This window comes from Barbus barbus, assembly GCF_936440315.1.
Source record: "Barbus barbus genome assembly, chromosome: 25".
In the NCBI taxonomy this organism is placed as follows: domain Eukaryota; kingdom Metazoa; phylum Chordata; class Actinopteri; order Cypriniformes; family Cyprinidae; genus Barbus; species Barbus barbus.
In genome coordinates this window covers 14,573,694-14,634,641 of record NC_136753.1, presented here as the reverse complement: position 1 = coordinate 14,634,641, position 60,948 = coordinate 14,573,694, and the positions used below count along the sequence as shown (strand labels likewise).

The 60,948-nt window shown below is 37.0% G+C and overlaps 1 protein-coding gene and 1 long non-coding RNA gene across 3 annotated transcripts; both read left to right on the top strand.

The window, feature by feature from the left end:
- The first annotated feature begins 1,861 nt into the window (after positions 1-1,861).
- On the top strand, positions 1,862-21,768 carry LOC306845183 (vigilin-like). Of its 2 annotated transcripts, none has more exons than XM_079377830.1 (28): positions 1,862-1,930; positions 3,112-3,183; positions 4,690-4,804; positions 4,890-5,053; positions 5,864-6,079; positions 6,244-6,450; positions 6,590-6,805; positions 6,938-7,144; positions 7,341-7,448; positions 8,212-8,316; positions 8,446-8,524; positions 10,086-10,225; positions 10,520-10,624; positions 10,718-10,831; positions 14,436-14,522; positions 14,606-14,737; positions 15,026-15,244; positions 15,466-15,687; positions 15,807-16,025; positions 16,135-16,273; positions 16,870-17,018; positions 17,103-17,207; positions 19,087-19,221; positions 19,329-19,472; positions 19,610-19,789; positions 19,932-20,048; positions 20,137-20,277; positions 20,628-21,768. In XM_079377830.1, the coding sequence occupies exons 3-28, from the start codon at positions 4,729-4,731 to the stop codon at positions 20,718-20,720; spliced, it is 3,819 nt and encodes a 1,272-aa protein (XP_079233956.1). In that variant the 5' UTR covers positions 1,862-1,930; positions 3,112-3,183; positions 4,690-4,728; the 3' UTR covers positions 20,721-21,768. The 2 variants fall into 2 exon arrangements, with proteins under 2 accessions (XP_079233956.1, XP_079233957.1); XM_079377831.1 differs by lacking the exon at positions 1,862-1,930 and adding an exon at positions 2,321-2,429.
- Positions 21,769-22,175: 407 nt separating this feature from the next.
- Positions 22,176-24,527, top strand: LOC306845190. The gene is made up of 3 exons (XR_013781974.1): positions 22,176-23,037; positions 23,199-23,579; positions 23,671-24,527. It is a non-coding gene; the product is annotated as an uncharacterized lncRNA (long non-coding RNA).
- Positions 24,528-60,948: the final 36,421 nt, after the last annotated feature.

Genomic DNA, 60,948 nt, shown 5'->3' with positions numbered 1-60,948 from the left:
GCTTGATACTGTGATGATGAATAATTACATATATGGCTAATATTGCAAAAGACAGTATACATCACTAACCTCATAATAATTTGGCATCTTACACAAATATGATACCTCTCTCCCAAACATTAATTAGAATAGGAAAACCAATATTTACTTTATTGCAGACTTCTTGAACTAAAAATATGACACAGAAGTCTGTCAGTCTGTGGGCCTCTTTGTATATATATATATATATATATATATCATTTTGAATTATGCCAGTTATCTTCATTTCAGTGGTAAGAACCTCACTAACATTTGGATTCAGCCTTTCGGAAGATTTTAACACCTGCGAAGAGATGACAACCCCTGCAAAAAACTTATGATCCCAACTCCGAATCAACATGCAAAACTGTAAAATTATCCTTATATTGTAATCATTATGATCACAATCATTGCCTAAATATGTTTGTGCTTAACTGAATGGTGTTCAATACCCAGATCCAGCCCGTTTCCAGTCCAGATGGTGGATCAGCTCCTAGAGAAGACCACAACATCTCTGAATGTCAGTGGAGACCATGTCAACTAGATGTGCCCTACAGACAGATCCCTTGAGAAGACCTCTTCACCTCGACAGTCATCAGCACAACTGAACTGAGCACTGAATCAACGATGAACTGACTTTAACTGAGAAACTGACTGTTTACTATTGTCCTCATATTAGAGCTGCTTTACAGCTGAATTGAACTTTCTTTGCATTGACACACTATTTCAGTATTTAACACAGTTAAGCTCCTTTGACACGATCTGTATTGTATAAAGTGCTATATAAATAAAGGTGACCTCACTTGACTTTACAGACCTCTATTATAAAACTGTACATTTCTGCAATATGGACATTACATCGACAGTCATTTTTGACATAGCAGATTTCCCTTCACACTAAAAAAAGAAAAAGCATTTTATGTAAAGCTGCTTTGAAGCTATGTATTATTAAAAGTGTTTGTTTGTGTGTGTGTGTGTTTGCTTCAACACCTATGTATATGTTTGTTGAACATTCCCTATTCATAATAATTCACTGCATCTTATCTGTGACACCAATTCGAAATTATATGCATAATGCAAAACTATAGCTTGTTTATCACTCATTCTTTAGCAATAGAAAATAATAAAATGAAATGCTTGACATTCCTTTGACCACAACAATATTGATGCTCAAATTCATTTACACAAATTAAGTAATATTTTTGAACTGCCTACACACGCGTTGCAAAGAAACAAAGTAACACCTTATTTAATGCATTTACAGTTGTCGTTATAATATATATATATATATATATATATATATAGAAACGAATTTAAGTTAGCGTGCACGCGCATGTCCCCAGTTATCACGATCCCCAGTTGATCCATAACACCACCTACTGCTGGTGTCACCTCCAAAAGAATGACCGAATCAGTTTAAAAGATTGAATGAATCCAAATACGAATCCATTTCAGTTACTTAGTAGATAAACGCATTTGGTATATTTGCACGTTTTAATAAAGCACTTTTTATCAATGTTTTAATACAGAATGCGTTGTTTTGGCTTCCCTCGTTTGAGGAATAATTCATTGACTGGTTATAAACAATGATGCACTCACATATCGCCACCTACTGCTGCTAAAACCTGCGGAAAGAACGAACGCGGAAACTGGTGAAAAGATGCAAAGATTTCTGGCGAAAACATTAAAAATACTCTCACTGAGATGAATCCAAATCCCCACAACCACTACATGTTACAGCCGTTGCTTTTCAGAAAGACTTGTGTGATCTGTACGGGCAATGTGACGTGAGGGAGTGTGATTGGAGGAGGCTTGAGCTATATAACTCACAGACTGCTGCTCCGCCCTTTCGCCAGTGGAGTTTCACTACGAGCTTCTGCACCACACAGGGCAGACGGGAACACAAACACAAGTAAGTCACTCTTCGTTCGCAGAATCAATCTATATACATTATACATCCGAAAGTTTGCGTTGCGTCTTCTTGACTTCTGATACACGCGCATCATTCTGAATGTTTTGCCATGAAAATGTGCTCTGGATGGACTCCATGTCAATTTCTCCCCACTGTTTCACCCTTTGCTCTAATGCCTACGTGGACTTTGTGTGGACAGTCACTAATGCTGATCTTGACTAAACGTTCACATAGGTCCATCAGCAAAGGCCGTTTTTTCAGTGTACACCTGTGAGACGTTGTCATTCTCGGGATATTAGGTTTATAGAGTATCAATACGAGTGAAGTTGTCCTAATCCAGTATGTGTTAGCGCTCGCGCTAGCTGGTGTACGTGTCACTATCGCGCACGCGCAGCTCAAAGTTTACTGGAGTTGGTGTCTAGCCAGGACAAGTTTTTCATCGCCGCAAAGCAAAAGAACTGTCGTCTTTTCCAACAACACACGTTATTAATTCGATGAAGTATGTACCCATCCATCCTTCTCGGAATTAAAATATTTTTAGATATGAATAATTGTGAAATTATGAAGTGTTAAACGAGAAATCCGTCTTTCCTACTCTGTTAGCCGTTAGCATGTCTTGAGTTGACGTAGCGCGCATGTATACAACAGGGAGGACATTTTTCACACGAAACTCGTTTTTACACTCACGAAACATTTCTTTATTGGATTTATGTTCAAGTATTTTCACAGCTGCTTTTTTTTTGTAATTCTAAGAGCGAATGTAAATCCGCCATATTTAAATCTGACATACGCAGGAATGGCCACGTTAGCAAGTCGGAGAGCCGCTGGGCCATTTCAGCATTTAAAGAAACAATTAGTTTTCTTGTTTAGTTTTGCATGTTTCACAGTCTTTATATACGTTTATTTGCGAATGTATTATTTCGAGCGTGTTGATGATCTTAATATTTTGAAACTCTTGTGTAAGCAACACTAACAAGTTGGCGACTGGATCAGTGCTCTAGTTCCTATTTCCAATTGTATTTAATGAATCACATTTGCATGTATTTAAATAAGAATTATTCAAGGTCTTAAGAAATGCAAATAAATCATGCCACGTGTAACTAAGTTCTGGCAACCTAAAGTGGTTTTGCATCATTGGAGACATTCTCATTTTTTTCTTCCTTTTTCTGTTTTGTTTTTAGGCAAAAGCTGGCAGGCTGACACGCACGGGCAGCTTTACAGGACGGATTATCTGGTAACTGACCATTTAGCTGGTAAGATTATTGACCACTGTCTTTGTTTCTACTATATTAATTTGCTGACATGCCTAATGTTTGCTTTAAACCACAAAATCCTTGTTTGTCTTGTTTATACCCATGGGTCACAAGTTGTTCAGCCTGATCTTCAAGATCAAATCACAGCTCATGAGTGATCATATGATTTAAGTGCGTTATATAAAACTAGTCATTTGAGCATTTGAAGGATTTCTAGTGTTTGGCTTGTGGAGTGGAGTGCTTGTGCCTTGAGCTGTATGTGTCTGAAGTGTTTAGCCTCTGGGTCCAAACCTTTAGGAGGCCTGTAGAGGAAGAGGCCCTGGCAGGGGCATGCAGAGAAGCAAAGTAAAACAGCCTTGTACTGTGAGGTTTGGAGTTTGCATTTGTGGGGGTTGAGGGGCCAGATTGTCAGAGTGAACTGGAAGGAATGTTGTATGACTTAATACGCAGGTGATAGTTACCTCATCTATAGATAGTCTTCCACTTTACTGTAACATTTTGCACACCACTTTTGCTCCCTACTTTGTGTTATTCTTGAAGAGCTGTGTTAGTCTTTGACGTTGAAATTTCTACAGCGAATGAGTGGTCTTTCAGGGCTCAAGGTCTCATGGCTGTAACCGTAGCCTCAGCATTTATAATCTTGTCTTTTTCTCAGAGTCCTGTACTGGGTGTTGGGGAGCAGTCTGCCTAGTAGATATTTCACTGAAGTGTGGCGTGCATGTTTTCAATTAAATGTGAACGTGCTTTGTGGAACGTTTATTTACAAAGTAGAAACATATTATACTAGGGGTACAGCAAATAAGGGTTAGTGGGGAAATCCTCTTAGCTTTAGAGCTCGTTCAACTAACTCTGTGGCTTAGAATTAGCCCTTGGCCAGTGTAACAGACGGGCAACTTTGACCTTCCACGAATTGGATCAGCCACATTAAAATGACTTCTACTGATAGTTTTCTCTTATATTGTTTAGAACAAATCACACGTGTTTTGTGAAATTCAGTTATTTTCCAAAATATTGTTTATTTTCGCCCCTTTCTTCAAAGTTGTGATGAAACCGAAGTAGTAACCGTTTTCTCTATTGTGACTTCTAAATTAAATTGGTTATTGTAAAAGAAAAGAAAAAGTAAGATTGGGACTTCGGTCCATTGGTTCTTGGTTGGATGGTGGCAGTTAAGAAATGGGTTGGGTTTAAGTGGACTAAATGTTTGGAGAAGTCTGGCAGACGGCAGCAGAGAGAAGTCTATTATTTCACCACAAAATTATGACATTTTTATAAAATAACGGGGTAAAACATCAAATTTAAACCTACATGTTGTAATTGTTCCCAGTAAGATTAGTAACATGGAAAATAGATGTCACAAAAAACCCACCAAGGTTTTAGCTCCACCCATGTTGATAAATGGTTATGTTTTAACTGTCAGTGCGTCTTTTGTTTTATCTCTGTTGTAATTTCAGGTACACCAAACCCTGTACCTTTATGCAGTAATTACATGATATCTTTTTCTCTTAGTGGCACACTCGGACTCCGTGTAAACGTGGGATTTTGACCATGAGCTCAGTCGCTGTACTTACGCAAGAAAGCTTTAATGAGCATCGCAGTGGCCTTCTGCCAGTGCAGGTCAAAGGTATGTGGCCATTTTAGCCATTTCTGCCAGTAACCATTCTCTGGCAAAGATAATGTTGTATTTTGTATTTCTCTCTTCCTATTAGCTGCTGTGGCAGGCCCTAGTGGTGCTGAAGATGAGGATAGCCTTCCCACCTACAAGGATGCCTTTCCCCCTCTGCCTGAAAAGCCTTTTCCAGAGGGGGTACAGGAGACTGGAAATGCCTGGACGACTAAGATCAAACCTCTCAAGTCCTCAGTAATCACCCAGGTACAGTGATCAAGCTTGTTACAGCCACTATCGTACCTTGAGAATTAGTGTTGCTCAATTGTCCTATTGTTCTATCATCAGCCTGTGAGATCGCGATATACTATTACTATACTATTACTATTAATTTAATTATTTACTTTGTTTCATTGCCAAAAAGTGAACCGACTCCAGCGTAAAGCTAAAAGCAGTCTAATATTTTTAATGTGACTGAATTTGTATTTAACACAATTTAATAGAAACGTTGTAAGTTACTAATTATAATGCTTGCATTTCCTCAGTTATTCAAAAAGCAGCTACAGAAAAAGAGCAAAGAACATCATCACTGACTCAGTCAGGCGTGAGTTTGTGCTTTAAAAAAACACTCCCACTGAAGCCATCTACACTGTACGAGTAAATCTCCACATCTAACTTCCATCGCACATACATCAGCCTTTTGTTGTTTTGTTGTTTATGATGAGAGAATTCGCAAGTCAGAATTCAGTCAGCGAGCGCACACTGAACAACAAAACTCCGCTGTTTCAGCGATGACCCATCTGAACGCTTCTGATTGGCCCTAGAGTTCATAAACTCAACAGTATCGTGTGTGATTGGTTATCATGCGCAACACTGTAAAAACGCAGAAAAAGAAATATGGAACAAATAAGCCCTAATATTAAATAGAAATTATTACTAGCGTAATAATAATAACTGTCTTGCTGTTGTCAAAGGCATCAGCTACAGGCAATATCACTATACTATCGTCTATCGGCCCGACCATATCTGGAACATTTGATTCAAGGGTTTGACTGGTTTCCACTTTGCTAAATACAGGTTTTCCATGTGCCTCTGGAAGAGCGCAAGTACAAGGACATGAACCAGTTTGGAGAAGGAGACCAGGCTAAAGTTTGTCTTGACATTATGCACAAGACTGGAGCCCACCTGGAACTCTCCATGGCTAAAGACCAAGGCCTCTCCATAATGGTCTCTGGGAAGCATGACGCAGTCATGAAAGCCCGTAAAGAGATTGTGTCCCGACTGCAGACTCAGGTAATATGAAATATTATATAATAAAATAGTATAGGGTTTTAATATCAATATAATATCAATGATTTATTGCTATTGGTCATGAAGATAACATGAGAATACTTATCAGCTTGTCTGTTGAAGCCAGAATTATAATATTTGTAACTTCTGTTTTTATATGACTACAGGCTTCAGCTACTGTGGCCATCCCCAGAGAACATCATCGCTTTGTCATTGGCAAGAGTGGGGAGAAGCTGCAGGAGCTCGAGCTGAAGACTGCCACCAAGATCCAGATCCCTAGACCCGAAGACCCCAGTAACCTCATCAAGATCTCTGGAACCAAGGAAGGCTTGGAGAAGGCCAAGCACGAGATCCTGCTCATCTCTGCTGAGCAGGTCTGAAACGAAACGTCATTTCAGTTTAAGGTTTTTTTTTGTTTGTTTTTTTTGCTTCTCACACAGTTACAAATCAGATGATGTGGGATAGTGCTAAGAATTTATTTACTCATTTAATGGTTTCATTAAATCATTGCAGGATAAGCGTGCCGTGGAGAGAATGAACATTGAAAAGGTGTATCATCCCTTCATCACCGGAGCTTATAACAAGCTGGTGGGGGAATTGATGCAGGAGACAGGAGCCCGCATTAATGTCCCTCCACCAAGTGTGAACAAAACTGAGATCGTCATCACTGGGGAGAAAGAGCAGGTGGCCCTGGCCATGGTCAAGATCAAGAAGATTTATGAGGAGAAGGTGAGCAATGACAGAATAATGAATGGATTTTTGTTGACTAAACCAAAGTCCACAGTATGCTTCTGAAACAAAGGGCTGAATTTCTATGTAAAAGAAGTAATGATTTTAAATGTGGCCTTTTGCTCATTTCAGAAGAAGAATGCTACCACTATTGCAGTGGAGGTGAAGAAATCTCAGCACAAGTATGTGATTGGGCCTAAGGGTAACACCCTGCAAGAGATCCTGGACAGGACCGGCGTCTCGGTCGAGATCCCACCCCTCGACAGCAGCTCAGAGACCGTAATCCTGCGTGGGGAGCCAGACCGGCTGGGCCAGGCACTCACTGAAGTGTATGCGAAGGTAAACAAGCTCGTCCCCCCCCCCCCCCCCCCCCCTGCATGTTTCAGTACAAGAATTCCTTCCCTCAGGCTCTCTTTTGCTCTCTTCTTTTAGCTTTAATTTAGTTTTTAGAATATTTTAGAATTGTTTTGAGAATATTACTGCATAAATGCTATGATTTGACTGTGTAACCTTTGACCTTTTTTTTTTTCTACAGGCCAACAGCTACACTGTGTCCTCCGTCTCTGCTCCCTCTTGGCTTCATCGTTTCATTATTGGCAAGAAAGGACAGAATCTGGCAAAGGTCACACAGCAAATGCCCAAGGCGAGTTAACTTTCAACTAATCAAGTCAAAGTGCTAAGCCAGGTTTCTCTATTGTCTTGCTCAATGAGGGAAATGTGTAGATGTGGCACATATTCAACAATACAAAGGTCACAATAGTTGCGTCAACCTGCACAGGTAGTTTAGAATGACACTGGAATCTACATCCAAGAGTTGCTAATACATTAGTTCATTTTGTATTAGTCTATTAAAATAATACATAGCCAGATGCTTTTGTATGAGTATGTATTGTGTACGCCCTCATGTTCCTGTATTGAAAGACTTTTACACCGATCTTGATGTTTCAAATAGACAAAGATATGTTAAAATGAAATCCATATGAATAGTTTAATCAACACTTCTGAACAGTCATGATGAACTGAATTAATTTAGCCAATTGTTCATATGAACATTAAGCAGATACATACATTGATCAAATAATTGGAAGCTCAATCGTTTTTGCTTGATGCTTGAACAAATTATTTGTTTGCACATCAAGAAAACGCACTTGTGTGTAAATGTTTAAATTAAATCTATTTATCCTATTACTCTTAGAATTGTCAAACTTCTTGAAGCAAAGTTTTGGTGGAATGGCCTATGAATGGATGGACAGAAATTCCTCCGGTTTTATTAATCTCTTCATTTGTGTTTGAAAGATGAATGGAAGTTTTATAGGTTTGGAAACAAATGAGGATAAGCAAATGACTTAATTTTGAACCATTTTAAATATCAGGTCAGTAAGACGATGCTCTGTGCTTATCAACAGGTGCACATTGAATTCACCGAGGGTGAGGATAAGATCACGCTGGAGGGTCCCACCAAAGATGTACAGATTGTACAGGGCCAGATTGAAGCCATTGTTACAGATCTGGTAAGACATTAAGTTCCTTATTTCGTGACGACACGCTTTCACTTGCGTTGTTATATTTGGGCATATATTGGCCTCAATGTGTCCTAAACAATTTGGTTGATTTTTTTTTTCTTATATTCTTTATAAAAGGTTAGCCGAATGGACTACACAGAGATCAGCGTGGACCCCAAGTTCCACCGACACTTAATTGGGAAAGGCGGTGCAAACAGTGAGTACAGCTGTTTTGATGTTTATAGCAGACATTGTGAACACCAGGGTTCTCACGGGTCATGGAAATTCTGGAATATCATGGAATTTTAAACGGTCTATTCCAGACATTGAAAGTCAGGCAATTTAATACCAGTTAACTAAGGTAAATATGCCAGAAAAGCTTTGGCTACAAAATGAGCTCTTCAAAGACAGAGTTTAAAAATAAAAAGTATTAAAGGGGACCTATTATGCAAAAATTACTTTTATAAGCTGTTTGAACAGTTGTGTGGCCTATAATTTATCCAGCCTATAATGGTAAAAATCTACCAACTAATTTTTATAAAACCAATAAATCATAAACAGTCTCTCCAAAACGAGCTGTTTCAGATTCTCCCTCGGTTCATGTCACTGAGGGGAAAAAGTCCCACCCATTTGTGACGCTCTTTGCCCTATTAGCATAAACACAGCTCTGAGTGAGAAGCTGTGGTCCGCCATTACTGGAGATGTATACAATGTCAGCGCAAAAGAACCTTTCAAGTGTTGTGTTTTGGGATGCACTAATGAACATAGGAGTCGCCATAGTCTCCCCTCATCTGAACCGAGGACACTGTGGTTAAATTGAAATTTTGAAGGAAATATCCTGGAAAAAATCGGTAACATCCCCAATATGTTTAGGAATTAATACCAACACTTCGTGCGCGAACGTCAGCTCCAGACAAAGTAAGTATTATGCAATTTGTTATCCAAATTGCCTTTCTGAAAGGGCTTCTTGGCACTCTGTAAGGCTAATTGCTAAAGCTATCATTGTCTCTTTTGTGTTTTCACTGATGCGGTCTTCAAGTCAAAATGCCAGAATGATTGTGAATAGGAATGTGGTAGTTAAAAGTTGCATACGAGAGCAATGTGAATCGATCGCTTGAAGTTGTCGAGCTCATAATCCGATGTGGGACTTATAAAGTTTGTGATGGCATGAGACCAGCTATGTTATTTTTATCCCGCCGTGCTCCCCGTCTGTGTAAATCATAAACGTGAATTTATTATGCACATTATAATCATATGACTGACTTTGAAACAGTGTATGTTTTCTGTAAAGATAACAGGCTTGTATTGATAGTGTAATGTTTATTTGCAAAGGCCAGCACTGCTAATGCGCCCTCTTCTCCGGGAGCAACAGCGCACTCCCATTTAAATCAACATACTCAAAACAGCACGTTTTGGCTCATACCCTAAAAGTTTTTTTAACAATTTTAACAAGCTATAAAAATGTATCTGTGGGGTATATTGAGCTGAAACTTCACACATACACTGGGGACATCGGAGACTTATTTTACATCTTGTAAAAAGGGGCATAATAGGTCCCCTTTAAAAATATCAAAGAGCATTTAACGGTAAAAAGCAAAAAAAGTTTGCCGCATAGCATCGGCCGGTTTTTCCGTTCATTATAGGTCATGGAAATTCTTTTTTTTTTTTAGTCAGTGAAAGTCAGGGAAAAGTCAGTAAATTTGACATTTGACTTAGTGGGAACCCTGGAACACATTCGTGTATCCTTCATAAACTCATTTGTTTCCATCTGCATCTAGTTAACCGCATAAAGGAGCTGCACAAAGTGTCAGTCCGCATTCCACCTGACAATGAGAAGAGCAACCTGATCCGTATTGAGGGTGACCCCCAGGGTGTGCAGGATGCCAAGAAGGAGCTGCTGGAGCTTGCGTCACGCATGGCAAGTTGGATAGATTTGTAATTGAATAAAGCAGGCTCTGTTTACCGTATTCTCTCCAGTGTTTTTTAGGTTAAGAGTTTACCAGTTATGTGCTTGTATCATTTGCGTTTGTCTTAGATGATGTACTTTAGGTTACTGTCTGCGGTAAATTTATTTGCGTAATGCTTAAATTGGAGTCAGGTGCGTGTGTAGTTAGTGGAAAAAAAACATCCGTAGGCTCTACAGCCTCAGAGTATAAAGTCTTCTGGTTTATTTGCTGGAGTTGCCTGGCAATGAATGTCATGATTTCAACAGGAGAATGAGCGTACAAAGGACATGATCATTGAACAGCGTTTTCATCGAGCCATTATCGGACAGAAAGGGGAGAAAGTTAAGGAAATTCGGGATAAGTTTCCTGAGGTAAATGTTTTAAGATGCATGGCATATTTTTTCAATGCCACATTTCTGTGTCTTATAATAAAGAAAACCTTTATTTTTTCTCCTTGCTTTTAGGTCATCATCAACTTTCCTGACCCAGCGCAGAAGAGTGACATTGTACAACTGCGTGGGCCTCGCACTGAGGTGGAAAAGTGCACAAAGTTTATGCAGAAAATGGTGGCTGAAATGGTACAGACGCTTATTATTTTCCCCCTAATTTCCTGAGTTTTCTATTACCAAGTCTCATTAAATTCAATAATTGCTGATGTTGGGAATCCGTATAACATCCGGGTGCATCTCTATATATGTATGTGTGTGTGTTGGCCCCCTTCCTGGTTTTTTATTTTATTGCATGTTTGTCACACTTTAATGTTTCAGATCATCAAACAAATTTGAATATTAATCAAAGGTAACACAAGTAAACACAACATGCCCTTTTTAAATGAAGGTTTTTTTTATGAAGGGAAAACAAAATCCAAACCCATATGGCCCTGTGAAAAAGTGTTTGCCCCCCCTGTTAAAACACAACTGTGGTTTATCACACCTGAGTTCACTTTCTCTAGCCACACCCAGGCCTGATTACACCTGTTCGCAATCAAGAAATCACTTAAATAGGACCTGCCTGACAAAGTGAAGTAGACCAAAAGATCCTCAAAAGCTACACACCATGTTGAGATCCAAAGAAATTCAGGAACAAATGAGAAGGAAAGTAATTGAGATCTATCAGTCTGGAAAAGGTTATAAAGCCATTTCTAAAGCTTTGGGACTGCATCGAACCACAGTGAGAGCCATTATCCACAAATGGCGAAAACATGGAACAGTGGTGAACCTTCCCAGGAGTGGCCGGCCAACCAAAATTACCCCAAGAGCGCAGCTACGACTCATCCAAGAGGTCACAAAAGACCCCACAACAACATCTAAAGAACTGCAGGCCTCACTTGCCTCAGTTAAGGTCAGTGTCCACCATAAGAAAGAGACTGGACAAAAATGGCCTGCATGGCTGAGTTCCAAGACGAAAACCACTGCTGAGCAAAAAGAACATAAAGGCTAGTTTTATTTGTGCCAGAAAACATCTTGATGATCCCCAAGACTTTTGGGAAAATACTCTGTGGACTGACCAGACAAAAGTTTAACTTTTGGAAGGTGTGTGTCCCATTTTATATCTGGTGTAAAAGTAACACAGCATTTCAGAAAAAGAACATCATACCAACAGTAAAATATGGTGGTGGTAGTGTGATGGTCTGGGGCTGTTTTGCTGCTTCAGGACTTGGAAGACTTGCTGTGATAAATGGAACCATGAATTCAGCTGTCTACCAAAAAATCCTGAAGGACAATGTCCGGCCATCTGTTCGTGACCTCAAGCTGAAGCGAACTTGGGTTCTGCAGCAGGACAATGATCCAAAACACACCAGCAAATCCACCTATGAATGACTGAAGAAAAACAAAATGAAGACTTTGGAGTGGCCTAGTCAAAGTTCTGACCTGAATCCTATTGAGATGCTGTGGCATGACCTTAAAAAGGCGGTTCATGCTCAAACCCTCCAATGTGGCTGAATTACAACAATTCAGCCAAGATGAGTGGGCCAGAATTCCTCTTCCAGCGCTGTAACAGACTCCTTGCAAGTTATCGCAAACGCTTGATTGCAGTTGTTGCTGCTAAGGGTGTCCCAAACAGTTATTAGGTTTAGGGGGCAAACACTTTCACACAGGGCCATGTGGGTTTGGATTTTGTTTTCCCTTCATAATAAAAAAACTTCATTCAAAAACTGCATGTTGTTTACTTGTGCTATCTTTGATTTAATATTTAAATTTGTTTGATCTGAAACATTAAAGTGTGACAAACATTCAAAAAATTAAAAAATCAGGAAGGGGGCCAACACTTTCACACCACTGTGTATGTACATGTACATGTACATGTATATTTATTTATTTTAAATTATATGTATTTATTAGTGCTGTCAATCGATTAAATTTAATCGCGTTAATCACAGTCATGGGCTTTGATTTAATCGCAAATGTAAAATACTAGGATTTACCTGTAAATGTGTTGAAATAAAGGAATGCATGACAAACTAGTTTAAGGAAACCGAACCTTTCACACCTGCGCTAGGTATGAGACATAATCCTTATTATTCTTTTGTTTATATTCAGCGTTTATATTGGCAATAAAATGTTTACCAAGCCACATCGCTTCAGTCCCAGTATACATTTACCCAACTATTAAAAGTATTTCTAAATAAATACAACAACATTTTTTAGCAACCTTACATGAAGTATTATGATAAAATGAATTATGAAGAAGAATTGGACCTGCTCTGCAGGTGCATTAGCGCTAACATTAGCATCATGCTACATAGACAATTTATGATATTAATAGTACACTTTTAATCAAAAACCACAATCGAGTGTTTGTAGTAACTTCCTTTTGCGATCACGTGTATACTTTGGGCAGCCGTGGTGCATCATAAAAGTAGCCCAAAAAAACCCATCCACGGCTCTAATTTTTCCTGCGACTGTATTTTCAAAATAGCCCATTTGTGCTCGACACACACTCTCTCTCTCTCTCTCTCTCTCTCTCTCTCGCTCTCGCTCGCTCTCTCTCTCTCTCTCTCTCTCTCTCTCTCTCTCCGTGTTCGCTTCACTTTTGTCGAGCCCAGCGCTTCATCACACAATCCCTGCGTCCCAATGTGCATACTATCCACTCGATCTGCCTTAAATAGTATTGAAAATTACTAATCTCATAGAATTTAGGATGGATAGTGTGCACATGGGGATGCTGAAGATGTATGTATGTGTAAATGTTATATATAATTAATTTTTTTTTTTTTTTTTTTTTTTTTATGTACTGAAATCACGGTTTCCTTCTCCCGTTCTCTCTCAAAGACGCACACACAGTACAGACACACACTCGCCCACACACGTGGAGACATGGACAAACTTGTTGTCAGTGCTGCCTCGCGATTTATCAGTAAAATAGTTCTGCAGCTGAAAAGCTACATGACATTTCTCAGTAGCAAGGTTCTTGAAGCAGTTCAACATAAAGATTCGCTATTAGTAGAGATGCTGCTGAACACAGCTTAGAGATGCACAGACGCAGGTATTCACACGCTTAATCTCTCACTCTCTCTCTCTATAATAACTACGTTAGACTGCATTAGCCTGAAAAATTACGTTTTGAAATTTGCAATGTAAGGTTTATGAGGTGCGCAAGAAAGTCAGGGCAGAAACATGACAAATGTCTTAAAATGTTTGGATTTGACTCCAGGCCGTTAAAATTATTAGAGAAATAATGCACTCCTGAAGTGGTAATGTGGCCACGATTCTGCCTATTAATGGAATGGTCATTTGATTTTATTGACTGCAAACACTGTAACGGTTTACACTGATTACGAAATATTTTAGTTTGCTGGGGTGGTAATATTATATAGGCCTATTAATATGGAAGAGGGGCCCAAAAATTCACGATAAGAGGTAAATCCGACCCTGTGTGCCTGATAAGAATTTCGACATCAGCAAATGTGGTACGTGGTATTCTGTGCATCCCGTTAATTTAATTTTTTTGAAGCACACATACTTTTACATTACACTCATAACTTCTGAAGATTCACTGGACAAGGGTGAAACTTTATATTGCTCACGTCAACTGCTGGTGTTCATACATGCTTTCAAATGGAGTATACTTTGGCAGGCTGTATTTGTAAAAGTGTATTTTTACAGTGAAAGGCTTAACAATCTGATACGACGGTGTCAATTTTAGCATTTACTAAACTGTCCTACTTTTGTTCTTTTCCAGGTTGAGAACAGCTTTTCTGTCTCAGTCCCCATTTTCAAGCAATTCCACAAAAATATAATTGGCAAAGGAGGAGCAAATATAAAGAAGGTAAAAAGTTACTTTTTAGACTACTTACACATTCATCCATTTTCAGGCTGTTTATTTACTGGCACTATTTTTCTTTTTTTCAGATCCGTGAGGAGACTAACACTAGGATTGATCTGCCTGCGGAAAACAGCAACTCTGAAATGATTGTCATCACAGGAAAGAAGGCAAACTGTGAGGCTGCAAAAAACAGGATCCTGGCCATTCAGAAAGAACTGGTGAGGTTTTTGTTTGATATTTGTTGTATTCTTAAAATGTCAAGTTAAGTCTTCACTTATATTACTGTTAAGAAGTACACTACCTTTCAAAACTTTGATTTCTGAAGGACCATGTGACCCTGAAGACTGGAGAAATGGAAGAAAATTCACAGGGGAAAAAAAATAACATTTTAATATTACAATGGAAAACAAATGCAATAAGCATAGGAGGCTTATTTCAAAAATCTTGTAGTGGTAGTGCATGTGGATGGAAGGGTATGTATTTATTTATTTATTTATTTTTTTCAGGCAAATATTACAGAGGTTGAAGTGTCCATCCCCTCAAAACTGCACAACTCCCTAATTGGCTCCAAGGGGCGTTTTGTACGTTCCATCATGGAGGAGTGTGGTGGTGTGCACATCCATTTCCCAACAGAGGGTTCTGGCATCGATGCAGTGACAATCAGAGGCCTAGCGGAGGAGGTAGAGAAAGCCAAGAAACAGCTGCTGTCCCTGGCAGAAGAAAAGGTATGTCTGAAGGGATGGGTTTCCTTCAAGAACTTGAAACTTAAAGCCGGTAATCCTGATGTTACGCTTGGAATGTCATCTGGGCTCAGGGTTTTTTAGTACAAGTTTCCAAACTGCTTTAAACACAAGGCCAGTCATTATTGCTCTAAAAACAATTGAGTCCACTTAAGAGCTGTGCATTTATTGTGTGACCTAAAGATGTTTGTTATCGTTTTTATTAGCAAACTAAAAGCCACACAGTTGAGCTTCGTGCCAAACCTGAATACCACAAGTTCCTTATTGGAAAAGGAGGTGGAAATATCCGCAAGGTGCGGGACAGCACGGGTGCCAGGATTATCTTCCCTAATGCTGATGATAAGGATCAGGAACTGATCACAGTCATCGGTACAGAGGAAGCTGTAGCAGAAGCACAGAAGGAGCTGGAGGCACTTATTAAGAGCTTGGTTAGTCCCCATGTTCATCTCTTGTTTTTTTTTACCCCAACACTGATCCTCAGAAAAAAGAATCTTCTGAATGTATACTATTTGCCCTAATGTTTCTTAAATCATATTTCTAATATCAGGATAACATTGTAGAGGATTTCATGATTGTCGATCCCAAGCACCATCGGTTCTTCGTGGCACGTCGTGGCCAAGTCCTGAGGGACATTGCTGACGAGTATGGTGGCGTTATAGTCAGTTTCCCCCGGACTGGCTCACAGAGCGATAAGGTCACCCTAAAGGGAGCCAAAGATTGTGTGGAGGCAGCAAAGAAACGCATGCTGGAGATGATTGATGATTTGGTAAGTAGATGTAACGATCTGCAATGCATCAATGTAATTCCAATCTCAGACTGCCACATTTATGCGGTTTTAAAGAGGTAACAGACTTCATGTTCCTCCAAATTTGCAGGATGCTCAAGTCACCGTGGAGTGTGTGATCCCTCAGAAGTTCCACCGCTCCATAATGGGGCCTAAAGGCTCTCGCATACAGCAGATCACTAAAGACCATAATGTGCAGATCAAGTTTCCAGACAGAGATGACCAGCAAGGTAAATACCACAGTGAATATCAATATTTAAAAGTTCATCATGGAAATCAAATGTTTCTTGATCTATCTTTGAAATAGAAACCACAACTCTCCCTTGTACAAAATGACCACACACTAAAGGTGAATTGCAAAAATGGCACATTTGAAATAGTCACCCCTTACTTTTATACATCAGTAAAACAGTTTGATAAAACTAATATTGGGAGTAAGATGTGGAGAAGATTTTACTCTAGAGCAGTAGCTTTCAGCCATTTTATAATTCCAATATTTCTGCTGTTATTGAGTACAGCTGCTTGTTTTTTATTGATGATGTGGTTATGTTCATGTGGCTCTCCAGTACCATATGTTCTTCAATATTTAAAAATATACTAATATAATAATTTGTCAAGTCAAGCAATAGTTATGAAGTTATTTATAAGATTTTTTTTAAAATTTAGAATAAAGTTAAATAAATTTTAATATGAAGAATTTAAATACTTTTAAGGCATCCTGCAGTTCCCTCTGAACATCTAGGCCTTAATCTAAACTTTTCTGAGGCCCATATCTATCTCTCTGTCTCTATTACATATATAATTTGCAAACTTTGTTTCACTCCAGCTCCATCAGCTGATGCTCCAGTTCAGGAGAATGGAGAGGCCAATGGAGAGGTGAAGGAGCCTGCTGATCCTTTAGTCCCAAAGAAGTGTGATGTCATTGTGCTCTCTGGCCGCAAAGAGAGATGTGAAGCTGCTGTTGAAGCGCTTAAGGTGAGACTCCCTAGTGAAATTTCCTTCTATGCAGTAGTTCTTGGTCCTTTTTATCAAATGCTATAACAAATATTCATCCTTTAGGCTTTGGTTCCTGTGACCACTGCGGTGGAAGTGCCTTTTGAGCTTCATCGCTACATCATTGGTCAGAAAGGAAGTGGAATCCGCAAAATGATGGATGAGTTTGAGGTTAGTCTCTTCTAGTGTTGTCAAAAATATCGATATTTCGATAAATATCGATACTGAAATATCTGAACGGTACCAATATTAATTTCCCGAAGTATCGATACACCGATACTAGCCGAGCTGTCACTTTCACTTCTCTCCAAAGGCGCGTGGACAAGCACCACACGTGACCGCACTCGTCTCCTTCGCTCTGGTTAAATAGCAAAAGTGAAGTGAATAGAAAGATGACTGCTCTGGTTGTTAAAGAACACAGCAGGAGCGCTATCTGTAGGGATCTATGATCTCCGCGATGCAGAGAACGCGCACGGAATCCAGTCATAAAAACGGAATTTACACTTTAACGCGGAATGTCACGGAATTTGTCAAAGTTTGGATGAATTAATCAAAAGTAGGTCATTACACTTAAATCAAATCGCGATATGGACTAGTATCTGTAAATATTAAGCTGCAAAAGTGGATTTAAATATGAATCCTGCATGTTCTGCGCGTCTCTGTGTGAATGTGCTGCACGTGCGGTTGTTTACTAATGTGGCGCTCGCGGTGATTTCAGCGTCTGCCGTCACAATGAGGACATAAATACATCAACAATATCTCCAGAACTGATCTGAAAGGCACTTTACCAGCATTTACCATTTAATTTGAGTAAAACTAGCGTCATATCATACACACACAGAACTTTAGAAGTATTCACGGAAACCCGTCAAAATAAAAGTTCGGTTTAACTTAGCCTATTAAAGACCGTGTGCCAGAAATAGGCTATATTACTATTATTTAGTAGAATGTACATAATACTACTACTTACTACTACTGTTAATTTTTTTAAAGAAATAATCACAAAATATTTTAATTTTAATAGTAAATCTCCTTCATTTGCCAAATGTAAATGTTTAATTTTCATTAATTCAAATATAAATTCATTAAAATTGTTTTATGCCTTCATCTGATATCCAGTATAATTTAAATACACAACACAGAATTTCTGAGGGGGAAAACACATTTCATAAGGCTACTGTAAGAATAAATAAAAATTGTTTGTATGCATTCAAATAATAGACAGGCTAAAACACAGAATTTGGTAACAATAAAACATAAGGTGAGAAAAAAATAAAACATTTCATACGGCCCTAAACGTGTCATTTTTGTTACACTTTTAATAAATTAAATGTTAAATTGTATAATTTTCATGATTTTAATGAATTAGACATGTTTTTAGATTAATAGCATTTAATTTGACCATTAAAAAAAAAAGAGTCCAGAAAAATTCAAACGGAAAAAAACGGAATCCAGAAAAATTAAAATGGAAAAAATTGAATGTAGAAAAAAATAAAACGGAATTTGGGGAAAAATAAAACTGACTTCATAGGGCCCTATATCTGGAAATATTTTGGTTATGAAGCAAATGAGAATATCAACAAATAAAACTTTGGATTTTAATTAGTACATGTATTAGTAAACGTTAGTTTCAATTAATATTTGACTAAGATTAATAAAAGATTAATAAATAAATCAACAAATGCAGTACCTCAAGACATCTTTTTTTTTTTTTTTTGTTCATGTAAAATATACCACATGTTCTCGACTTGTTACATTTCTTTAAATTAAAAAAAGTACCCCCTTAATATTGTGGCAGTTTTTTTCACCGTGGTATCGAAAATGGTATCGAGTATCGATATTTTTCAAGGTATCGTATCGAAGTTAGAAATTCCAGTATCGTGACAACACTAGTCTCTTCACAGCTGATTTCTGTGGAATTCAAAATCTATTTCTGCATTTCAGGTGTTAATTCACATAAATTGGCTAGAGATATGCATTGTATTTACAACTAAAGATTTTAACAGTATTTTCTTCCTACTGTCCTGACAAAAATATATTTTCCTCCCAGGTTAATATTCAAGTGCCTGCTCATGAGTTACAGTCTGACATTATCTCCATTACTGGCCTGGCCTCCCACCTTGACCGCGCTAAAGAGGGTCTTCTTGAGCGTGTCAAAGAACTACAGGCTGAACAGGAGGATCGGGTGAGTTTGAAGCCTGAGTAGCAAATTAAACCTTATGCAAATGATTTCCACTTTGTAATCACACATTATTTGAATTATATATTATAAATGTATATTTTTGTCCATAGGCTCTCAGGAGCTTCAAGCTGACCATCACTGTGGATCCCAAGTATCACCCCAAGATCATTGGACGCAAGGGTGCCATAATCACCCAAATCCGCAATGAGCATGAGGTCAACATTCAGTTTCCAGAAAAAAATGATGAGAACCAGGTAACAGGCTGGAGCCTTTTTTTTTTTATTTTTTTTATTTTTTTTTTATTTTATTATTCAGACATGCCTTTTTTTGTAAATGACCAAGAACTAGTGTTTGTGTTTTTTTTTTTTTTTTTTTGGATTTGGTCTTCTAGGATCAGATTACCATTACTGGCTATGAGCAGAATGCTGTGGCGGCACGCGATGCTATTCAAGCTATAGTGGATGAACTGGAGGAAATGATCTCTGAGGACATCACCCTGGACAGCAGAGTTCATGCTCGCATCATTGGGGCGCGTGGCAAGGGAATTCGCAAAATCATGGATGAGTTTAAGGTGAGATGGTAAATTTAACTACTTCTGTTAAATTTTTTTTTTCCTTAAACTATTTTATATGTATGTGTGTATGTGTGTGTATATATATATGTATATAATATAAAGTTATTATTATTATAATTTTTTTTTATACCTTTTTCAGGTTGATGTTCGATTCCCTCAGAGTGGAGCTGCGGATCCCAATTTAGTGACTGTGACGGGCCGTCCAGAACACGTTGATGAAGCCATTGATCACCTTCTAAACCTGGAGGAGGAATATGTAAGAACATGCTATACTTTGGCAGAAGAAATTACAATTAAATGATTATTAAATTGACAAAAAGGAAATTTTTCATTCTTGCCTTCAGATTGGTGACGTGGCTGAAAATGAAGCCAAAATGGCCTATATGAAGTCTTCTGGTTCCACTGCCTCCAGCATGGAAGAACCACGAGGCCCTTCCAAGGGCTTCGTTGTGCGTGAGGCTCCTTGGGCCACTGGCAATGAAAAGGTAAACTAACACGGTGTGTTCAGTGACATACGGTGCTGGAAAGTTGTAATCATGAGTTTTATGCGTAATTCTAATAATGTCTTTCAGCTTTTAATATATGTAGAAAACTTATGAAGTGAACTCACTTTAGAGTTTAGTATAATTTTGCCAGAAAAAGTTTTAGAATTTTTATCATATGTTAATATAAAAAACTGTAATATAACTTGTTTGCTGTTTTTTATTGTATTTGTTATACTTATATTTTTTGTTTTTGCCATGAAAATAGCCTAAGATGCTGAAGTGGCACTAAATAAATATATACTACTACTAATAATGTCATTGAACTTGTCACCTGTGTGTTCTGGTTTTAGGCCCCTGATATGAGCAGTTCTGAGGAATTTCCCAGTTTTGGTGCACCTGTGACTAATGCGAGATCATCTCCATGGGGACCCAAACGTTTTTGAAATGTGTGTCCTTCAATGGTTATGTTTGCAACCCCCGGTTCCCCCTTACTATAATCCCTCATTTGACCCATTTGAATGTGGACGGACCACTTACCCTGACCCCTAATATATCAGCACATTTCCTCTGCTCAAATTACTTCTGCTAATAAGGGTCTTGATGATTTCTCTCAGTGGCCCTTATAAAGGTTCAGTGACCCTTTCACAAGGTTCACCTGAATTGGTGTGAAGTGATTCAACATGTTTGCATTTTCATAGAGAATCACAAATTGAAGGAAAACAAAAGTAGTCCTGGCCATGCTTCAGGTCTGAAACGATCCAGGTTTAATTTTTGATATGACGCCATTACAAAAACATAATTTCATTACAAAGGTTATTTCTTGGGTTTATTAAGCTGCTCTGTCTCATAGTTGCCTTTGCAATGGTGTTTGGGGAAAAATATACTGTATACCTCTGAAAGATATTGCTTCTGATTGAAGTCAGATTCATTCATAGGAAATGGGTAACCAGCTGTACTTCTGTCTAGTTCCCTAGGGTAGCCATTTTGTTGCAGACATTTTCACTCGTCTCTTTCCCCGTTCCTAATTCCCTAACTCTGGGAAGTGATTCCATGCAGCTTTCCAACTTAAAGAGGGACTCTTCACTACAGAAGTATTTTCAAACTGCCATTTGCTTTGGAAGTCCCAGGATGTAGTTGCTAGTCAAGTCGAAGTCCCAAGGTTCCCAAAGTCTCTCAAACGTACACTAAACTGCTTGTACACTTTCATTTTGTTTTTGATATTCAGAAATCATGTTTATTAAAGATTATAATATTTGGAAGGATGAAAAAGACCATTTTGTGCCAATGTAATGTCATGTGTTACTCATTCTTGCTAATGGGTCAGTGTCCAGCCCCTTTTTGTCTTCCAGTTGCTATGCAGGTTGGTCTGAAACCATAGCAATGGCCCTCTTAATAGCCTTATAAGAATTATGCAAAAATGACAAAGGAAACCATTATGGATAACACTGGAAAATAAACTGTCCAAAAAGCAAAATAAAAATTGAAAATGTATCTGGACTTGATGCGGCGAGACTGATTTCTCACACATTCACAGTAACCAATGAAAATGTAGGAGTGTATGGGATAAATTAGAATTGCACTCTTAGATGGACCCCATCAGACCCTCTTGATCATTGTGGTGAATGCTGATAGGGTGTTGCTGAAAACGGCAGTTATTTTCACCTGCAAAGCACGTCAAGGAAATGGACAATGTTTCTTCATATATTAAAGTATGTAAACTGACTGTATAGCTCCTGAAGCTACAGATGATCTGCTAAACCAGGGCAGAAATTATGGAAGCCCGTTTCCGCCAATGGAAAAAAAAAAAAAAAAAACTAGGTAATTGCGGCTTTTTATCTCACAATTCTGACTTTATAACTCGCAATTATATAAACTCGCAATTCTGACTTTTTTCTCAGAATTCTGACAAGACAAGACGTGTCCACGGACGGTTTTCTAGCTCTACAGCCTATAATAATGGAAGAGATGGAGGATTATTTTCGGCGCGGTTTCACTAATAGAGAAATCTTAATTTTATTGGAGGAATCACACAACACAAAGCTTAGTTTCCGGACTCTTGAGAGAACGTTATGCAGGAATCAGTTGTGGCGGAGACGCAATAAAACCGATGAGGCTGAAGTGGCACGCTTCATACACCAGCAGCTACAGACATCGGGACGACAACATGGCTATCGCTGGATGCACCAGAAATGTTGGCTGTCCGGCATTATTACAGGCAGAAACTGTCCGTCAGTTGATGCGACTGTTAGATGGACAAGGAGTTGATCTGCGAGCTCGGGTCGTTTACGGCGACGCACGTATAACAGTCGCGGGCCAAATACGTTTGGCGTAATTGACGGATATGATAAGTAAAAACCTTACGGAATATGCATAAACGGATGCATTGATGGTTTCTCCAGAAACATTATCTGTCTTGAAGCATACAAAACGAACAATGGCCCACGAGTTATTGCAGGTTATTTCCTACAAGCTGTAGCTGAGAATAACGGATTTCCACAAAGAATTCACATTAACCATGGAACTGAAAATACGCATTTAGCAGATATGCAGACATTCTTCAGAGACACTGCAAGTGCAGAATGTGTCACTCTTGGTCCAAGCACTGGGAACCAGAGAATTGAACGATGGTGGTCCACTTTGAGAAGCCAGTGCACACAATTTTGGATGGATCATTTTGAACAACTTAAAGAAGATGGACACTTTGTTGATACTTTCATTGACAAATCTCTCATCCAGTTTTGCTTCCAACATTTTATACAGGTAACTAATTTTGTTCACTATCAGAGTTTATTTTATCCTTAAGGAGAATATTGAAGTTTAATTAGGCTATAACTTTATTGATATAGCCTACGGTGTGCAGTTTTGTGAATTTATTTGGCAAGACAATGTAGAATATATGTTCCATTTCTTTTTTCATGAAGGAAGAGCTTGATGAAATAGTCAGTACCAGGAATTGCCACAGGATACGGCCAACTCACAACCCACGTGCTCCCAGTGGTCGACCTTCAATAATGTTTGCTGTTCCCATCTTATATGGAGTGCAGAATTTCTTGCATCCAATTGAACAAACAAAACTGAGTATTTGCCAAGAGGAGTGCTTATTTAAAGACTACCCTTATGATGAGGATGTCTTTCAACTGTGTGTCGAACTGATGGCTGAGCATAACCTTGTCATGTCAGATGATGTTTATGAAATTACAGACCTATATCTCCAACTTCGTGAACTGATCCTTCAAGGATTGGATTTGGAGGGTTAGATTCACCAACCATTCTAATCTAATCTACAACACTATGAGCTAAAGGTATTGTTTCAATTGTTTTACTATTTCAGATTGCCAAAATTGGTATAAAAGTAATATTTTCCTTAAGTGAACTTTATATCTTTGTCTGTAGATGTTGAACTGCAGCCTGCAGTTACTCTCCCTACCCAAGCAACCTTGGACCACTGGAGAGAATCCTGGAGCTCTTGGGATCACATGCCAATCTGTTTTTGGTTCAATCATACTTATAAGAAGTACTACATTTGCAGAGTTCTGCATGGGAAATGACTTCCCACAAACTGTCTGGCTGTGCTAATTAAGGAGCAAGTCTTCATAATTATAGTTCACATTTTCAAAAACTACCATCTGACCATAACGATTTAAAATAGGTGTGTAATTCCTTATGCATTTGTCTTGGAATTCTTTTTGTTACACTGACAGGTCACCCCATTTTCTCCCATTTCATACAGGTCACAACCATTTACAAGGCAACAGAGAGTATTTATGGCTAGACTAGTGAGCACACTTTTCATATTCTTTTATTAATTGATCAATTTTCTATGATTAAGAAATTTAAAAAATATATATTTCTCTACGCTAAAAAAAACTAAAATTACACTGGGAAAAATGTGATTTTGATATCAATGGTTGGCATTTAATCTTACATCAAATTACTTTTTTTTTTTTTTGCATGATTGCCATTTTGCATGAAAATGCCAAACATTTTTGTGATACACGGTCATTACTTTCATGCCTAACCTGAATGCAAATGAAGCACAGCAAGCCTGTTTTAGATGTACAAGACAATGTCTTGAACTTCAAAACTATGTATTGAAACTGTTCAGAATTGATCGATTTCTCCAGTTTAACCTTTGAAGAGTTTAAAAGGCAGGTGATATGAAATAATATAAACAAAATGGTTTTATAGGTAAACTGATATGTTGTCTGTAATTTGTATTATGCCTGAAATAAAATTTTAATTGGAACTGCATTTTTTATGGTATTTTGTTAATTGTGCAACCTTGTTGTGGGACATATTTTGCTCCAAACAAAACCTAAAATTGTATTCTCAGTATTAACCACTGAATGGCAGTGCTCTATGTAGTCCTATAAATCATTTAACAGGCTTGATGAACCTGAATGGTTGTAATAATTTTACATGGTATATTGGCAGGCAGGTGTTGTGTGCCAAAGCTACAACTGAAATAGATTTTAATAGTTCAGAATATTATTTTTTGAAAGGGCAGACTTTGATGTGCATTATTTATTGGCTTGTGGTACTCACTCCATCTTCAATGCACACAAAAAATAATTTAAAAAACCTTGGCACCATATATGCAGGTTTTGTTGGTGTTTAATGCATGAGTGGTTAACCAAACATTGAAATCGTTTTAACCACATTAAAACGATTTCAATAAAACAATCTTATAAAACTGTTCAAATGTTTTACATATGGGTTGTATGAAAGGTTCACAATAATGCCAATTGTACACAAGCACAAAATTAAGAACACATTATAAAACACGTTTGACAACACATAATGGTTCAAAGACATCTATCTCACTGAAGAGGCAACATACAATTTGTACAATTGAATGTAAACAGTAGTACTTTCACTATTGAAAGTAATACAAAAAGACAAATGTTGTTCAACATTCAGCATAACCAGCAATAACTACGTGAACAAATTAAAGTGACTGTTTTACTTTGTGTAAAATATTTGTACAGTATGTAAATGTATGAAGAATGAACCATTAACACATTTTAACAGTTCAACGACTATCTGACTGACCAGTTGACATGAACAACTTGTACAGTTTAATGTAAACACTCGGTTGCACCTAAACAATGGAGATATTTCACAACTGAAATTTAAATCTTCAAAAACAAAAAATGATGTTCAACATTCAAAGTAACCAGCAATAACTAAGTGGACAAATTAAAGTGAATGTTTTACTTTCTATACATGAAAGTAATTATGATAATTTTGATACAAATTAATTGCAAGTAAAGTAAGACAAATAGCTAGCATATGAGCTGGCCAACATTTAATTGATGTACCACTAAACTATGTTCATGACCCAGACATTACTTTCAAGAATTTTGTTCATTTCAGATCTGAAATCTGGGTAGTTGTCATAGTGCACTGAAAGCCTCAGGAAACAGCCACAGGTGTGTGCCACTGGTTCTCTCAAACCCTTTAAGGTCTGTGAAATCAACTGTTATAGTTTTTCCTATAAACAAATCTGACCCTGTGCAGAATCTATAGAAACAGAGACTGTCGTTTTGCATCACACTCCCGCAAGTAAGTGGTCAAGTGCTTTGAAATGTACTTTTGGTGTATATTCATTGTCAGGAAATTTGAGAGATCGCACAATTTTCCTCACCGTTGGTTGTAATGCACAGTACACATCTTCAATTTCCTCAAGGTCCTTGCTCAGAGGTCCAAGTATGCCTGCCCACTGTTCAAGAACATAAGCAGGCTCTTGAATGAGAGTTTTGTGTGCCAGTTCTCGCAAAATTTGCTTGAAGTTTTCTTCTGTTGGAATTCTCCGACAACTGTAGTTGTCTAAGATCTCAAGCAATTCCTCCTGGTCTGCACTACAGAAGTCTGTTCTGCAGCTTTCTAACACAGCACGCTCATTTTCTGAGACATACTTCAAAAAGTTGTCAATCAGATCACTTTTTACAGATCCTTGTATTGCTTGCTGCAAGATGGCAGGTGCAAGTTTTATTGGGAGATATTTCTCTTTCTTCCAGCCAAACAGTATTATTCGGGCTACACTTTCCCACTTTTCTTTGCCAAAATCATGTCGAAGAAAGGGAACTTTAAAATTGTTACCCAGTGTGCACTGATCATAGAATTCATGCCAAAACTCTGATAGGCAATCCCTGAACACTCCACCAACATCATGGCCCATCTCATACTGTTGGGAGGAGCAACTTCACTTCTACTTCACTCTGAGTATGGGCAAGGGTTTCATCACAAAAATGTGCAACGAGTTCAGAAAATATCTGTCCCCGATGAACAACAAGAATTTTTTTTGTGTGGAACAATGGGTTCTGGGCTCAGAGGCAAAGTGTCATCTAAGTTTTGTTCATCTATTCCAGTGATGTCACCAGTGAATACCGTCACTACATCGCTTGTGTCTGAGTAATCTGGTAAGGTCATTGAAGAACTTTGAAAATTAACATTCAGATGATCATCTGCAACATTCAGATCCTCGGTGGAATGCAAGGGAGATAAAGCATAATTGCCTGGACTTTCAACAAAAATGACATCCGTGTCTGAAGCTTGAATGAAGTCATTCATTCTGCTGGAAGAAGAGGCAAGACTTTGATCCTGGTTGTTACTGTGTACGTCCTCCGTTATGTCTGATATTTCCACTTCACTTTCCGTTTCCTCTTCCTTCTCCACCTTTTTTGTTGTCAGGTAGAACCTCATCATTGTGAGCTTGGATGTATTATACATTTCCATCACTGTAGTTTCTTTATCTAGTGACACTTCCTGATAATTTGTTAGATCCAGTTCAAACTCAGAAATACTGCCATGAGAATTTTTTCCATTTGGGAAAAATAAATGAATTGCCTCCTCCATCAGTTCTTCCCTTTTCCAGTCTTTTGGCACACTCAACTTCCTTGTTCCCCCTCCTTTTCTTGCTCTCATTTGAACAAATCCCTGCCCATCATAGTGCATCCACCCAAATTCAACTTTTCTTACAGTACGCTGAGAATAGTTTTTTTCTAGTTGTTTGGGTTTCAGTTTGTGAATTGTCAGTTTTTTGTCTTTTGCTCAGTTTTGATTTGAGGCGTCAAACAGCTTTGACTTCCTGCAAGGTGGCTCACTTTCTTGCCTCCTACAAAATCCCATCACTGCCGGCCTGTCTCCATATGAAGGAAAATAGCTTCTCATCTGGTCATCAGTCATTAGCAGTAGGACACTGACATCAATCTGCAAAAAAAAAAAATTTTTCCAGTATTAACCAAAAATTTATTATAGTCATACAATTGACCATATGCTCAGTTACTTTCTGCTTTTAGATAAGCCAGCTCAGTCATTTCCAATCAACTGTCAAAATCAGCTACAGAGTGCCCTTTGCTCGATTTCTCTACATAATCCATTCACAATTTGAAGAATTTTTTTGCTTGTCTAAGAGGACCAAATGTCCTCCGATACGGTTTCAGGGATGACAAAAATGAATTGTTCTGCGACTCATTGCTATGACTGACAGTGATAATGGAACGAGACATCTGATGAGCCGAAGTCAAAAATAGAACTGTGCATTAAGTGAATCAGACTAAATTTAGTTTAACAAAACTACAGCAGTAACAAGTCTGGGTCGGCTAAATATATTTAGCAGCTTTTACAGTTAAAGATAAAACTTAAATATAGTTGTTAAATTAAATCTAAAAATATTTCAAAATATGTAATGCATTAACTGTTATGCCATTAATAATTAACTTAATTTGTAGTTAACTAGTTAATATAGTTAACTATTTAAATAAGTAACCTGTTGAAAACTGTTGTTGCTTATTTATTTATTTCTAAATGACATGAGACTTTGTGACTTCCTGGACTTATTATACTTTACACTTCAATACAGTAAAGTACTAAAATTTGTTATATTTTTTCATAATAAATCCAAAAGCAAGACATGAAAAAAAACAGGGAGCTGAAATGGCAACTGAGCTAAATGAGTGATTCTCTGTTACCATTTACTGGAAATAATGGTAATTTCATGTCATTTTCATCTTTAAAGTCTTTGTTTTCTAACAGTAGACACATTTTGGCACATTTTTTCATATCTTCTTGATGAATGAAAAGTGAATCTTTAAAGTAAATTTTACTGCACAGCTGTAGACTTGAGAAACAGTAAAGGCAACATTAGCCTAAACAGTTGTGATAGTGTTTAGCTTGGTCAGCATTTAAATGTACAATTACGTGTTTAGGTACTCTCCTGGGATTACCAGGCTGGCCATATAAAAATGATATATTGTTAAATAACATAAAACTGTATGTTAATGCCGCTATCATTATTTACGGTGTTGCAATTATTTTGTTTCTCAGTTTCTAACAAAAACGAGGCAGGAAAGGTTTCCTTGAGGGTCTCAAGAGTCTCTACTTATATATACCTCAACATCAAATGAGCTTCACTGGAAGTTTATGAGCTGGCTTATCTTTATGAAGAAGTTCTAAAGAATGCTCCATGCATATGATAAGTAATAAGTGCTTCTAGGTCTGGGTTAATCCTACTTATCATAGACCTACATTCAAGAAGTTGTTTGCCCAAAAGGTCTGAGCTGTTGTTTTCCATAAAAAAAAAAACAAAACATAGTTATTGAAAGGTTATATTCATAATTTTTGTTAGTCATTACGCCTCACACACAACTGAGCATTCAAGTTTTTCTGAGCAGAATTTGCTATAGGCTTGTCAGTACCAGTTAAAAAAAATAATATCATAGCATAAATTGTTATTATTTACAGATAATTTCATCTGAGGTGTAGCAGTTTGAATGCAGTGCATAATATAAGTGTTTGCTTGTGTAAATTTCTTATTAAATCTATTAAATGTGTGTAACACTTTAGTTTGGAGACCAACTCTCACTATTAACTAAATATTAACAATAAACTTTTGCCTCAATAAACTCCTAATTTGCTGCTTAAGTTTAGGTGTGGGGTTTATGATTAAGGGATCTAAAATATAGACATGCAGAATAAGGCATTAATATATGGATTATAAGTACTAATAAACAGCCATTATGCTAGTACTATGCATGTTAATAAGCAACTAATTAATACTGAGAATTGGTCGCTAAACTAAAGCGTGACCCTTTAATGGGATGAGTCATCCGCTTCCAATTATTTAAGTTGAACAAAAACAGTCCATTATGCTACTTGATACTGCAAATTGGTATTTACTATAATATTAGTTTAGTTATTCTTCTAGATATTTACCTATAGCCGCTAATGAATTAGAGCCCTCACACATTCATAGAATATAGCTTACTTGCACATTGCAAATTAAAGTACATCGTTCCTCACAAGAGTTCTCTCTCATCCTACTCATCAGTCTTAACATTTCAGTGCTTGCATGCTACCTTGCTCTACTTGAGCTGAAAGTGTCAATATGCTTACTGTAATTGTGAAAAATATAAATAACATTAAGATTCCTCAATTTCTACTTTTGTGTTTAATTGACAAAGTAACAGTACAGGTTGGAAGTGACCCTATTAAGCCCAAATGTATGTTTTTCTATGTAGTCTTACAGATGTCTGAATAACTTCTTAACACAGTGCATATTAAAGGAGTCATTAAATGCATCTTATATCTTTATATTATGGCCCCCAATCAAAAAAAGCGTCCCCTTAGTTTTTATACCGATTAAATGTTTTATCTGTACAGAGTCAATTAACAATTGCATGGATAAAAAGAGCTGCTTCATCGCTGACAAATAATATCAGACATTTGAAAGTGTATATTAACTGATAAGATCAATATTTTATTCACAAATCTGGCATCACTAATTCTTATTCTGAAAGGTGGCAGTACAAAAATACATGACATGACTGATGAAATGTTATCAGGGAAAATTATTCTCAAGTTAGTATACTGTGATATCCATCACTGAACGCCACACCACCAATCTAACCTGCACCTGCTTATTACTGCACTGGTCACAGTAGATTAGATTCAGATTAGATTCAACTTTATTGTCATTGCACATGTAAGGTACAGGGCAACGAAATGCAGTTAGCATCTAACCAGAAGTGCAATAAGCAGAGGTACAGGATATACAGTGCCTACAATATGTTACATATGTACAGAATATACAGATAAGGCAGTAGTACTATGGACATAATTTACAAATTTTTAAATACTATCAGTATGATATACAGATGGGTGATATGAACATACTATACAGATGGATTGTACAGTAAATGTATGTACACTATGAGCAAAAACTATGAATATAATTACAAATGGATATGAATAAGCTATACATTAAGATATATAAATACTAGTGCAATAAACATTGAAAGTGCATAGAAATAAAAATTTCCAGTGCATAGTACTCAGTGTGTGGATGTTTTTTTTGTTTTTGTTTTTTAACCGATTTAATGATGGGGAGGGGTGAAGAGTTTGTGGTGGTGTGTGAGGGGGGTATCATTGGGCAGAGTTTAGTAGGGAAACAGCTGTAGGGAAAAAGCTGTTCCTGAGTCTGCTTGTCCTTGATCGGAGGCTCCTGAAGCGCCTCCCAGAGGGCAGTAAGTTAAACAGTCTATGGTCAGGGTGAGAGGAGTCCTTAAGAATGCCGCGAGCTCGACGTAAACAGCGTTTTCTCTGGACGTCCTCAATGGCAGGAAGTGGTGTCCCTGTGATGCGTTGGGCGGTACTTTACACACATGCATTTGCACTACTCATATTTTGCACAGACTGCACATTGTTAAAGTTATTACACTATAAACTGTCTAAAGTTGTTACTGTACAAAGCACAGTAAACTATTTCTATAAAATATTGCACTACTGTTATTTTGCATAGAATACATTGCTTTATCAATACTTTGCACACTCATCCAGCTGTATTTATTACCACTGTTCTCACGTTTCTGCTGTTCATAATGTGTATATATAATCCTACATTGCTCTGTTCATAATGTACATACAATCCCCATTGCATTCCTATTTATAGTCTGTATATAGGCTACTCTGCTCAATACTGTATATAGCAATTCCACTGTACATTCTGTAAATCATATCTTCACTTACTCTGCACTTATATGTATTTAAAACACTATATTCTTGCACTTCTGGTTAGATGCTAACTGCATTTCATTAGCTCTGTACGTGTACTCTGCATAATGACAATAAAGTTGAATCTAATCTATTCTAATCTAATCATCAAACACTGATTTATCATTAATGTTTTGCTGGACCACAGCGGTACTTAACTGGAAAAGTAGAAAAAAAAGTTCGGTGCCTTGCTCAAGGGTCTCAACTCAGTCGTGGTATTGAGAGTGTTGTCTATTCACTCCCCCACAATCCCTGCCGGACCCGAGACTCGAACCCACGACCTTTTGGGTTACAAGTCCGACTCTCTATCAAACTGTCTATCCATTAGGCCACGCCTGCACAGCACACCGTTCCTGGAGACACTGCAATACCAGGCCGATGCGTGGAGTGGACGGAGTAAGCCCAAAATAGAAAATCTATTTACTATGCAGTCCCCGGGTAGGGGACGTATCAGAAATTAAACTGATAAGAACAGATAATACACACAGTACACAGAAGATCATTCATAAACAATAAGAAACATGCTACCGGTATGGCTCGTTGGTCTAGGGGTATGATTCTCGCTTTGGGTGCGAGAGGTCCCGGGTTCAAATCCCGGACGAGCCCATTGATTTTGAAGCTTCTAGGAAAAACCCGAAGGAAGGTTCACGATTTAATTTGATTTTTTTTGTGTGCACTTCACGATTACTTTACAATATATAAAAGACAATTGTGAAGAATCGAAATTTTTAGGAATGGAAAAGAAATGCGATATACCTAATGCGTTGGTGGTATAGTGGTTAGCATAGCTGCCTTCCAAGCAGTGGCCAGCCGTGGATAGGTGTAGAGCGCTGACTAGCCAATAGGAGCGAAGGAAATTCCAGGGAGGCGGGACGAGTAAAATACACACAATTAGAGGTTCGAATCCCGCCTCGGCCACAAATAATATAATATTAATTTTTATTCGTTTTTCATCTAGATACACTTTAAGTACAATTAACATATAATAAACGAACTTTGTGCACAAAGATAAAATAAATCTTGCAATAACTGTTCTTGTGTAGGATGTACAAAATGTGCAACGATCTTAATAAACATTTACATTATAATAGGGTATAGTTATCGCTAATATAGAAAATGTGAATGTGATTAATTGAAAAGAACATTTTGACATTCATTTTTTTATTTTGTTTTAGACATTTATTTTTAAAGAGACGTTTGCTTTATATTTGTATAACTATGTACAGAAAATGTAATATGAAATATGAAATACAACCAATAAACAATAAAAAATAGAAAGTCTCTCGTTTTATTTATAGTACAATAATATACATATTATATAAAACTGAAAAAAGGTAATAGCTACAGTACAGTACTAACCAAAACATATAATAACTGAATAAATATACATTAAATAATTATAGATTAAACAACAATAATAATAATAATAAAATCTAAAGTTGTGAAGAACACAGAAAAAAACAAGAATTTTAAATTAAATAAGTATGTACAATTATGTATGTTTAATAGTAAGAGTTATTAATATTTAGTGTTTACAAATCAAAATAAAATAATGCAAGTGAATACATTTAATTTAAAAAACACACTAAAATGCAATGCAAACAAGGCCAATACTTGATATTTTAAAGAACAAATTTACATTTATAGATTAAACAACAACAAAAACAATATTAATAATAATAATAGTAATAAAATCAATAGTTGTGGAGAACAGGAAAAAAGCAAGAAAAAAAGAACATGCTTTTTTAGAAAGAGGCTACACAGTACTTTTTTCAGTTAAACAGATGATACTGTCCATGTGCATGTATATAGTACAGTTATGAATATGATTGTGCCATAAGTAATAAACTAATAAAATGTAAGAACAACAGAACAACATGCTTAAGAAATATTATATGCTTTCCAACATCTAAATAATCATAGAGTTTTGAAAATGTTTTGAAAGAATGGTAAAAAAATTCCACTGATAAATAGAAAATGATGCATATATAACACAGTAAAAGTTAAGCAGACTTTTTACATTTTACAATCCTGCATGGAGTCAACATATCATTCCAAAGTAAACAAAGAAATTAATTGCATTAATGCATTTTAAAATATATTCAAATAGAAAACAGTTATTTTAAATTGTAAAAATATTTCACAATATTTTTTATTACTTAAAAAATAATACACAATTAATTAACACACTTCTATTCTGATTTATATGATTTTATTACTTAATAAATAAAACAACAATTAAATGAAACAGATTATTCTGAAATAATTAAATAATGATTAAATGTAATTCATAATTTATTAAATAAATATCAATAATTAAATGCATCTATTTATTTTCTAGAAGTCCATGAAAACACAACATTTATTAATATATTTCACAATATCCTCTTTCACAGACTATTGTGTTTGATTATCTATTTTTTCATAATAAACACACATTTTTGTAATCAATTTGTTTGTAATTTAAATGTGTGTGTGTAATATATATTAATTACAACTACATCATGCACTGTTGACATATATATATATTTTAAATATTTTATTTAAGTACATAGTGAGAGATTAATGATGAAACATTCACCTTTACAAACAAAGATACTCTTATAAAATAACAGCTGTATTTTATAAGAGTTTTTATTTTTTATAATAGTTTGGTTTACTGTTTCCTAACGTCAAACCATTCAACACAACTGGCAATCCGATTACATGATAATATACATGCAATTTAAATGATAAAATATATTAATATATTAATCATAATGTATATGCAATACAGTAAGTACACTGCGAACGCGAATGATTGACAGATGATACTCGGCTTTTTAAATTACCCGCCACGGAAAAGACGAAACAGCGCCAGGAAGTATACGCGTGGCCAAAAATATATTACATCCGTAGTGTTAAGCACTACCATAGAGAATGAATGGGAAAAGTTAAGGGAAGTTAAGCTCAACTATATTCGGCTCCCGAGCAGTTGACCCGGGTTCGATTCCCGGCCAACGCAAAGTCTGTTTTGCATCATCTTAGCAATGGTAATGCATTCGTCATACTTTTATGAGTGATATAACTGTCACACAAAACCACCAAACCTTTAAGAAAAGTTAGCGTTTTGCTGATAGGTGAATAAATGTTATTAGTAAACATAAAAATGTAAACGTATGGTTTTATATATATTTGCTCTCAGTTGCGTATTTATTAGCAGAAATGTAAATTTAGTTGTGACCTCATGGCTAACTTTCACATAATTTGGTACACATAATTGTTTCCACACTACGTCAATTTTCGTCACCACTATTGTTTCCATTATTGTTAGAAGCCGTTACAATAAGTAAGGAATTTTAGTTGTAGTACTCTATAGGTGCAATTTTGCCACTTTACGTGTCCTGTGGCCTATGTGTATAATGTTCAGTTAAGGGGAGACACTGCAGGCAAAAACACAGTTTTTTCATGCACCTGTCAAATTTGAGATTTTGAGTATTTTTTTAGACTAGTGGAAAGAAAACATCCAAAAGACACTGTTAAGTGTTTCTTTTATAGCACTTTATCTATTTGTGCCAATAGATTTCAATTACAATAAATATTTTTAATATTTATATTTTTAAAAGCCGTTTTCTCAAAATGAGTTTTCTCTCCTACATTGAGCCATATATCTCCACTTCAGTAGCACTTACACACACCAAACTTGACATCTTGATTCCTGTCTATATCCTGAAGGTTTTTACAGAGGGATTTGTTCACATATAATTTGCTTGATTATTATACAACATTTTATTCCCCCCAAAATTGTGAAAATGTATTGTTTTCTGTCTGTTCTAAGTATTTTCTGAATTATGGAGTGACAAAATGAGATACCCAAAATTCCCTCTGTAAATACTTTTGACTATGTCGATAAAATGAAATAAGAATTTTGAAACCAACTTCATCCAGTGTTTAGATTTTTGTTCTAGAAATGTATGCAAATTAGCGCATATTTCATTAAATAATGCCTCATTTGCATATTTAAACCTAACATTTCAGAACGTTTGTAATACAAAAAATGTTTGCAATTATCAACGTAATCAATCAACTAGGTAAGTAAGGTGATAACTATTAGTTATTTTTTTTACCCTTTTCACCTGCAGTCTCGCCTTAAGTTTGACCACTGCGCTACGTTCAGTAGATATATTTCAGTTTGTCTGCTGTTTTTTATCTTCTTTTAGCTTTGCAAGACTTCAATTATGCAACATTTTATCTTATGGAACTACTTACCGCCAAATGGTTTTGTAAGCAACTTTGTGTAGTTGTGTCTAGATTTTCTTTGAGTTTGGTAATGAGTTTATTTGCAGAAATACAAGGCCTGTGACTGTTTATGTTTTGATATTAAGCGAAATACGAAGGTGAACACATGCTAGTCCTTGTTTTGTTAAACAGTTAGGCATCTGCTAGTGTATAGCACTGTATTCCTGCTGCCTGTCTCTGTGTTTGTGTGGATTGCAACTCTTCTAAGGTGTTCACTTACACTTTGAAGGTCTTCCCATCTTTGCTAGTACTTTTTAACGGATGCAACGGTTGCTCTCATAGGAGCTTAGAGGCATAATCATGGTACAATTAAGATAATTTCAGAACGACAGCTGGTGGGTAGAGAAGTAATTTTCACACCTCCTAATCGAGGAGGGCTGTCAGATTAAGATAGAGAGGTGATTTGAGGGAAATTGTCTTGGCCGAGTCTTTGGAGTGAGGCCCAGGTGGCCGCAGGTATCTGCTCGTCCGTGTCTACTGCTGCCCAGGAGGAAATTTGGTTTTGATTTGCCACACTGGAGAGATCATGGGAGAGCCAGGCTTCCTCCACATATCTGCTGGGATTTGTCAATTTATTACCAGCATCTTCTGCCCGCCACTACAGCTGGGCTAGACTGAGAGCTTCTTCAGCCCCTTGCTGTTTTTGTTTCCCCTGAGCTTAACCCCTCTTTTATATATACTATATATATATATACATACATGCTCTGCCTTTCAATTACACATTTACTAAATTATTCAAATGAATAATTCAAGTTTAACAGTAAGAAGAAAAAAATAAATAAATATATATATATATACAGTATATATATATGAAGAGTTTATTTTCTGAGAACTGTTAAAAACAGAGTTATCTGTTTTTGCAAATGAACTCTTCATATATATATATATATATATTCTTACTGTTAAACCTGAATTATTCATTTGAAAGGCAGAGCATGTGTTTGGTGTTGCTGCTTAATGTCCACTAGATGGCAGTGTTACCCATACTTCGTCGTTATAGGGGAGACGGGGGGCTAGTGTCATTCTTATAATCTACAGCGAATATATCAAGGGAATGTGTTTTTGAAAGTATGTAGATGCAAAACCTAAAGTCTTGACTACAAAAAAGCTACCGAAAAAGATGCAGCTCATTTAACACTATGTGGGGTAAGTTGTCACACAGGGAACCAGCTGTTCATTGACATTAATTTGAGAAAAATACATATTTCTTTGATATCTAGAATATTCTAGATTAGAATATTCTCAATAAATTTTTATTTACTAAACAGCAGTATCAATTTAAATAATAAAATAATTATGGAAAAAATTAATTAATTGGAAACATGCAGAAAATGTAAGTAAATGAATAGTTCACCCAAAAATGGAAATTCTTTGATTAATTACTCACCCTCATGTCGTTTCAAACCCGTAAGACCTTCGATCATCGTCGGAACCCAAATTAAGATTACGTTCAAGACCTAGAAAGGTAGCAAGGGCATCATTAAAATAGTCCATGTGACATCAGTGGTTCAACCTTAATTTTACGAAGCTACGAGAATATTTTTATGCACAAAGAAAACAAATATAACAACTTTACTCAACAATTTCTTCTCTGAAGATGAACGAAGGTCTTAGAGGTTTGGAATGACATGAGGGTGAGCCATTTATGACAGAAGTTTCATTTTTGGACTATCCCTTTAACATTTTGACAGAAGTAGCAATTAAGAAATAGCAGTTAAATACAATTATTAACATTTTGCATATTTATTTATATTATGAATTAATATAAATTAATATATAATGCAACAAAAAACACCAGTCTTGTATTACTCTGTTTATGAAATTCAAGTTATAGTTTAAGTTATAAGCTTAATTAAATAGTTTGCCCATACATTAATGTGCCTGTGGGAGAAAAAAAAAAAAATAATAATTTTTTTTGGGAGGACAGAATTTACACAAATTATTAAGCCAGTTAACCAGCCAGTGACAACTAGTCTTATTCTTATTCTGTATATTTTGTTTTATCTTTTGTCTGCTCATTATTACAGATAGTATTTGATAACTTCAAAATCAAAAAAGGTTATTTACTTAGCATATATCTTTTTATTTGATCAGTCTTCATAAAGAATATATTGCAAGTCAGAAAACATTTATTTGGAGTTAGCAGGTTTCTCTCTCAGAGCAGAGCCTAATGACAGCTTACTGCACAGTTTTTGGAAAACGATGACAAATCATTGAATTCATCAACAACCGTGCATCCTGCGAGTTAATTGATCCACGTCAAACATACCTGATCTCATTTGCACAGTCATATTTATACCAGATAAACTCCACATTCTGATCTATTTAATAGTAAATAGATCATTTTAGTAAATGGGTTTTGTGTAGTAGAATGCACTGTCCTAATTATTTGAATGGCATACAACAATGAAGACCAGCGACCATTAGCGGATGGTTTCCGACCACTCGGGTAAAGCATGATCCGCACAGCCAATAACAAACACCGCCATTACGTCTGCAAGGTCTGAATGTACAGAGAGCAATCAAGAGAGAGAGAGACGACCTATTCAGAAATGAGTCACTCCTCGGGGGCCGGTATGAAAATATGAAGTACTCTGACTGAGCTCTAGAAAAGGATTAATCATTTTAAATGCCACTGAAATTAAAAGGCCCCGAACAATAATTACTTCTGCTTGCTGTTGCCACCCACGCTTCCCATGACTTAACCTGTGGTCAAAGGGGGCAGAAGGATGTGTACAACCAATCATTGAAGCCAACGCCTAAGCTCTGTTCTTTTCTTCCTCGTGCACTCTGTTCTTTCCTTCCGCTTTTTAATTGATATTCCGGGTGCTTTTCATCAAAGTCCTCCTGGGTTCAACCTTTCAGAAGCAGAATTTGACAGTGATATTTCAATCAAAATCATGCCAGAGGTAACAGCTCTACTTCAGTGTTTTTGAAATACTTGCCTTCAGTTGTAGAGAGTGAGTTTTTTCAGATGAGCGGTCAACTGATCATTTTTTTGAGTGATATTATTTTGCATTTGTTTCCAAACCTGAATATGTGGATACACCAACACACTCTAATCAGAATTTGTAAAAATTTTTACATTTTAATGAATTGGAGGCTAATATCTATGATATCATTTGTGACCCTGAACCACAAAACCAGTCAGTTTTTTTGAAATTGAGATGTATACATAATCTGAAATTTGAACAAATAAGCTTTCCATTGATTTATGGTTTGTCAGGATAGGACAATAGTTGGCGGAGATACAATTATTTGACAATCTGGAATCTGAGGGTGCAAACAAAAATTGCCTTTAAAGTTGTCCAAATTAAGTTCTTAGCAATGCATATTACTAATCAAAAATTAAGTTTTAATATATTTACAGTAGGACATTTACAAAATATCTTCATGGAACATGATCTTTACTTAATATCCTAATGATTTTTGGCATAAAAGAAAAATCGACTAATGCCAGTAGTTGAAAAACAGTATGTAAAAAGAGGATTATGCCCGAATTCACAGTATTCATAAAACAGTAGGCGAAAAATTTTCTTATGACCTATTTCTGTTGAGATTCTGAAGTCTGCATTTGATGGACACTTTATATCCCATGAGGCCAAGGGACATGGATTTGTAAGTGGCAATGATAACATGACAAATGTAGAATATCCGGATTACATTCATACAAGAAACATTCAAACATACTTACAGTTTTTGACGGTTGCCAAGTAATTGATTAGAGTTTCCATACAAATCATACCATACAAAATCACCACCTCGTAAAATAGTTAGGTTTTCTCATCAGACTTGGTTGGATACACCCTCTCACTTCTGTTTATTAAACGTGTCGTTTGTCTTTATTGTCAGAGCCCTTAACACGTTTCGGCAAGTTCTGTCACATTAATGACAGATTCATATGTTGTTGTTTTTGTGTGTGTATGTTGTGTGGGAAGAGGTCAGTGTTTTTGAGATGATTGTTTTTTTTTCTTATCTTTGTGTGAGTGCGTGTTGTTAGACAGTGAGTAATGTTTTTTATTGCAAACGCTTTGGTGCTGGCGCGTCTTGCTTCACTGAGCTGTGACACAGGGGTGCCATTCAGATCCGCAGCATGTGATGAGACTGTAAACACACTGTTGTCTTTGCATTGTACCTTTTCCTTCCAGATATTTCTGGATGAAGGGCACTCAAATAGTTTTTCAATGAGATTCATACTTATACCACAATGTTGTTCTCACTAGAGGGCCTAAGCAAACTTCCGTGGGGGCATCAAGATTACAGAATGAGCATTAAAAAAGCATCAAATACTTTCCAGTTAATCATGAACCACTGAAAAGCCAAGGGTCCTTTGAATATTGTTATGTACAATGGGAAGCCTTGGAGTCAAAAAGGTTGAGAACTACTGGTCTACTAGTTACAATATTTGCATAAACAACTTTTTTGCTTCTATTTGAGGATCGATGCTACATGAGAAGTCTACTTTTGCTTACAGTGAATGTGAAAGATCAAAAACTTGTGTAGGCTGTTGGAAATAAAGTTAGTATTCTGAAGCACTCAATGCACCAGAAAAATTGCAAAACAGTTAATAGGTAGGTAAAGCAAAGGAAACAAATTCACATAGTAAGACTTCAGAAATTCAGTAAGACATTCAGATAGTAAGGCAAGCTTCTAGTAATTGCAATAAAAAATAACTATTTTTAATTTCTGTTAAGTATGGACCGCACCGTTTAATAAATAAAATATAAATTCTTCAAATCAATTTTATTAATGTGTATCTGAAATAATGAACTGGTCAGTTTGTAGAATGTCTACATATACAAACTAATTCATAAACATTTGTTTCTTATACCATTTTGCTTGTGTTTAGGTTTTGCTAGTTTTTTGGTTAACATTTCAAGATCATTGCTACCTGCTTAGCTTAATATCAATTAAAATTACACCTTTCAATGAAAACGAAAAACTTTTATTTGATGTAAAGAGAATTTTCTATTTCAAAAACATTGAACTAATTCAGTACGGTTGTTGAACATAGAAAGTTTATTTGAATTTCTGACTGTCGGCAATGACCTCTCTGGGAAGTCTACTGCCCAATGTCATGTCTCTTCCCCATCATTCTTGTTAATGATAACTGTAAACCTAAAAGCAGCCATGCCACCTGTGTTCACTCTCTTGCGCAGAGATAGCACATATAAGAGGTGATTCCCCATAGTCCGGCTCTGAGATCCATGGTAAACGGTTGTGAAATGGTGGGAGAAAAGGGGATTTGGTGAGACGGTCCAGCACAATGACATTGTCTGGACTACAGCCCTTCAACTCGCCTGACTTCAGTGAAAAGCCCCTTCAGTATTTCCTGTCAAACAGAGCATTTTTTTTCCTTTACTTCTCCTTAAGTGTCTAGACAGTGGTTTTCTTGCTTCGTTGGTTCTCTTGGACAGGGGCCAAATCTCCTCTCTTGAAGGCGATAACAAAGCCGTGTTATCAGGGCCTCAGAAGGGAGAACCAAGCCCAAGCGCGTGTCACTCAGGTGGGCTGTGTGATGATTTGAGGTTTCTTCCCTCCCTCTTTATGAGTGTGGCCTTGACCAGGTCTTAAGGAGGCTGCATAGCCTGTGTCTTTTCACTTAAAGGCAGCATCTAGGGCTCAAGTTATGTGCATTGAGGACTGGCATTGCAATATAAGGAATATAATGAAGACATTTTAAAATGTATTAGCTTTCCAAAAAGTGACAACTCTGTCATCATTTACACAACCACATATTATTCCAAACCCATAACTTCCATTCATTTTTGGGACAAAAATTTAGACTTTTTAAATATTCTCTCATCATTTTTGTCCATCCATTGGAAGTCCATACAATCAAAACTTTCACGCATTAAAAAGTGATGTGTGACATGTATTGACCAGTTTAACCCAAGTGACTTAAAGGGAAAGTTCACCCAAAAATGAAAATTACCCCATAATTTACTCACTCTCAAGCCATCCTATATGACTTTCTTCTTTCAGACTAGGGGTGTTGCGCTATACCAGTATTGACGATAACCGTGATATTCAAATCATGAAATATCGACATTGTGTTAGTTTAGGGTGTGGCGATATACCGGTATTGGCGATAATTTTTAAAATGTCATGATAACATGACACGCAAATACCCTACACCAGTGCCAGTACCTGGTTGAGCTCCTAGGTCGCAGTATTGTGCCTTAACGCTGACACCTGTCAAAAAAGAAGACGCAGCATGCTACTCCGAGAAGAACCATGTTCAATATTATCCGGACTGTAAGTTGCCATTATTTTACTAGTCATAGAATGGGAAATGTGACATTAACCTGTTAACAGCGGTTTCCTGTGTTCATATATTTAAATAAAAGGGTGATTCACGAGTTCGCACTAACATTAAATATGATTGAGCAATTAGTAAGCATATTTGGCGTGCTGTCAGGAGGGAGGGCTCCGAGCTCAGGATGGAGCCCAAACCCAGAGAACTCCCCCCCTCATCCCAAGAATGGGATGAAATTTAGATTGGAGTGCAGAGTTGGGGTGGAGGCGGGATGCTGAAAAACTGCAATAGAACAGAGGTGAGTTGGCTGTGTATATATATACACACCTGATGTGCTTGTTAAGGTGATTAGCTGACAAGCTGCACCTGGCCAGACTGATTATCTGATCGTGCTCCTCCCGAACCTTGTTAATAAAACATAATTTCTTTTAATAAGTACTGAGTTTTCTTTACTCATCTAATTTTTGTATTTGTATTTGCAATCAAGTCATGGCCAATACTGCCTTTGTGTAGCAATTGATTTCTTTGTTCAAATCTATTACACGATTAAAACCGATCTAGAAAAACTGAGCGACCACATTAAACTCTGTAAAATGTAAAGTTGGTCGCAGTGCCATGCACTTAATGCTTCATCTGTGGCCGTTCTAGGTGCACATTAAAACTGAATTAGAAGCACGTTAACTGCATGACTTCATTGGCGCCGGCGCAACTATAGGTTAAAGGGATTAAAAAAGTTAACAGGTTAAAGTATCAATTTTGATGTTAATATTTATTCGTCATACTGTTGAACTTGACAGTATTTTCTCTCTTTCTTCTCTCTGCATTTTGTATTTACTTGCATTATCTTTGTGTAATATAAAAATTAGTGTTTCAATTGGAATCTTTTAAGTGTGACAAATATGCAAAAAAACAAAAAAAACAGGAAGGGGTCAAAAAGCACAGCACAGTAAAGGGATTATCGGATGCAAAATTCACTTTTACATGTTGTTTGAACTGAAATGTGTCTTGACAGTGTGTGTACACAAACACGCTATAATGATAAAAATCCACCCAGTGTTTTTTTGTAAATCCCCAAAAATCATAACCCCTTTCTCAGATCAAGCCATCCTCAGATTCTTGGCTGTGTGACGTCACACAGACCAAGGCTGCTCCCACGACTATTGATGAACACTGGCGTTTTATCAGACCCCCCTGAGTGAGCTGTACATACAACATACAACATACTGAGTATTAGAAACTTTGCAAGTATATGTCAACTTATTCTACTAACCCTAAACCTACCCTACTGAGAGTTAGTAGACATGTAGTTGCAAATTAATGAGAATTAGTTGACATGTAGTTGACACGTAGTTACAAAGTTACTTATAGTTAGTAGAATATCTAAAGTGGACTATCGAAATAAAGTGTAACCATCGCCTTTCCTAATAATGTGCTATTTAGCAAGTTCCGTGGCTAAATGCAGCTAAAGTTTACATTCACATTAGTTTATGTGGCTAAATTTTACATTCTTATGAGTAAAGTTTACATTCTCATAAAGTTTACATTCTCGTAACCACACGGAAGAGAGGGGTGGGGTGAGCAGTGTGATCAGTGCTCATTAGCATTTAAAGGGTCATGCACCGAAACGGGTTGCTGTGAACAGAGCTGTTTTTGACATGGTAAAAAGTGTTGTTTTACACTTCCATTGAGAAATTTAACCAAAGTATGTTCTAGACTTTTCATTAAGACCCTAAAGAATCAACTTGTGGAAAATGGGCATCCGATGACCCCATCAATGCATGTCTAGCTTCCACTAACTGTCATACGCGTGTTCACGAGAGAGTGGTATTCCAGCGCATGTTGAACAACCCCACAGGAAGCGACTTTGAACTTTTGTTTAAGATCAACTGTTGGATTCAATTTCCTGTAATATAATGAGCTGTTCAATATGCAGAATGTAAGATAGTGTAGTATACATTTACCAACCAATGTTACAGAACGTAAACCTTAGCTTCTGCTGGTACAGTAGATGTTTTAGCACTTCTACATGAAAGCCTTTTTCACCATTGATGGCAATTCATTAGTATCAGCACACTGCAAATACTGCTCTCAAAAATAAGTTTATTAAAAGCACAACGTTTCAACCCTTAGGTCCTTGTCAGGCAAAAACAAACAAACAAACAAATGAAAAAAAAAAAACAATGAAAAAAAAAAGATTTTTGTTTATTGACAGTGAAGTGTTTCATGTGATCAAGCACCTGCTTAAAGTTTTTGGATGTGTGCATATTATACCTTCTTGGGCCATTCATTAGTAGTCATGTATTCTGACCTCCCAAAAAGGCAAAATAAATTTTAAATATTTAATTATGTTTTACCAGTGACATGTCCTTTAGGGCACTTAAAAGCATGAAAATGACTCTGACATCCTTTGGAGTCATAGATCATTCAAAGGCAGGATCAAAGAGGTCTGAACAACCTGGAGAATGTTAGCATATCGATCTTAGACAGCTGACCTTCGGAAATATCCAATCTGAAAACATGGGCACAAACACCAAAATAACATCACTAATCAGTCTGGAGCCAATCAGTCTGTTATGACAACGCTGAGAGACACACAGTCCCAATCAAGCCCTTCATTAGCTGAAAACAGAAAAATAATGTATTTCATGCTACAAAATCAGGCATTGTTAAAACTTCAATATATGATGAAAAATGTAAATTTCTTCAATCAGAATACACAGCTCCTCTTCATTGCCTGCCAGTGGAGAAAAATTGTGTAATTGCTGCCCAGATGGTGTAATTGCATCATCTGCCAGCAGAGGAGGGGCTAACTGGACCATGCTATCCAGCCAAACCTTGACCCCTTGGGCAGAATAGTCGCTAATCAATAGCTCCCCCACCAATTTTCAGAAATTAATTTCTGTGGTACTTGGTTCATAAAATAGACATTTCCTGGAATGGTAACATACTTTTTGTGCAATATCATAAGTTCCTGTTTTCAGTGTACTTTGTGTGACATGGCTAGAAGATTCTATTGAAAGAAATGACCTGAAAATCTCCAGTCATGGAACTAGCAGTATAGGCTTTTATGAGGGTTTGTGTAGGTGTGATCTCTTACATTATTTCTCAGAGTGATTTTTGTTCAGTATTACCCAAGTCCCAGTTCAGCATATAAGATAAAAAGGTATCAGCAGAATGGACAGAGAACTACAAAACAGCAGAGCAAACAATATGTGACGAGCCACAAAGCTGCTCTCACCTCCTGGCCATTCTAATAAGGTGTATGAGAGATTGAGGTCACCCAGCGAGGTCTGAAGGTACCTATATTCCCTTGACACAGGTCGTGAGGGTAATACATCACCCATTCAGGCCATTCACGGCTTTATGTCCATCTTCGGCAGATATTGTGTGTTTTGAAAAAGTCTGAGGTCCCTGAAGTAAAAATCAATCCGTGAATTGTGAGCTGTCCCTTGTTTGAAGTCTATTGTGGCTTAATTCCCCAGCCAGGTAACACAAGAATGCCCCCTTTCTTCTGGGCATAGTTGATCCACAATATTGGCTACTGGTCCTTAATTCCTCTCTATGCAAGGTAACTCTCCAGCTCCAAGTCATTCAGACTCCTTTCTCTCCATCTTGAAAGGAAGGCATTCGTTGTGAAACGAAAAGGATTCAATAGATGTGAATGATTTATTCAAGGGAAAGCATCAAGTCTTTGGTATGAGAAGCAAAGCGCTATTCTTTCTTGAAGGACACACGTTCGTTTGCAGCAGCACAATGGGAGCATATTCTATGCCAGTTTCAATCTGTTCCCATTTTTTTCCCCTTCATCTTTTTTTCCCATACAAATGAATTGATAAGAGGCAGTTTTAGCAGAGAAAAGTTTTGCCCAAGAAATTTTATGCAACAAGTCAAATTAGATTGGCCAAAATTTCATTACCGTTACACAATAGAGTTATTTTCTGTTCCCAGGGTTATTCAAACTATACCCGAACAAGCTGGCAATTGTAAAGCGTGTTTTCATGCTCGAAGTGTCAGAGGAAGCTGTCGGCTCCGCCGTAGGTTAAGGTTGCGATGGACACGTTTTCATTTTTGCTCTTGTGCTTTTTCATAATTAAGGTGAAATATATTTTTTATGTCTGTTCGTTTATGACCGTTCTTCAGAATTCAAGCATATCAAGGGATATTCATTACTTTTTGTAAATGCATTTGCATAGCATGTCGATGTTTCATCTCATCCTCATCTTTAATCTTCTTCACTCTCTTGAAAAGCCCATTTTACTGTCCGGTTTCTTTTGCTTTGGCCTTCTAGCGTAAATTGTTTGGCTTGGGTTGTTCACAGTTCGAAATGCCCTGGGAGTAACACTGCAATCAGGATTTTCTACACTTTCAGGCATCCGATAACTGACCGACAGTTTCATTCTTTCTCATGACCTTTTGGCAACATGATGGCGTGTGCATGTTAACAGCAAGAAAAAATGGCTAACTGTTCAAATGATTAAATTATACAAGCTATTGAAATGCTCCACTTCCAACCTCAACGTGTTCCGGTCCAAACACAACTTCTCACCTCTCACCCAAAAATCTCCAATGAAACACCACTTTAGTCTCCACCATCTTGGAAATGACACTTTTCATTGGGGTTGACTGATCTGCAATGTACCACAAGGGTACATAATACTACCCCAAGGTACTAATATGCACCTTTTAGGGGTAGATAAGTTACAATTAACAGTACTGCCCCATGTGTCAAGCTGTTTTACCCTGCAAAGCAGGGGTTCTCAACTCGATTACTAGAAAGTTACAGACAGGTGAGTTTGATCCAGGTTGGCGTTAAACTTTGCAGGAATTTTGCATGAACATTGAGGGCCATAGATGAAAACCCCTGCTGTAAAGGTACAAATTTGCACTTTTTTATTCTTGTAGTGTAGGGTCAAATAACCCTTGATTAATGTACTTTTTTGGCTCCACAGTGTACTTGTGGAGTTTCATTTTGTGCAGAGTAGGAACTAAACTACAGTAGAAAAAGGAATGCTTCCTTTAACAGTGATGAACTCCCAATGCACAATTCTCCGCTTCCTTCCACTATAGATAAGTGAAGCCAAAGCATCTCAGTATGGCCGCTGCCATCGTGAGTAAATGACGTCATTTGGAGCCAGAGTCTGCGCAGTAGTGTCGTGAGATGGAGCCACGGAATCAAACTCCCGCAGACCCAGTCAACCATAATGACAGGCCCTGTTTTTATAGCATCAAATTACTAGCTAAAATCAAACTTATCTCAAAAACGAACAACTGAACATATCAGTGTGATAACAACTACCTTAAATGACCAAAACCTTATTTCGGAAAAATGTATTGGAAGTGTAATTTATTTGTTTTATTTTGACTCAAGTCCCATTCGCTTACATGGAGAGGGCGGGGTTTATGACCTGTATTGCAGCCAGCTACCAGGAGGCGATCAAAGAGCCCGCAGCTTCACTTTTCAGGATGTGTGAGGCACACCTGGCTTTGTATACAGCGCGTAAGGTTTATGTGCATGCTCCAAGTCTTCTTCTCAGTTTTTAGTGTATCTCTGTGGCAGAATTACAGCGCCACATATTGGTCTGGCATGTATACTACATCGTTTTGAGTCGGTTTCAGTGGTTTCGTGTGTATGCATATTTCTGGAGATGATGCCGTGTTTACAGATTTTTTTTTGTAGAACGAGGGAAAAAAAGATTGGATAGGGAAAGCTCTGGCTTTGTGTGGATGAGCCCTTAGATGTGCAGTGCTGAAGGTACTCCAGGACCATGTTTGGGAATGACTGTTTTAAACTTCCATAGCAATAAATGGGCTGTGTCTGAAATTGCATACACTCTTAAGTAGGTACTTTTTTAAATAAAAAAATACTTTGTGATCACAAAAGTAAAGTGTCCATCGTATGCACACTTCAGAATCACGCCAGATGTAGTAGGTCATCCGGGGTACTTTTTGCCTACTTTTTGCCTAGTCTGGTACTGAGACAAGAAAGTATATTTCTGAAAATCATTTAGTAAAATAAAGAAAAATAAGTAAATGTTAAATGTGGTAAATGTTTCCATTTTCAAATGTAATGTGAATTTAATATTACAAAAATTAAGTTAATCCATTAGTTTTAATAAAAATCGCATTGAAAAAACACCCATATATTGTATAATATCTCAAGACCTTTTATACCATTTCCTCTGATATGATGCTGTCAGTTTGATGCATAATGCTTTTTTCACTATTTGGTTGTTCTCTTTTGCTCTTAAAACTCAGAAGCAGACCCTGCTTCTTTAGAACAGAAATAGTTCCGTCAGGGGTTAAGCTGTAGATAGCACTCCAAAGATCATTATTCGAGTCCTCATTGAGCACACCTGCTGACATTAAACTAATCACTGGCGTAATGATAGGTTCAATTGAACCTCCAAACTCACCTCAAGTCACTCAGGAAATAGACCCCATTCTGATGTTTTCTACCGCCAAACAAGGGAGACAAAAGCTGCTGCTCTTAATTCGCAGGTAAGCCTTTCACCGGTGTTGCTACAGCCTGCATTTAACTGACAGAGTGACTGGCGCTTTTGCCAGACCGCATTTTTAGCTATATAATGGTGTCTGAAGATCCCTCCGAGTCCATTGTGACGAACGGGGTACGTTATGATCATTTAGAGAAAAAAACGGCAGTGTCCCAGAGGGCTTTAATCTTTCTTCATTATTTCCCCATTATGGATAAATGTTCTCTGAGGGCCTCTTTCTGGTTATAAATGAAACACTTTGACTCCTTCTCCCGCCTGCACACCTTTCACTCTTTGCTTTCATCTTTCACTTTGGGATATCTCGGAGAATGAGGCGGCCGTGTGTATTCCACTTGCAGATAGAAGGATAATTAAGTTGATAAACAGGGGTTGAATGGAGTTAAGTGTTAAGGGAGCGGGGAGAAGCTCTCTTCTCTATTACTGATGTTGTATTACCACATATGCATTGAATCTGATACATGAGTCACCGAATGTCATTTGATGATGGTACCTGTCGGAAAACAAGATCATATGGATCAACAAACCAGCTATTTGAAAGGGTGGCACTGAAATGGCTTCTTAGGCTTTCATAAAACGGACAGTGTTTCCTATCATGCATATAATATGTATTAATGCATATAACATAATAGTCTACTTTTACTCTGCTTGGTTAATATAACTATGATGAATACTTTTTAGAATAATATTTACAGATGTAAAGATCTGCAACCCTTTTTTCAGTAAAATTTATCAAATTCAGTAGTAAAATAGCATGTTGCATTTTAAGCTTAGCTTATTAAAACATGCCTTTATGGTACTATATTTATCTGTTTCCATAATTTGATGCATTATTTATAGTCATACTTGCTTGTACTTTACAATTGTGTTTAATGTGTGAGTAACAACAAAGTATTTAGCTAATCTATCAAAGCTTTTTAACTTTGATTTGAAATGATGGGTGGGCAAACTGACAATTTTGTATCGTGATCGATCTTGATGTCCACGATCATCTTTTTGAATGAATTGTAGAGATTGTGGCCAAATATGTTCATGTATGTGTGTAAACATAGCTGTGCATCTTTCAGTTGGCAGGACTAAGTTATTAACATGTTAGAGAAACACCAACCATGGCAGAACCCATAACAGATGTGGACAAGTTTCTTCTACAGACATCATTGTGAAGCACATTTTTCTCTCTTTTTGTCATTTAGGTATTTACGCTCAGTTTGATACTTAAGAGCCAGGAAGAAAAAAAAAAAATCATACGTGCCTTTTCCGGGCTCTTCAAGTTCATTTAAATGCACCTTTCTTCAGAATCTTCAGAATCATGCTGTCTATGTCTCTATGCTGTTTTCTGACATTCTCTTTTTTCGTATAGATGAGAAATGGGCAAAGCATTCCATTCATTACTGTTCTTATGATGACTGATTGCCAACGGCTTCTTTGCACATGTTCTATTAAGATGAGGAGGAGGAGAAGGAAGAGAGAGGGAGATAAAAAAAACAAGTATATTTCCGATATCTTGATGGAACTTTTTTTCTTCTGTGCACTTGCTCATTTTTGTCCATGGGGGCGGCTGGCTGGTGTAATTTGATAAATCCACAAAGGAAGATGTTTAAATGACTTGAAGAGCATTTGCAGTACCTGACCATATTAATACACTAATAGTTTCTCCATTCCATGGCCATATGAAAACTTTTTGGCTGCATGCAAGTTGTACAATGCTGGTTTAAAGCACTGAAGCACATCTGTATAGTGTTCTTCATATAATGCAAGGGTTTTTAAACTGGTGGCAACAAGGGGGTTGCCAAAAATTTGATAGAAAACCATTTACGTTTTACTGACTGTCATATTGTGCTTAAGATATTAAAAAGTTAAAGGAACACTCCACTTTTTTTGAAAATAGGCTCATTTTACAACTCCCCAAAAGTTAAACAGTTGAGTTTTACTGTTTTTGAATCCATTCGGCCGATCTCCGGGTCTGGCAGTATCACTTTTAGCTTAGCTTAGCATAGATCATTGAATCGGATTAGACCATTAGCATCTCGCTCAAAAATGACCAAAGAGTATTGATAATTTTCCTATTCAAAACTTGACTCTTCTGTAGTTACACCGTGTACTACTGATGGAAAATGAAAAGTTGCGATTTTTCTGGGCCAATATGGCTAGGAACTATGGTCTCATTCTGGCGTAATAATCAAGGAAATTTGCTGCCGTACCATGGGTGCAGCAGGTGCAGTGTTATTACGCAGCACCTGCAATGAGTTTCCAGCTAGGTAACTAGTTATGATATACAGGTGCATCTCAATAAATTAGAATGTCATGGAAATGTTCATTTATTTCAGTAATTCAACTCAAATTGAGACACTCGTGTATTAAATAAATTCAATGCACACAGACTGAAGTAGTTTAAGTCTTTGGTTCTTTTAATTGTGGTGATTTAGGCTCACATTTAACAAAAACCCACCAATTCACTCTCAACAAATTAGAATACTTCATAAGACATTTTTAGTGAATTGTTGTCCTTCTGGAAAGTATGTTCATTTACTGTATATGTACTCAATACTTGGTAGGGGCTCCTTTTGCTTTAATTACTGCCTCAATTTGGCGTGTCATGGAGTTGATCAGTTTGTGGCACTGCTGAGGTAGTATGGAAGCCCAGGTTACTTTGATAGCAGCCTTCAGGTCATCTGCATTGTTGGGTCTGGTGTCTCTCATCTTCCTCTTGACAATACCCCATAGAGAATCTAGGTCAGGCGAGTTTGCTGGCCAATCAAGCACAGTAACACCATGGCCATTGATCCAGCTTTTGGTACCTTTGGCAGTGTGGGCAGGTGCCAAGTCCTGCTGGAAAATGAAATCAGCATCTCCATAAAGCTTGTCAGCAGAAGGAAGCATGAAGTGCTCTAAAATTTCCTGGTAGATGGCTGCGTTGACTGTGGACTTCAGAAAGACAGTGGACCAACACCAGCAGATGACATGGCAGCCCAAATCATCACTGACTGTGGAAATCAGCTTTGCTTGACAGTATTCTCAAGCTTGCAGTCATCCCTGTGCAGTGCACCTTTTCCTACACAAATTCTTCCTTCCAGTCAACTTTGCATTTAATATGCTTTGATACAGCACTCTGTAAACAGCCACACCTTTCAGTAATGACCCTCTGTGACTTACCCTCTTTGTGGAGGGCGTCAATGTTAGTCTTCTGGATCATTGCCAAGTCAGCAGTCTTCTCCATTATTGTAGTTTCAAAGAACAAGAGATACCAGGAATTTATACTGTAGGGATGGTCATTAATTGAAACTCCTATGTAAATATTCAAATATTTTGAGATACAGATTTTTGACTTTCATCAGCTGTAAGCTCTAATCATCAAAATTAAAACAAAAAAAAAAGTTTGAAATGTTTTACTTTACATGCAATGAATCTAAAATATATGAAAGTTTCACTTTTTGAAATAACGTCCAAGAAAAAATGAACTTTTTCATGACATTCTAATTAATTGAGATGCACCTGTAGCTGGGGACTACACAATGTTACTACAGAAGAGTCGAGTTTTAAATTATCGAAACACTTTGGTCATTTTTGAGCGAGATGCTAATGGTCTAATCCGATTCAATGATCTATGCTAAGCTAAAAGTGCTACTGCCAGACCGGAGATCAGATGAATGATTAGAAAAAAAGGATTCAAAAACGGTAAAACTCAATTGTTTAACTCTTGGGGAGTTGTAAAAATTAGCTTTTTTTTTTTTTTTTTTTTTTTTTTTTAAATGGAGTGTTCCTTTTAAGTGTTAATCTCAGATACAGTGTCAACTTCATATTAAATATTTTTCAGATAATATTTTTGCAGTTTTGTTTACTGAAATCACAATATTTGACACTGGACCACAAAACCTGTCATAAGGGTCAATTTTTCGAAATTGATATTTATATATAATCTGAAAGCTGAATAAATAAGCTTTTCACTGATGTATGCTTTGTTATGATAGGACAATATTTGGCCGAAATACAACAATTTGAAAATCTGGAATCTGAGGGTGCAAAAAAAATCTAAATCTTGATAAAATCGCCTTTAAAGTTGTCCAAATGAAGTTCTTAACAATGCATATTACTAGTCAAATATTAAGTTTTGTTAAATTTACTGTAGGAAATTTACAATATATCTTCATGGAACATGATCTTTACTTAATGTCCTAATTATTTTTGGCATAAAAGAAAAATCTATACTTTTGACCCATACAATGTATTTTTGGCTGTTGCTACAAATATACCCCAGCGACTTAAGACTGGTTTTGTGGTCTAGGGTAACAAAGGCCGAGTTGAATTGTTTTTGTAATAGCATGTTTTGTTTTTATATTTTTCTCAAAACGTTTTTGGGATTTGAAAGTTGGGATGCAAATCATTATTACAGAGGTCCTTGCCATCAAAAAGTTTAAAAGCCCTTGATCCAATGTGTGGGGAATGCATTGGGGAAAAAAATTATATTGCTGAACTATACTGCAGTTGTGAGACTGAAGTTGTGCTTTTAAAGATATGAATGAGTTGTAGTCAGAGTTCATACTCGAGGCCAACAACCTCAATAGCAGAGCAATTCATTGTAGTGCTTTAGTCGTTTTCAATGGCAACATCAACACGAGTGTATAGGTGCTATAGTTTAGTGACTGGAGTGTTGTTATAGCGGTTCAGAATGTGTCTGGGAAATTTGTGTGGCTCAGCAGTAGTATCTTGCTCATTCTAGCAACGGCAGATCTACTGTTGTGTATTTATGCGACAAGACCGTGCCAGTCAATCCCAAGAAAAACCCAGTGAAATCTTCCCTTTTTATCCTTTAAAAACTGCATAATGAAGAACAAATCAAACCCGGCTCATCTGGAAAAAAGAGAATTTGAATAACATTGGGAGATAAAAATAAAGCAAAGAAATTATTAAAACAGAATGACATGAAGTGAGTCTAGAATGTCAGAGAGGGAGCAACCGAGAGAAAAGGAGCGAGGAAAAAAACAGTTCTCTGGATTAAGCACGCATTGGAAAAAAAGGAAGAATCTAAATTCTCGGGTCCTAATCTCTTGCTCGAAGCGGCGCTCTGTTAAGCCCTGGTTTGGGATGACAGGTCCCCCACCTGGACAAGCTTGGACAATGTCTCTGCAATGTCTCGTTTCTGCAGGAACAGTGAGCCACAGACGGCTAATCACGTCCGGAACCAAAGGCACCTGCCCTATCTGCCTCTACATTTGGTGAGGAATCTTTAAAGAGGCTAAACCTCACTTTCATGCTTGTCTTTTATTCACGGTAAGTGCTTATCGAAACCGAGCTGTTGCCACTGCCCCGTATTCCCTCCCACAAGCTTGGAGAATGCTTGACGTAAGTACAGCCAATCTGGGTAAATACGAATCTCTCCTTACTGTCACTGTTGGCATATTATGTCCCTGAGGGAACATTCTTTTCATAATATCATAAGCTGCTTAGCGGTGTGCTTCTATTTAAGGCATACATATTAATAGCTATAAGGAAATCATATTTGAACTGTTCCCTGCAATCAATGTCTTTAGGATTGCTGTTATACTTTGTATAAGAAGGTGCTAATAACTTGGAGGCTCTTAGACTGGGCGATCTAATCCCTTTTGTACGATAAAGACTCGCCACGCCGAGAGTGGTTGCCAGATCGTGGACAAGGTGCTTCAGAGGGTTGGTTCTTAACGTCGTACTCCAACTCTGTTCTCACCCGTGTTTTGTCTGCCATTTTTTTCCCTTTTTTACTTCCCAGAAACCTGGCAACATGCAGAAGAACCAGCAGTAAATGTGCTTGGTTGCCCATTGAGTGCCTCGGACAGTGAATGATGACTGACGTGACTACCAGGATTTTTCCTCCTCCTGCGTTATACTCAAAAAGTGCTTGGCTTCTTGTATTCGGTCTCAGGCAAAATATAATATGTGTAAGATAGCAAGTTATGTAACAAAAAGACAAATGCAGAGTTTGCAAAGCTATGTTAATAAACCGATGCTCAGTGAGATGCTTGAATGTGGTGGTTAGTATAAGTATTCCATAAAAGCATTCATTGCAAGTGATTTCACAAGTGATGAAAGGGTTTGTGAAAGTGGCTTCGACAAAAACACAATTCCCAAATACACAAGTTATTTGAATAATTTAATTTAATTTTCATAATAGAAAAAAAAGCCTCATTAATTAATGACATTTTTGAAAAGTAGTAGTAATCAACTTTTTTTAAAGATGTGCTTTTGGCTTTTTTGAACAGGACAGAGAATTTAAAAAGCAAAGTAGAAGATGGAGGCAGATGGGATCTTTCATTAATATTTCTAAGAAAAAATGTTTTAACAATTTAGCTCGTTACACTTATATCTTTTACACTTACATTTTTTCATGTGTTGCAACCAACATACAGAAGAAACATGCAGGAAAAAGGAAGTGATATAATAGAGAAGACCCCAGCAGACCCTCATGACTGTCAATGTCAATAATTCTCATAAAATATCAGATAGTTTGGCTTATCAGGTTGGTTTATTTCAGGTTGACATGTGGTGCAACTCCCCCAGCACTTTGAATTATTCATTAATAATATTTGTAAAAAAAAAATACTTTGGATAAAATATTTTGTCTTTTTTTTCCTGAAAATATTATGTCTGTATACTTGAGGTTTTTAGAGTCATTCAGTTTGCACTTGTTGAAAATGGCTTCAAAGTTTTTCAAAAGCATATGAAACCAAAATGATACAAAGAGCACAAAGATTGTTTCCTTTTCTTAATCATGGACACCGTTATACATCGATCTGTGTAACCTTGCTTCATAGTAGTAGCATTTCACACTGAGAACCACTGTAATGCGAAGAGACTAAACTGTGTGTATTTGCCCTGATGACTCGAGACCTCTTTTTACCCGGCTTAATTATCTAAAAATGTCATATTGTTTACCAGTCATTCTTAATACAGAGACAGAAATATTTGGATGTGCCCTCATTTCTAATTACGATGGGCTAATTGCTACAGTAATGTGCTCATTAATTAATGCTCCAGTGTCAGACCCTGATCGCAGATTTTACAACATCCAGTCCTTTGGCATACATAGTGTTATTTGCTGATATGATTTACATATTTTCTTTTTAGCACAGTAATGATTTAACACGAAGGTAATGTTGGTAAAATAACACATTTGCTTCAATAGCATCTGAATCAAGGACACACGCTTAGTCATGTTTTATCTCTACAGATTTGTCTTTTTTTTTTTTTTTTTGTCAGTGTATATAATTAATATAAAATGCATGAATATGAGATGAATAAATCTTAATTCCAGCATCATTTATATTTCAGATCTCCTAGCCCATGTGGCTTGTACCTTTTTGTATTTGCATTGAACAGGCATGCAGTGTTTAGGATATGAGTGTTTTGTATTAGACGCAGCAGATTTTCTCCACAGGCCTCGACGATCAGCCAGATTTGGGGTGATGTGGGTGGCCATCGGACTGGATAGTCAGTAATGCATCTGTGTCACTGCACATGTCACCACCAGGAGGGGCTGGATCACAGTGTTAGGAGGCAGGGTACAGGCAGGAAGGAGAAGAAGCAGAGCAGGGGCATGGTTCTTTGAGCTTAGATGAGTGCCTCAATTGTGAGAGTATGTTCCTCTAAGCCTCTGGTTGACAGCAACACAGTACTCTTATTTAAAGCAATTTCAAACATGTCTTGTCTGACAAGTTTTAAATCCTACTTAACACCCCGTAACAGCCACGAGTTTACTGTCAGAATTAAAGAGGCGAATTCTCAGAGGGGGAGAAATTATCACTTTCATTTTGTTCTCCTCTGTTCTGCAGAAGGGACATGGCAGGGATGTTTACCTAGGGATGAATACATTACTCCCCATTTGCAACACAATGCCTTTCAGTTCCATGCAAGGCTGCTGAAAAGTTTACCTTATATTTTAATTGCTGCTATTACGGATGAGGGAATGAAAGGGAGGTTCAGTCGCTGCGGATGACGGGATGTCGGGTCTTAGGGGGCAAAGCAGATGTCTCTGGAGATCAAGCTCAGAGGTCTACATGAGCTCTGTCGGTAATGGTTGTAAATAGTGTGGAAGAATCGTATCCTTTTGTTCATTTTAAGTTGTTTCTAATATTTTCTTCTACTGTATTAAAAAAATTCTTGAATCAAATGCTAGGTATTTCCTACATTCTTTTTCAGGGATAAGAATTATAATTTTTTTTTTTGAACATTTAGCCCAAAAAATTTTGAAAAGGGGGGAAAAAAAAAAGCTTTCACATTTAAAGGCATAGTTTACCCTCCTGTTGTTTCAAACCTTTCTTTCTTCTGTATACCTAAAAAAATATATTTTCTAAATAAAACAAAGATTGATTTTTTTTTTTTTTTTTTCTTCACAAGAAATACTTTTCCTTGTGATTATGTGTGAAAATTACTAGCTTTGCTCAAGTAAATCATGCACTTTTTTTTCTTTTTTTAGAAAAAGTTTGTGTGTAGTTCTAGTCAGTGATAACCAATAAACTCTGTTTATTAAAATTCTTAACTTTTGTGTGCAGCAGAAGAAAGTAATATGTAATTATAGAAATTTTGGTTGAACTGGCCCTTTAAGTATTTATTTTCTTGTGTTAGCAGCATCTGTACATTCAGAGCTTGACACGCGTTCTACCAGGATTCCATAGAGTTATGCGCATTTTTATCTGGTTCGAGAAGTAAAAACAAATCACCAAATGTAACAATCTCCTCCCTGTCCTGGTTGCACTGGCATGTGAGGAGGTGCAGAGATAAGCGCCCCGGTACGTGTCGGTGCTGTGTGAAAGACACTCGTTATCTGTTCCTAACGTGGACTCCTGCTTAGTCTAGGCAGCCACAGAAATATGTTGGAGAAATCTGATATGAGAAATCAGCCCATCTGAGCATCAGTGCGAGCGCATGCCTTGCAGGCCGATGTTTACTTTGCCCTGGCCCTGTGTTCTTGAAGGAAATATGTCAATAGCCAACGCTCCGACTGGATCCGGCACACTGGCGGGAGCTTCCTTAGTGACCTCCTAGGGATGAGACGACTCCTAGATATGCTGAAAGGGCATTTAGTGGAATGTGAGCTGTTCAGTGATAAAAGGCAAACAAACTCTGTCCTATTCAATCTGAATGTTGATAAATGTTTTGTTCATTCAATAGTACAGTGTAGTAGTTGAATACACTGTGAATTACTCTTAACGATGTAGCTATATTAAGTTTACTACAAGTAAGTCTTTTTAAAATCAGTGATCTTAAGACAAACTTCAAGATTGATGTTGAATACAAGAAGTTCTATTGTTAGAACTCATCCATTTGGAACACTAATTGAGGTCACTTGTAAGACTGGGACAAAGCAGCATTGAACTCACATTATACGGTTTGCATTTTAATAGCTTTGAAGAACAGACAAAATGTGTTATTGTGTAGATCGTACCTCTGAAATATCTAACTTGCACCCATAAAAAAAAAAATCTTATTTATGGTTAAAAATGGACAACTGTGATTTGAAGTATGGTGACAATGTTGTATGGCATAATGGGATGCTATTTTGGACTTGTGTAAAGAGTCCACTGAAGGCGAGCGTAGTGAGAACCCAAGTGCAGTTTATTTACAAATAGTGTTGTCAAAAGTCCCGACCGCGATACCATTCGGTACTGAAATTTTAAAAACGTCCATTTCCCGCTAAGATTTGAGTGCTGTTGAGCAGATTCTTAAACAACGCTGATTGGTCATTGTGTTCTTGTGATTGGCTTCAATGATCAATGAAGCGCTTGGTGAAGAGCGTGAAGCGATGATCATTGAAGCCAATCACAGATGTATCTATTGAGTGCATGCACACAATGACCAATCAGCGTTGTTTAAGAATCTGCTCAACAGCGCTCAAATCTTATCCAACATAATCCAAACAGACGAAGACGAAGACTCGACATGACATGAAACCGACTTGGCTTGAAACAGATTTGGCATGGCATGAACAGACTAGACTCACCGACAGCAGGTTACAACATCAATACACAACCAGAGACAAAGGCAACAACATGGCTACTTATAGCAAACAAAGAGGACCACATGACTAAAACAAACCAATGGGAAACAAGACGCATGACTAAGAGCAAGGTTATTTTCGTAAACTAAGACTAAAACTAAGACGAAAATGACTGATGGAAAAAACAATTTCCTAAACTGAAATAAAGTCAATAAATTTAAAAACTAAACTAACAACAGTTATTGAAAAACTAACTGAAATAAAATAATTATCAAAAATAAACAATCGTTTTCGTAATCTCTCACCCCTTGGAGGAAAAATATTTGAGCTGTGTGGCGGTTTAGGGAAATACCTGAAAATGGTGCATCACGTTATCTGACGGAGAGACGCAAAGCAGTTTAAAGCGGAGTCCTGCATGGGTCCTGTTTGGTAAACATACACCAGCAATACTTACAGGAGAACGAAGTAGCATGAACGAAGGAGGGCTCATGCGAGGAGCTGGCACTGGTTTGGAGAGAGTTTCTGCTGGAGGGCTTGCCATACTCTCTGCGGCTGGTGAGGGAGAGCCGTGAACTTCCCCGTGGACGGCAGGCTTGCATTGACCGCTGACGGTGGCTGTCTTGCGTTAGCCACGGGCAGCTCTGGGCTGAGGACAGAAGCAGTGCTGGGAAGAATTGGGTGGTCGGAACATTTGGTTGGGTATGCGGAGGTTCCTGGCGAGGGGTGAGTTGGTGAGGCCTGGTGGTTTTCAGGTGGGGTTGGATGATGATCCCTATGAATCTCTTCTACTTCAAGATTTACGCCATTTGCATAGAGGATATGATTAACCAGCTCAATCAGGGAAAAACTGGACGTGGGAAGATCGCAGACAATGTCATCATCCAGCGGCAGCCGAAAACAGACACTGAGCGAGACGTCAGTCCAGCTCACCTGGTTGGTAAGCTCAAGAAACTCCTCTACATACCTCACAAACTCCCAACCATCATGCTGCAGACACCAAAGCCTGTCTTCAGCCATTGTCATCTTCAGTAGGGTCTGCGTTTCTGTCACAGATAGTGGTTGTAGAAAACATAAATCAAAAAGATCAGGAGAACGAAGTAGCATCAACCACGTATATCCTTTAAGGAACATCAAACTCCGACAAAGACAAGGGCAGAACTGAGAACATATTCATGAAACTAATAAAACTTCAAAATAAAAGACATGAAAACATGAACTTGAAACAGAACCAAAAACAGACCTTACAACTTGTATGTGTTATAGTTCATAAATGCACATTATGTTAACTGACAGTTTAAATAGATCATCTCATCTGAATTACTTAAATCTGACTTTTACCTTATACTGATAATCACTACTATAATAATAAAAGTTCAATAGAAGGTTACATGATGACTTATGGGGATGCATCCAAAAATTAATATTGTTATTTACTCACTTTAATGTAGTTTTGTGGAACACAAAAGGCTGTTTTGAAGAATGCTGGTAACAGTTCTTTTTTTGATTTCTAATGTATGGACAAATACAATGAGACATTTCTCAAAATATCTACTGTTATTAAGAAGAAAAAGCCTTATGGGATTGGAACAGCATGAGGTTGAGTACAGAATTGTCATTCTTTAAAGTTAATCAAAACCAGCTTTTTCATCAATTACAGCTAATAAACAGGTGTAGACTAAGCATAGTGTTTCTATATACACCGCCACCATGGTAAAAAAACATATTATATACAATTTGCTGTCAAACCCAAATTTATTCAGACACCAGATATCATTTTTGATATTATTTTACTAGTGGGTGCAGGACACTATAGTTCATTCATGTAAGTGAGGATTGAAAAATAAAGTAAATGGTGACATATCATACCCAACATACAGTAGACTACCAGTAAAACTGATAGAAATTTTGCATCAAAAATTATTCAGACACTTTGACACCACAGACCGAACAGAATTAAGCATTGCTTGGTAATTGGTTGACCTAAATTGGTATAATCTAATGGTGTACTTTAATTTAACACCTGACAGCTATTCAACCTAATTCATTACATAGCTTTCCATCAAAGTTATCTGACATTATCAAGATGAATTTGTTCTGACACAGTTTAACTCTGAGTTCTTGTCATAATTTTATTACCATTTTCTAAACTATAGCAAATAAACTGTGATTAATGTGAGAAATGTTGTAGGTGTCTGAATACATTTTGGTTTGACTGTACGTCAAGGAAAATCTTATTTTTCAGCATTTATGGTTAATTAGGTAATAGCTAATAAATCATTACTTGCACATATTTGATTTTTTTTATTTATACTGCATTTTTCATTAAAAAAGTGCTACAATTTTACAGTGTAAATTTTAAATGAAAACACATGAGCAAATTTTCTAGCTACTATTGTAACCTACACAGGCTTAAAACTTCCAGTTTTACAGCAAATGAAAGAATTTTATCTGCCCAAAATAACACAGAAGGCCTTAAAGCAATAGTTAACCCAAAAATGAAAACTTCATAATTTCATAATTTACTCACCCTCACATCTATGACACTGGCTCTTCTGCGGATTGTAAAAGAAGCGATTTTGAAGAATGCTAATAATTGCACTGCAGAA

Coding starts and splice junctions, on each gene's coding strand:
- LOC306845183 (XM_079377830.1), top strand. CDS start 4,729: ATGAGCTCAGTCGCTGTACTTACGCAAGAAAGCTTTAATGAGCATCGC. Junction 14,738..15,025: donor TGGCCATTCAGAAAGAACTG/GTGAGGTTTTTG, acceptor TATTTTTTTCAG/GCAAATATTACAGAGGTTGA. Junction 19,222..19,328: donor AGGCTGAACAGGAGGATCGG/GTGAGTTTGAAG, acceptor TTTTGTCCATAG/GCTCTCAGGAGCTTCAAGCT.